General features: G+C 40.0%; 2 protein-coding genes across 3 annotated transcripts; both read left to right on the forward strand.

Annotated features, from left to right (window-relative positions):
• The first annotated feature begins 14,144 nt into the window (after window positions 1-14,144).
• LOC119252545 (submandibular gland secretory Glx-rich protein CA-like) lies at window positions 14,145-16,973 on the forward strand. Its single transcript, XM_037519852.2, has 7 exons — window positions 14,145-14,336; window positions 14,610-14,796; window positions 15,053-15,148; window positions 15,322-15,417; window positions 15,590-15,685; window positions 15,859-15,954; window positions 16,128-16,973. Exons 1-7 carry the CDS (start codon window positions 14,196-14,198, stop codon window positions 16,631-16,633), a joined length of 1,218 nt encoding a protein of 405 aa, XP_037375749.1. The 5' UTR covers window positions 14,145-14,195; the 3' UTR covers window positions 16,634-16,973.
• A 7,711-nt stretch (window positions 16,974-24,684) lies between these two features.
• Window positions 24,685-58,133, forward strand: CAPN7 (calpain 7). Of its 2 annotated transcripts, XM_037524549.1 has the most exons (21): window positions 24,685-25,020; window positions 27,700-27,808; window positions 29,842-29,999; window positions 31,482-31,549; window positions 33,308-33,508; window positions 35,441-35,527; window positions 38,543-38,669; window positions 39,816-39,901; window positions 40,788-40,881; window positions 42,385-42,531; window positions 44,231-44,337; window positions 45,071-45,191; window positions 47,477-47,621; window positions 47,730-47,829; window positions 48,116-48,251; window positions 49,808-49,883; window positions 53,392-53,537; window positions 54,498-54,560; window positions 55,099-55,229; window positions 56,788-56,880; window positions 56,971-58,133. In XM_037524549.1, the coding sequence occupies exons 1-21, from the start codon at window positions 24,919-24,921 to the stop codon at window positions 57,113-57,115; spliced, it is 2,442 nt and encodes an 813-aa protein (XP_037380446.1). In that variant the 5' UTR covers window positions 24,685-24,918; the 3' UTR covers window positions 57,116-58,133. The 2 variants fall into 2 exon arrangements, with proteins under 2 accessions (XP_037380446.1, XP_037380452.1); XM_037524555.2 differs by lacking the exons at window positions 48,116-48,251; window positions 53,392-53,537 and having other exon boundaries at window positions 24,905-25,020.
• Window positions 58,134-60,985: the final 2,852 nt, after the last annotated feature.

Below are 60,985 nucleotides of genomic sequence, written 5' to 3' on the forward strand. Positions count from 1 at the left end.
ATTTCTACTGTAAACACCCTGGCTCAAGTCACCATCGTCTCTCTTGCATGATTATTACAACCACCACCTAGGTCTCCCTGCTTCTTACCTTTCTTCCTAAAGTGTATTCTCAACATAGACCCATGGAAATCTTTTACAAAACTGTCATCTCTTGGGCCTCCCCTGGTGGCACAGGTGGTTGAGCGCTGGGCTGTGAAGCTTCCCACAGCCTCTGCAGCGCCAGTTTGATCCCTAGCCGCCGGCGAGGGTTCCACATGGCGCGACAGACCTCTCCTGCCGTGCCCACTGCTCCCCTCAGCAGTGTACTTTGTCAGTATGCCTGTGTGTTCCCCGCTCTGGCTCTGGTGAATTCTCTCACCCTCCCGTGCTTCTGACTGTACCCAGTGCTTGTATAAATACATAAATAAATCTTAAAAAAAAAACCCTGTCATCTCTGCTCAAACTCCTTCAATGGCTCCTTGTTTCATTGAGTGCAAAGGCAATATAAGCTACAAAGCCCTATGTGACCTGGCCTCCCCGTTTACTCTCTGACTCATCTGTTACCCTTGCTGAATGCCCTCTGATCACTTTGGTCAACTGGATATTCTTCAAATAAGCCAGATACACTCCTTCTTTGGGGTCTCTGTACATGCTTTTTCCTCCAACTGGAATACTCTTCCACATATGTCCAGAAATATCCACATGGCTAATTCCCCTACCTTCCTCCAGTCTACACTCAAATATCATCTTCTCGGTACAATCTAGTCTAATCATTCTGCTTAAAATTGCTGCCCACACTTGTTCTCCCAGCATACCCAAACCCTTACTCTGCTCTGCTTTTGCCCTTTTCCCATAGTTCTTATCACCTTCCAATATACAGGATAATACCCATCAAGGTTTTTATCAATTATCTATGGCTATACCTCCACTTTCAACTGAAATATAGGCATTACAAAGAATCTTTGTTTCCACGACATAGTGCCAGTGTCCAGCACACAGTAGGTGCTTTATAAATATTTGTTGCAAAGATCAATTGTTCAGGAAAAAAATGGCTTTCTGTCTTTAAGACAGAATGTCCAATGCAAAGATTAAGAACTACTCTCAAGAAGATTAGTACCCGTTAGGGCATGATCTTTTGGTAAGTGGAAGATTCAAAGCCAACTGAGTTCACGCTTACATTTTAATTATAATTATGTTTTCATTCATTTGAAAAATATAATCAGAACAAACAGCATAAAACTAAACATTTGGCAAATCTGTAGAATGCATAAACCAGATCGGGGCAAAGTATTTGAAGGGAACTTGGCTTAAGACCTGAGAATCGAAACTGGAGCCAGTCTGTGTGACTAACCTATACCCAAGTAGGCAGGGGAGAGATGTGGCCAGAATGTGAATCTTAAAACTCACTGTCTCAAAAATTCACTAAGACAGTGAGGAGTTCTTCCAACACAAAAGACAAGATCCAGCTGGAATGTTTGGACCAAACAATTTCCTTTATATTTTTGAAAATGAGTCATTGTGTTTTCAGGGTCAGAAAATTTTGGGTCAAAAAGTCAGGGATGGGGGGGCCTCCCTGGTGGCGCAAGGAGTTAAGCAATGCACTTGAAGCAATGCGCAGCCTCTGCAGCACGAGTTCGATCCTGGCTGGCCAGGGAGCAACCCACATGGTTCAGCAGACCTCTCCTGTCTCACCCACTGCTCCCCTCAGCAGTGTATTTCAGTCAGTCTGCCTGTTCTGTTCCCCACTCTGTCTCTGGTGAATCCTACTCCCCACATCTCTGGCCTGTACCCCAGCGCTGGTATGCATAAATAAATAAATCTTTAAAAAAAATCAGGGATACACTATTCATCATTTCACTTTCCGGGGATTCTATGTGCCATATTTGCTGTTTCTGCAAAGATATAGACAAAGCTCCATTGCCCTTGACTAGCGGCAGAATAAATGCATCCATAGACCTTTAACAGTCCAGAAACTACCACAATATTATGTGACAGCAGTCTACTTTTAAAAGTCTGTAGGTTACATACTCAGCGATGGAAATTTAAAAAAATAAAAAGGACCTTCTATAGTGTTAGTGTTCTCCGGGCCTATTTCTTAGTCTCGAAGATCAATACAAAAGAGAACAAAAAGGCGTTAGATTTTTCTCTTATAGATCCTGTGGCATCATTCTCAGCCAATATTTGATCCTTTCACCCTACAGAAGTCACCCACAGTCATCATCATCCCTATGCCCATTAGGTGCACTTAAGTGTAGAAATATCAGCCCCAGTTACCTGAAAATTCCACACAAAATCTAATCCTGGTCAATTTCAAATTAACCTTTCTTGAAGTGCTTTATACTCATTTTCTTGAATTCTAGTAAATGATATGTACACTGAAGTCTTTAGGGAGTAGTAAACTGATGTCTATAATTGAAAGTGCTAAAAAAAATAACATGGATTAATGAGTGGGTGATGGGATGGATATGTGTAAAAACACCTGTACTAAAGAGTTCTGGCAAATCTATCTGGTGAATTCTTTAAATTTTACTCTTTGATACTTTACATAAAAATTTTAAATAATCGTGTAATTATGTATTCATGTAAATAAACATGTGATTCATGTGTTTACTAAAATTCTGCATATCAGTCAAATGGAAAATGAAATGAAGCCTGGTAAGCTAGACAGAAGAAAATTTCTTTTTCTAATGCAGAATTACCCCTATTTCTCTGAGAGTCATTTTTACCTGAGTTTCATATATCTTCTAGTCTGTTTAAACATGAAATCTTCAGTGTTTTCTTCTTTTTTTTTGATTTACCATTCTAAATCTAATCTCTGTTTAAAAAAATCTCCCCGGGCCTCCCCTGGTGGCACAGCAATTGAGCGCCGGGCTGCCAGGCTGCAGCGCCGACCCATGAGGGTCCCACCAAAAAAAAAAAATAAAAAAAATTTAAATAAAAAAATTTAAAAATCTCCAAGATTTGTACCAACAATTCATGAAACACACTTGAGTCCCGTTAAAAGACTCCAGCACCGTGTTCCCCTTTTCACACAGATGGAACCCCAAGTACATTCTCAAAATATGTCACATCTTCCTGCTCAATAAAAGTTCAGAGAATTTTTTCTTTAATCAAATCTCTTTTAATCACAGTGTTCATTTTAAAGATTATTCTTTCTCTACATATCTAACAGGTATTCTTTTATATTTTCCTCCATGTCTTTATCCCTGTCTCAGTTTTTCCCTATATCTCTGCTATTTGCTGTCCCTAGTACTTTCTCCTCTATCTGTCTGTGTCTGTTTCTCTCTGCCTAGACATGAAAGGGAAACTATACATTTACAAAAAATAAATAGAAACAAAACAGATTTCCCACCTCTATCCCCAGGAAAAGGAATTTCTTCCTACCTGGTAAAATCTTCCAGTCTGGTCCTTTCAATTTCGCCTTCTTTTCTTCACCCCTTAAGAAGCTGTTTTGAGCATCAGAAATTCCCTAGAGGAATCCCAAGGCAGTAGTAATGGGGAGGAGCAAAGAGTGTTTATGATGACTGATACATTGCTTATTTAGTGCATGTTTTACTACATTAAATTAAAATGGTCCTAAGTAATATTCCATTGTGTATATATACCACTCAGCAATCAAAAAAGATAAACACATGCAATTTGCAGCAACATAGACGGAGCTGGAAGGGATCATGCTCAGCAAAATAAGTCAGAAAGAAAAAGAAAAATACCGGATGGTCTCACTCATAGCAGGAATCTAGAAAACCTAAATAAGGGGCCAGGAAAAAGAATAACTATAAGAAAGGAAAAATCAAAATCAGCAAACAACTATGAACCAGAGACACACTATGGGGGGCAGGGGGAAGGAGGGATTGGGGTCAAAATAAGGGGGTTGCAATTGTATGGGGAATATAAAAATAAAATTAATTAATTAAAATGATCCTTTAGGGCCTCCCTGATGGTGCATAATGCCTGCTCTGCTCTCCACTCTGTCTCTGGTGACCCCACATTTGCCCACAAGGGGATGGATAATTTGCGGGGGGTTATTGGGAATCTATTATTAGGAATATGCTTTCTTCTCTATGTACACCAATTCTATTAAAAGCCTTTCACATTAAGAGTCTGCTTTGTTTGCCTTTGTGGGACGGATGCTGGAGCCCTTTTATGCACCCCTGTTATGCACCCCTAACAGTTTGGGATCCTTGGATGTCCTTTATCACGTGCTAACACCAATATATTAGGGATCAGGAGTCAAAAGGAATATATAAATAGTTATGTGTGTGGTCATATGAGTTAGGGTAAGAGTACAGCTTGTCTAGCAAGAGACCTAATACTAACATGCCTTAAAGAACAAGACAGTCATTTCCTTCTCCCATAGCTAGTCCAAGGTGGGTGTTCCAGATCGGCAAGAGCCTTCTCTTCACAGTTAAACACCTTTCCCACCATTCAAAGATCCATGATATAGTCAACATATAGCACCTGAGGTTTCTGCAGCATCATCCCTGGAACCAGAGGGAAGGGTGTAAGAACCAAACCGAGAGATTTCCTCTAAACCAGTGAGCAGAAGTTGCTCACACCCCTCCCACTCATTTTCCATCGGTCAAACCCTTAGTCACATAGTCACTCTCAGCAGCAGGGAGGGCTTGAGGTTTGATTTCCAGTTAATCAACCTATATGCAGCTTAACTCTATTACCATCACATGTGTTATACACGTTGACCACCAGTAGCTCAAAGTTTGAAGACCCATTGTTGTAATGCAGTGTTTATTTTCTGGTAGATGCATTCAAGAAAATAGGGTCAAATGAAGTGTTCTGAAAGAATCTGTCAATAGAAGGACAGCATATCATTAACAGAGAGGAATTCAAGCTTCTCTGTTTTTTAGGGATTGTTGAATTTGGCTCAAAACCTAAAGGGCCTCCTACACAGAGGACAACTTCCAGAATGATAGGCTAATTCATTTTTCATCAGTTGTCCCCATTCATGATGTGGAGATAAAAGTGATGATGTTAGTTGGAAAGCATCACCCTGCATATAAGCAAGAAGTTGGCTGATTCTGACTTTCTCGCAGAAATAAGTTCTCGTATGTAATAGTCTTCAGCAAAACAGAGAAGCTCAGTTATTTCATGCCAACCAGGGCTTTCAGTTTTCTCTACCTTCCCTCTCAGGTAGCCAATTTCTCTGCTCTGACTTGTCTACCCAAGATCATTTTAGACTCACCAAAGCTGCTTAAGCAGGAAGATTCTTACTTCTTCTGTTAATTCAGGGCATTCACCACTTTCCTCTGTATCTTCTCCTTGACCTCCGAGTCCTTTTCCTACTTCTTGTATACTATTCTTTCACGGGGCAGAGGCTTGCTACCGAGTTTGGGTTCCCCCCAAAAGCAGATCCTAAAACAAGGACTTGGGTGTAGGCAATTTATTTGAAAAGTTGTCCAAGGAAGCAAGAGAGGGAATATGGGAAATAAGCACGAATGGAATAAATGCTAAAAAGTGTGCATTAATGAGAGTGCTACCTCTGTAGGAAGCTGGGGTTCAGTCGCACCCAAGAATCTCAATATGGCCACGACAACCAAGCCAGGGAGAGGCGATTGGGACTGAGTCCCCCAAAGCCAACTCTCAGTGGTTGAGGATTGCCCTTAGGGAAGAAGGGGTGGGGGGTAGTGCTAAGTCCTCAGGTTTTCTAATGCAGCCTGTGAGCAAGCTGGGTCAACTCCCTCAGCAAGAGAGAAAAGTCTAAAGAGAGAAACTGAAAGACTCCGGGGGAGCCCTGTGCGCAAGCTCAGAGACTGCCTCTCCTCAGACACCAGCCTCTCTCCCCTGCCCTCCGCATTGCCTGTGACAGGTAGTGGGCGCATCAGCTGTGGAGCTACAATTACCAAATTCTTTTTTTTTTTCCCGATATGTCAATTTTATAAATTCAAGCATCTAAGCAAACTTATGAAAGGATTGGAATAGGATGTGGTTTCTTTTTTTAATAAATAGCTTTATTTTATATAATTCTTACATCATTTTTCATTTTTGCATAATGTATGCATTTTCATTTTGGTTATATTTCCCATACAATCCCCACCCCCTTTTTCTGACCCTAGTCCTTCTTCTCCTGCCCCCACCCCCCACTGTAGTGTGTCTCTGGTCTATAGTTGCTTGTTGATTTTGATTTTTACTGTATTGCAATTAGTCTTTTTCCTGGTCCCTTATTTAGGTCTTCTAAATTCCTGCTATGGGACCTCCCTGGTGGCGCAGCGGTTGAGCGCTGGGTTGTGAAGCTGCTGGCAGCCTTTGCAGCGTCGGTTTCGATCCCTGGCTGCCTGGGAAGGTCCCACATGGTGTGCAGACCTCTCCTGCCACCCGCTGCTCCCCTCAGCAGTGTACTTTGTCAGTCTGCCTGTTCTACTCCCCGCTCTGGCTCTGGTGAATTCTCTCACCCTCCTGTGCTTCTGACTGTACCTAGTGCTTGTATAAATAAATAAATAAATCTTAGGGAAAAAAATAAAAATAAATAAATCCCTGCTATGAGTCAGAGCATCCGGTATTTTTCTTTTTCTTTCTGGCTTATTTTGCTGAGCATGATCCCCTCCAGCTCCATCCATGTTGCTGCAAATTGCATGAGTTTATCTTTATTCATTGCTGAGTAATATTTCGTTGTATATATGTACCACATCTTCTTGATCCACTCATCTATCTTCGAGAAGACTCCTCACCTTAAAACTTCAGTCTCCCGCCTCCCCAGTGGCACAGCGGTTGAGCGCTGGGCTGAGAAGCTACCTGCAGCCTCTGGAGCACCGGTTCGATCCCAGGCCCCTGGCAAGGGTCCCACAAGGTGCACAGACCTCTCCTGCTGCGCTTGCTGCTCCCCTCAGCAGTGTACTTCCTCAGTCTGCCTGTTCTGCTCCCAACTCTGGCTCTGGTGAATTCTCTCACCCTCCTGTGTTTCTGACTGTACCCAGTGCTTGTATAAATAAATAAATAATAAATCTTTAAAAAAAAAAAAAACTTCAGTCTCCCTCCCATTGATATCTCACCACGAGTGGGACTACAACCCTTAGATCAGGAGTTACAAGTCCTTCCTTTTTGCTCTCCCCAGTTTATGCCAAAATCCATCATTGTTGTCATCATGGCTTGCTGGGTTCATTTCCCTCCATGATGTTTCCCTCCTTAAACTGAGAGCAGTTCAAGTATGGAAATTCTATCTTTTTTGCAATAATAAGCATGTAATAGGATCTAAACAAATATTTGCTGAATGGTTGTAAATGTCAAATAGTCACTCCAATAGTAGGCCTACTTCTGTGGAGGGTACTGCATTTTCATTTGAACTCTCTCCTTCTTATTTGACTACATAAGCCAGGATATTATTTCAAGAAAGACCTAAGTAGATAGCTGAGGAGTAGAAAAGGAAGAATCTTTTCTTTGCAAGTGAAAACAAAAAACACCTTTTTAATTAACCAAGGGCAGGAGAAAACAAGTTCTCTAAAATCAGGTCGTCAGAAACTTTGCTATTTAAAATCACATTTAGTGAGAATGAAACCCCTCTTTCTTGCCTGCAAGATCTAAGTCATTTTAATGGAGAAAAACAACCTCCACTTCCAGCTCAGGCACAGAGTTTCACAGAAGGGGCTCGCACACAGCTTTCCACATTTATCTTAACTTTGCAGTTTCTAAGGAAACAGGATCCTGAGTTCTCCTCTCAGTCCAGTCCTGATGTCCATCCCACTATAAATGGGCCTGCTTTGCTTTGAGCAAAGTTGAGATTAGACCTAAACACCATCCCTCCCCCAAAACACTATAACAAGTCTGTGTCTTCCTTTGGTGAAGAACCCCATTCTATCTGTGGTGTGTGGTCCCTCACTCCGCAGGTTAACCTCACTTTGCAGGACAGCAAGTATCTCCCTGGTAATTTCTATCAGATGGACATTATCATCTCTGGCCAATTAGTAGCCAGATTAATTTATCAGGGTTGCCAGTCATTGTCAGGGAAAGCACTTAGAGACAAGAAGACTGGCCGGTAAACTGCAGGCAGGAGCTAAGTCACAATTTTATAAATGACCTAGAGGTTTGGGGGGCATCCTGGAATTTTGAGAATGGCAAATTTACATGGTAGATCAGAACCTGGAGTAGGAGGGGTAAAGGGTGCAAGCATGATAAGGTGAAACAGCCATTTATTCTTTGCCTGCCTGGAATTCCACCTTATGGAAAACTATCACTCCACTCTTAGCTCCAGTGGACCCTGGACCATGGGTCCAAAAGTCACATTTTGATCCAAAAGTCAGCATTTGACCCAAGCACATCCAATCAAAATCCTTCCTGCAGTTTTCTTTTCTAACATCTCTGGTAATGAAGCTTTAAAGATATAATGCAGAAGTTTCTGGTTGCCATGGTTTCTGCTTTGTGGGGATTTTTGGGCCAACCTGACCCCCCAAAACACAGAGAAAAGCAAAGATGAAATCTGGGGGAGAGCATTTTGGTGGCTGGTGTGGTGGTTATATACATATGTCGAGGTATCAGTTGGACACCTGCAACTTAGTGCTGAATCCCTTAATAATACCTGCAATAATAAATGTCCCAGAAGACATTCAAGTGTGTGCTCTTAACCACTTTTTTTTAACCTCACTTAAGCTAGCTCAGTTTGAATTCTGATCACTTATAACTCAGAATCATCACTGAGACCTTTGCACAAATACAATTTAAAACTTGTCCCTGGGTTCTCTATGGTACTTTTGTACTCAAACTTTATTCCATCTGTCCAGATGCAAGCCTTACTTTCTTTCTGTCAGATAATGAACACATATAATTCAACATCTTCTCCTACTTTCTTTTGCTACCAGGAGTTTCTAGAGCCAAACAGCACACACAGCTGCAGCAAATGTACATTCACATAATTTAGCCTTGGAAAGACTCTTAAGCATCATTTAGTCAAACCTCATTATTTTGCAAAGAAAATGTGGTCCAAATAGCGATGTGATTTGCCCAAGGGACACATAAGCAATTAACAGTCTTTTTTTTTTTTTTTTTAACAGCCATTTTCTTGAGTAACTGATGACATCGACTACTTTTTATGTTCTCTTGGTTCTTTTAGTCAAAAACCTACTCAAATAAGAGTGTCTCCACTTTCACCTTCACTGATGGGAGAACAGATGGCAGAGGATCAGAAGAAGATTCCCAGGAAAATAGGCGAAGAAAGAAACAGAAATGATGGTTTTTAACCACTGATGTAATACTATTGTGACCCAATAAAAGCCTGGAACTTTACACATAAGATGGCATTCACAGTGATTTCAAAAAGGGAAGGTATTGTTGATGAGCTAGGGAAGAGGTGTATTAGAGCTGGTAAGAAAACACTTGGTGCCAAACTCAGGAATTCCTGAAACACGGTTAGAGATCTAGTGCTCGAAATTTTGAAGACATTTCTTCACACCTAACAGAACGAATCAGGCTATGCTAGTCACAAATTTGTAACTGAGTGTATTCAATTAGAGCAGTATGAAAACCAGGTTTTCTGGTCACCAGAGTATCAGCTGTAAGCCATCAGTTGCACAAACCCTTTGCGGGCGACAAACGACAAACAAGGAAATGATGTACTAAATTCAATCTGTAATTTAAAATATTTTGTGGGGTCTTTGGGAGAGAAGATGCCAGCAGCAATGATAAATTAAAAAAAAACCTAATTGTCAACTCCATGAATCCGTATTAGACCTCTCTAGAAGAAGGTGCTTATTAGTGGGCAGATTAGCTTCCATTGGTAACATTAAATTCATCTCCCTCTCAAATTCCTCGAGATCTGAAGATATACGTAGGACCACAGTGTTGTTCCCTACCCACCCCCTATAAACCCAGAGACAAAGGTCTTCCTCATTTGGGGCCAGCGAGGAAGGCATCAAGGATCTTTAAACTACCCCTCCATCTCACGCACTAACACTGCATTCCCTGAGGTGGAGAACAACCCAAAGATCAACAGAGTCTAGCTGGGAGGGGCACTGCATTGACCTTTTAGAATTCAAGAGTCATCTCAAAAGCTGTGTTCTCTGGAGAAATAAGAATTTTGCACCCACAATAAAGGATAGAAAAGAGAAAGGTAGGGGAGGGAGGCAGATGGGGTGTGGGCACAGGTATTTTGGTGGAGGGCAAGTGGAACATGAGCACATATGGAAGAGCAAAAATGTAACCCAAAAAATTAAAATAAAATTTTGGGCAATAAAAAAATACTGTACTTCACAAAGTTTGGATTGATTAAATGGTTGGCACTAGGTGGTGGGGCAGGATCCTCTCTGTATTATTCTTTCAGTTTATTAAAAAATGTGAGATTTTTCATAATAAAAAGTTAAACAGAACTCAAAAATTAAAAAAAAAGACAAGAAGGGAGAAAGCAAACAAAAAGAAAAACATAGTTAGGTTTTGCACTGTCAAAGTCTGGACTGCATTGGGTCATCCATAGTGTTATAGGGCAGCCCTGATATTGAACGGGTTGCCTGGCTGTGGGACCTCACCTGCGCACTTACAAGGGACTTATTAATACTCCACTACAGGCACACACAAAAGGTTAATAAAAGGTTTATTTACAAGTAAAAAGGAAATAAGGAAAATGTACAACTCAGGGAGAAAATAGGGAAATAAAGTCTTTAATGCGTCCTACCCGATCCACCGACTTGGAAAACCCAAAGGCACTCTCAGAGCTGGCCAGACGCTGCGAGCCGGTGGAGAGTCAAAATGGGGGACCCCTCCAAAGCCCACGTGTCTGGCTTTATACCAACCTGGCTGCTTAACCCCACCCTCAGGTCCCAGCCACCTTCCCTTTGGTGGTGATGGGATTTGGAGTTCCCAGTGTCTTTGGCTTTGGCCTGGAGTGGGGGTGGAGTCCACAAAGCCTGTATGGAATTAGCTTTAGGACATCCTTTTCCCCCTAACAATAGGATGTGATCTATTCAAACTTTACCCAGAATGTCATAATTCTGTTACCCAACTTCATCACAGTGTAGGGAAACAGAGACAAACCTATTGTGGGACAGAGGATTTGCTTTGTGTCTTTATCTGCTAAAGGCAAGTTTTTAACATTTACTTGGATAGAATTGTGTAAAGAGGAATAATCCTCTTCTCTTCCAAGAATGCTCAATTTTCATATACTGATTAATCACAGTAAGATCAAGAGGTCCCAGCCAGGAGTCAAGGATCCCGAGGATGGCCCTATTGGTTGGGCCATTCCATTATTGGTGACAAGCATAGTTTACAACTTTAAATGACAAACTCTACTCTCTAAAATACATATTCTAACAACTGTACTTCCTTTCAACACAAACTAATGGTCTCAGGGTTACTAGTCAATATTTCCCCACACTTTATATCAAGTAAACTTTTAAATATTATAGGAAACTGCCTTTTTTGAAAACTGACTAAGCCCAAAATCAACTTTATGGTGCTAAGACACAGGTCAACAATGAGTTTAACCCCATTTTTTTGCAACTAGCATTTAATTAATTTCTGATCTTCCTAATCTATGCAAAACAGGCTCTACATTCTTAAAAGCACTTGGATTGACAATTCACAATTCTTTCAGATTGACAAGAAAGGAAATTATTAAACTTAATGTAAATGAAGGCTGACACAAAGATAATGAGATTTACACTTTAATTCCTCAATGTGGTGGACAGAGGACAGTGAGTTTTCCCATACACCAGATGTGATGTGGTTGGTAAATTCTTTAAAATGCTTTCCTACCGTCTGGCATGTGGAATATAGTTATCTGTTTCCTGGGAGAAGAAGATTTGCCCTAATTTGGATGGTCAAGTAGCATTTAATCTGAAGATCACATGATGCATGGCAGCAAGGGGCACTAAAACTGGCCATGGCCAAGGATACTGCCCAACAGCTGACAGTATATTTACCAGTCACTGTCTGAGTTCTCCACCCACATGCGCAATTGCAAGACCACTCAGGTTTAGAGAACAACAATAATGGGGTTTATTTAACAAACCAGAGAAAAACAAAGAGTGACCGAAGCCAAAAATGGCCTTTTACCTCACCAGAGCAGTGTCTGGTGTTTCAAAGTCTTAAACACAAATGCTCCCTACCTCTGCAGACCTGGAGCACCCGGCAGCCAGCCTATAGGCCAGGCTCCAACTCACGAAGACAACAGGAGACACAACAGGAGATGCTCCCCGGAGCTGCCCGGAAGCCCCAGTGCAGCACCAGACAAGTGACACTCAAGTTGTAACAGGGCGGTCCCCAGGAAAGGGGGAGGTTCCAACCAGACAAGTCTGGAAGGAAAAGAGCAAAATCAACATCAAGATAAAAGCTGCCATTGTCACCTCCCCAGGGGTCTCACCCACATCTGTGTCACCCAGTCCACGACCAAAAGACAAGCGCAGTTTCTTCACGTGTCTCTAGGCTCCATGCGCCTCCTCCAGGTCTCCTGGCTCCATCCTGCTTCCTTCCTCAGTCTCTTCTGCAGCTTCTTCTCTTCCTGCTCAGCTCCACCCTCCCTTGGGTGGGCCGGGGAACCTGGAACCTCCCCCTTTCCTGGGGACCACCCTGTTACAAAGACAGCAGCTGCAGCTGCCGAACTACCCGACAAATAGCGACACTCACGCAGCTCAGCGAGGCACCCGCCTCTGGGTCTTCACTTTTTCCTTCCAGGCTATATCAACAGCAAAGCTGGGAACAGTTTCAGTTGCTCAGCTACCTGCAAAGTCTCCAAACTTTTCTTCTCTGAGGTTGGCTGCCAGAAGCCTCTCAATGAACTTCAGAGGCCCAAAACAGCCTTCTAGAAGATTGGCATGGTGGGAGGAAAATGGATGACCTCAGAATGCTTGAAGATACAGAAACCGCTGACATGCTACAGTCTGAATCCTCACAGAAGATTGAATCCCTGGGCCTGCTTCTGCAGTCCCTTATATTTCCAATGAGAGTCTGCACCCAGCAAAGCTTTGTCCTGATTCCGCCTAGGGCTATTCATATTCACCTGCGCCACATTCCAGGGGGCACCTCCTGTAATAGCCTTCCACTTAAGCCCAAGGTTATTGAACAGAGTGGTCCCCAGGAAAAGGGGAGGCTCCAAGTTCCCTGCCTCACCCAAGGGAGGGTGGAGCTGATCAAGGAAGAGAAGAAGCTGGAGAGGAGCCTGGGGAAGGAAGGAAGCAGGATGGAGAGCGAAAAGGAGACTTGGAGGAGGCACGTGGAGCCGAGAGACTTGTGAAGAAACTGCACTTGCTTCTTGGCCCTGAACTGGGTGAAAGAGATGTGGGTGAATGACCCATGGGGAGGTTAACAATGGCAGCGTTTATCTTGGTTTTGATTTTGGTTTTTTCCTCCCAGAGTTGTCTGGCTGTTTCCGACCTTTTTCTGTGGGTCCCTTCTACAAGGAGCTTTGGATTTGTGGCAGTTTTTTGGGCCTCAGTGGCCCTGCTTTGGGCCACCCTGTTTGGCAGGACATTTACCCATAAGGGGATGCGTAACTTCAGGAGCTTGATTTAGAGACTATATTCATTGTCTAGTCTGTATTGCATTAAAGTTTTTAATATTAAAGGTCTTACATGTTTTGTCTTGATGCGGCAGATGGCAGATCCTATTTAGAGCAGGCAGAATTGGGGATTCTGGGGTGCCCCTCTCCCTGCCCTGTAACAGTTATAGTAAAGTTACAAGGACAGAATGAGAGATTTAGAGAATGAGACTCAGGAAAGGATGATTGACATAGGCCACCTTCCAATCATCACTCACTCTAGGAAAAGCCATCCCTTTGGACCTATCATCCCTCCATGTCAGTGTGAGCCTGAGTCCCAGCAGACACCAGCCTCCCCTCCAAGGGCAGCAGGGTGATTGGGCCAACCCCAGGTCCTCCCTAGCTTGCGGCTCTACACTGCCCCACTGCAGCCACTGTTTCCCACTGGGAAAAAGGAGCCTAGAGCAAAGGATGCCCCGTGGTCTCCTCCCTGCCTAGGAGTAGCTAAGTCAGCAGCTAGTGACCTATGTTCCAGCTGGGCCCTGGCTGCACCTGACCATCCAAGGGCTTCAGGAGGCTGTGCTGGTGTCAGTGGTGTGAACTGGGCTTGCCATGGAGGGGGAAAAGGAAGCAACCAATGACGGCAGGTTGGGGGGGGACTCTTATCTGAGCAGGAAGTCCAGGCAAGGGAGGCCTTGATAGTGACATCACTGCCCTGCCATGACACCCCACAGAACTTGGAACCTGGTTACCAGGTTCTGAATACAAACCCAACCCAGCTCATTTGTCTTGAGGTCTAGGACGAGACAAGATGTCTTGCTGTTGTTGTTGTTGGCCCAGATCCACGGGCAGTGGATCAAAAAAAGGCCGAAGAAACTTGTGGCATGCTTTCCTAAAATGCTTTAGGAAGCTGTGTGGATGTCGCAAGTCATTAGTCAGAGTTGCCCCCGAGGTAACCAGGGGGTTCCCTGGACAGGCCAGGCCGGGCCACCACTCTGATTCCCCCGACCCAGCCTAGACCCTGTATGTGCTTGTGGGGTGGGGTGGGGCGATCTGTGTGAGTGAGTGTGTGTGTGCTCATGTGGGGAGGGGCTGGCCCACCCAGGAAGTGGATCAAGGTCACACCCAGGACCAGCCTGGCTGGTGGGATGCCCCAAGAGCCACAGCTACTCCATCTTGCCCCAGCTGGCTCCCACCCTACAGGTGTGCATGTGTTTATTTCTAGGAGGAGGTCTCTGAAGTGCAAATTCAAGATATCCTGAGAAAACATACCTACTCACCTCCCAAATACCGGGAAAGGCTCTTTTTGAGACCCAAAGAAGGCACGAAAGGGAGCCACAGCTTTCAGACTCTGGCCCAGGTGCACAGGTCCTGGCAGCACGACCTGGAGGCTGTGGAGGAGCTGCCAGAGAGTGAGTAGCCCAGAGGGGGGTTCCCAAGCCCAACTGGGTCGGGTAGATACGTATCCCCCTGGGAGGAGACCGCACAGGCTGGTTAAGCCCCAGCAGCTGTCAGTTCTAGGACCTCTAGCTGCCGGATTTAGGGGGCAAATGCCTGGGGGCCACTGGGCTGGGCTGGACTGGCCTCAGGGCTGTGGGATGTGGTCTGTTTGCAAAGGAATGTAGCAGACTGGCATGTGGCTGATGGCTTCTTCTGTTGCATCTCCAGCTCCGTCTCAAATAGAGCAGTCGGACTCTTCTGAATGTATTTCGACAGACCAGGAATCCAGCCAAACTGGTGATTCAACAGAAGCCGACAGCAAAGGTGAAGACACTGGGGAATCAGCTTCTTTATGTGCTATTCCTTGTTTAGGGGGCAAATGCATGGGGGCCACTGGGCTGGGCTGGACTGGCCTCAGGGCTGTGGGATGTGGTCTGTTTACAAAGGAATGTAGCAGACTGGCATGTGGCTGATGGCTTCTTCTGTTGCATCTCCAGCTTCGTCTCAAATAGAGCTGTCGGACTCTTCTGAATGTATTCCGACAGACCAGGAACCCAGCCAAACTGGTGATTCAACAGAAGCTGACAGCAAAGGTGAAGACACTGGGAATCAGCTTCTTTATGTGCTATTCCTCATTTAGGGGGCAAATGCCTGGGGGCCATTGGGCTGGGCTGGCCTGGCCTCAGGGCTGTGGGATGTGGTCTGTTTGCAAAGGTATGTAGCAGACTGGCATGTGGCTGATGGCTTCTTCTGTTGCATCTCCAGCTTCGTCTCAAATAGAGCTGTCGGACTCTTCTGAATGTATTCCGACAGACCAGGAACCCAGCCAAACTGGTGATTCAACAGAAGCTGACAGCAAAGGTGAAGACACTGGGGAATCAGCTTCTTTATGTGCTATTCCTCATTTAGGGGGCAAATGCCTGGGGGCCACTGGGCTGGGCTGGCCTGGCCTCAGGGCTGTGGGATGTGGTCTGTTTGCAAAGGTATGTAGCAGACTGGCATGTGGCTGATGGCTTCTTCTGTTGCATCTCCAGGTCCGTCTCAAATAGAGCTGTCGGACTCTTCTGAATGTATTTCGACAGACCAGGAATCCAGCCAAACTGGTGATTCAACAGAAGCCGACAGCAAAGGTGAAGACACTGGGGAATCAGCTTCTTTATGTGCTATTCCTTGTTTAGGGGGCAAATGCATGGGGGCCACTGGGCTGGGCTGGACTGGCCTCAGGGCTGTGGGATGTGGTCTGTTTACAAAGGAATGTAGCAGACTGGCATGTGGCTGATGGCTTCTTCTGTTGCATCTCCAGCTCCGTCTCAAATAGAGCTGTCGGACTCTTCTGAATGTATTCCGACAGACCAGGAACCCAGCCAAACTGGTGATTCAACAGAAGCTGACAGCAAAGGTGAAGACACTGGGGAATCAGCTTCTTTATGTGCTATTCCTCAGGAACATGCACCCCCAGCAGGCAAGCTGGGGCCATCAAAAACCATTCAGGATGCTGCAGGTACTCCTGAGGACCTGGAGCTCACTGCATCGCTGAAGGGTCAGCTTGACATTGACCAGGGTCCCTCAGGAGGTCCTCAGGCACCTGAACTCACAGCATCTCTGGTGGGGGAGCCAGGCCAGGGCCTGGAAGACTCAGGACAGCCTGTTTGGGGTGAGCTCCCCCCACCTCTGCTGGGGGAGGCAGACCCAGACCCACCTCCCACTGGATGTCCTGAGGCTGCCACAATGACACCACCACAGCAGGTGGAGCCAGGCCCTGACCATCAGGATGTAGAATATACAGAGGTTGTTGAGTTCCAGCTGTAAGGGGGAAAGGATGCCCTGAATTAATTCTGTACCAGCTTTGTGGACTCCACCCCCACTCCAGACCAAAGCCATCAAGTCTTGGGAAAGCAAATCCCATCACCATCCAAGGGAAGATTGCTGGGACCTGAGTTTGGAGTTCAGCAGCCAGTTTTGGTGTAAGACCAGACACGTGGGTCTTGGGGGGTCTCTCTCTCCTCCTTGGCTTCACGGCTCGTGGCTCGCGGCCACTGGGATTCCAGGTCGGCAGAACGGGGGAGGACGCATGAAAGACTTTATCTCCCTATTTTCTCCCCGAGCTGTACATATCCTCATTTCCCCTTCCCTTGTAAATAAACTTTTATGAACCTTTTGTGTGTGCCTGCAGTAGAGTATTAATAAGTCCTTTTTAAGCGCACGGGTGAGGACCCACAGTCAGGCAACCCGTTTTATATTGGGGCTGCCCTGTAACAAAACCAGTCCTGCTGGGGGTGGCAGGCCCTGGCTCACCTCCCGTGGGATGTCCTGAGGCTGCTGAGAAGATAGCACCCCAGAAGGGGGGACCAGGCCCTGGCCCCAGAACGCAGGACATGCTAAGCTCAGACCAGCCCTGAGAGAGCAACCTGGTCCTGGCCAACATCCCGCAGCTTAGACAAGAAGGTGCAGCCTCACAACAGCCCTGCCTGGGGAAGCAGCCCCTGCAGGGATCTTGCAGGAAAACCAGAGGGGGCTCCCATGACACTACCCCTCAAAGGACCCAACCCTTTGCCCCACATCCTGCCTGTTCCCCCTCCAGGAGCAGCTGACAACTCAATGCTATTGCTTCCCAAACCCTTCCTCACCCACCTCCCAGCCACATGTCTTCGTTGATCTTCAAACTCGCCTCTACCCACAAAGGCCCAGCCCTTCTCTTATAGTTCTTAATTTTTTTATTATTATTTTTAATAGAGGCATGTTTTATTTGTTTGTTTGTTTTGTTTTGTTTGTTTATACATGCACTGGGTACAGTCAGAAGCACGGGAGGGTGAGAGAATTCACCAGAGCCAGAGCGGGGAGCAGAGGAGGCAGAAGTACACTGCTGAGGGGAGCAGCGGGCGGCAGGAGAGGTCTGCACGCCATGTGGGACCCTCCTTCGGTGGCTGGGGAGCAGCTGGGGATCGAACCAGCGCCGCAGAGGCGGTGGGCAGCTTCGCAACCCAGCGCTCAACCGCTGCGCCACCGGGGAGTCCCGTTCTTAATTTTTGATTCTAATTTATTTCAAGTTCAGTTTTGATTTTATTTCCTATGTTTTGTTTATTGTGTTAATGTTAATAAAGTTTGTGTTCATTTTAGCTGAGTTGTCCACTCCTTGGCATCCAGTCCCTTCACACTACCTTCTCACTACCTACTTGCAGAAGATGATGTCCCCAGTGGGACCCTGTGGCCAAACCACTTTCTGCCAGCCCCCCACAGCCCCTGCTGCCCTCAACTGCCTGCTGCCTCTATTCCTACTCCTGCCTGGGGTTTCCTAGGATGGAACTGTGTAAGGGGTGACTTTATGATCTGCCCAGCTATTTTCAGACAAAGAGATTCACTGTAGAGAGGGAAATCTGATTGGTTCCACCAGGAGATGTTGAAGGGAAGCCCTTGGAGTGAGACGTTCACAATGTTGTGTGGATGCACAGCTCAAGGGGCTTCAGGGCAGGTGATAGGAGACACAGCTACCTGTCCTGTGGCCACAGCAAAAACAGGAACTATGTGGACAGCTGGAGGACAGACCTCTTGATACCGGAATTGTCAGGCCTAGTCTCCCAGCCGGGATCGGATTTCAGGCTGCAGGGCAGCGCTGAGCCCCAGCCACTAGACCCCCACGGGTTGGTGTCTCACGAAGCCGCAGCAGGAACTTCGCAGACGCTCAGGCAAGCAAGAGGCAGGTTTGTTTAGAAGAAAAAGTTTATTGAGGAGAAAAAGAGCAGAAATAAAGTGGGACTCCCAGGCTAGGGAACCAGGCCTGGGAGGGGCAAGGAAGCCAAAGTGGAGTCGTGTCTCAGGGAATATATACCTTTTTTCCCTCATTATTCTAAAACTCCACCAGTCTCTTTGTGATTGGTTAGTTCTCGGCTGTCTCACTTAATTTGCTACTGAGTGCGGGTTCTTCACATTCCTTATCTAACAGCTTTCTCTTTCCCCATTTGTTGCATCTTTATCTTTATGGCCCAGTCCTCTGGATGGGCATCCCTGCATTGAAGTTAAACAGCTGCCCTTCTAATGTGACCATAAATTAAACCACTCTCCATTTCTCCAATCTCCGCCTCCCTTTACCACCTGAAGGAAACCAGGACCAGCATTAACAATGTTGTCCTTGGTCCTGGCATGTTTGTTTTTCCTAATGGAATTGGTTATATTTCTTTGGTTGTCCTTATCTCTGAAGCCTCCCTAAATTCTTCAGAGGTCCCCTCCTGCACTGTCCCTAAAACTGCCTAATAACCCTAGCTTGCCCTGTCTCACTCTCATGGGAAAGCGCTCCTCCCCACACATGGGCATAGCAAGTGTTCATGTTTCTGTGCCCATAAACTCCCGAAAGTCCATGTTTCCAAAGGATCAGAGTGCCCAGGTGTCCCCCAGGGGAAGCCGACCTCAGTGTGCAGGCCCATCTCGTCGGAGTGGCTCTCTCCCGCTAGGACGTGCCGTGAACCCGCAATTGGGACGATAGTGGGCAGCTCAGAGGGGCAGGCTGTGAGTCTGGGGACACCAGGCCTGGTGGCCCAGTGAGGAGGCAGAGGCCCCAGCAGGGCCCTGGGCTTTGCGGGAGTCTGTACTTGTGGGGCCGTTGCAGGGAGGATCTGGAGCCTGGGCTCTTCTGGAGACCCTCGTCATTGACCTTGGCCAGTCCATGCCCTTCCTTCTTCCTGTGCTCTGCACCCCTCATCAGAATTTTTGAGAAGCCCTTGCTGGGCCTGTGGGCCATCCCCTTGGCTCTCCCCCAGCAGGGCCAATGAGAACAGAGGATCCTTGAATCTTTCCTGAGGGCTTCTGTCTTGGGGGAATTTCCCAGAAATATCAACATGAATAAGAGGAATTGACTTGTGGGAGGAGTCCCGAGTCATTGTCCCCTTCAGGCATTGGCAGGTGTTTTACTGAATAAATTGATGTTGTGGAAACAATAAATTAGTGCCCACAATCGCTCTCTGGAGAGTGGTTCTATGCTCAGGCCCAAACCAGCTCCAGGGCACAGGCGACACCAGGGGGCAGTGCAGCCTCCTGCTGAGCTGTGAGGCCTGGCTGAGCATCATCTATTGTTTGGGCTTGGGTTTGTGTTTGTTTTCTTGTTCTTGATTTGATATCAACTGTAAAGGACCAAGGGAACACAGTTCCTGTGTCCAATAGACCCTTGTAAGGTCGAGTCCGGGGCAGAGATGGGGCTCAGAGTGGGGGAACTTGAAACTGCTGCCACCTGCATCCCCCGAGCCGGCTCTGCCTGGTTTGCACCGACCCTGATAAGCAGCATTGAAAGAACAACCAGTTCTGAGAGCAAAAACTTCTCTGGAAAGCAACTTCCACTCCGCATTCTCCACCTCCCGCCAAGGCCAGACCCTGCCCTATAAAAGCTTGCCCTTATCCCCCAACAGGCTTGATTTCTTGGACCCCCATGGGGGTGGGTGAACCTCACCCCGTGAGCGCAATAAATTTCTTGCCTATGAGAAACTTAGCCTGGCTCTTCTTTTCTTTACTGCCCCAATCCTTTCAGCCCTTTTTCAGCTTTTATTACTTGACAGATTTTCATTTCGGGGCCACCTAACTGCATATATAATAAGGATGTGTATAAATTGAGTGACATATGAAACTAAGATATATATATGAAATTAAAACGGTAAACTTTTCATATTATATACATAAGTTGATTTGCAGTATGTACAATTATTATGTAGGTCATTAGTATATAATATATTTAAAAATTACCTTACTATTAAGATACCTATGTATATATTATATTTAAATATCCTAAATTTGCATTCCTATATTTCCTAAATATATATAATATGTATAATATGTGCTGTGTATAAAATTTATAGATAGATTCCAACATTAAGTATATATTGATTAGGATAAATAACTAAGCAAAATAGAATTTAATGTATTTTTTGTGCTGTTTAAAATAAAATTACACTTAGTATAATCAGCTAATAGCATAGTATAATGATAAAAGTATAATGATATAATAATGATAATAGTATAATGATACATATGATTGGGTTATTAAAATAGAATGTGTATGGAAATAGAATATATATTTATTGTTTGCTATATTTTATTTAAAATATAGAGATAATGGAATATTTATACATATATTTTGTGTATACATAATTAGAATATGTATGTATGATTTTGTTATCTGTAGGAAATTATAGGATGGAGGAAATATTTGACTATATTTGTCCGACAAAAATGATAAGTTCAGAGAGTTAATATTTCAAAGGAGCCAAAATTATATCTCTTATAAAAACAGTCATTTTGTACTTTATTCCAGAATCTTCTGTTTTGTTGCAAGTTTCAGTGTCTCTAGTCTTCCAGTGATTTAAAAAATTTGTCATGATCTTAATATAGAGCAGATGTAACAAACGATTAAGAACCCACATTGACTTTTCTATGTGGGAAGTTACAGGATGGTGTTTGTGATGGGGAAACGATTCCATTTTTCCATGAATTGCAAAGGAGAAGATGTCACTGAACAAAAAATATTTCTCAAAGAAGCCTGGGACTGAGGCAACAGGAATAGGTTCTGCAGGGAATTGGGAGCATATCGGATTTTTCCTCCTGCTTTCAGTTAACTCGGAAAAGTTTTTCTCCTTATAAGACATGAAAGATGGTAGAGCCTGGAAGAGCTGTGTTCAGACACATTGCAGAAGCAAAGGCAAAATTGCCTTCTCATCACAGAAGTTGGCAAAGAAAGAAACTTCAAGAACAAGAACCCAGCACAGAGATGGGACAACAGGGTGGGAACTCAACTCACCCCAGCCTCTACAGTCATCAGCATCATGCCCTGTCTCCCTGAGCACAGGAATTTCCAACCTTATGGAGTCATTATTAGAGTCTTGGCTGGGAAGAGACCTTGAGCTTCTCATGCCTCTTTTAAAAATCTGGAGTAGGATCAGCACCACCTGGGAACTGTCAGAAATTCAAACTTTTGCATGTATCCTGATCTCTGAATCAGAAACTCTGGGGGTGGGAGAGAGGTAAGGAGCCCAGCCCAGGACTCCCAGGACATCCAGATTCAGCCAATATCTGAGAAACTCTGCTCAAAGATGTCAATATTTTCACTTCCCCACTATCAGTCCAGGTGAATCTGTTAGGGGGAAAGGATGTCTGAGCAAACTCCGTACAGGCTTTGTGGACTCCACCCCCACCGCACTGGGAACTACAAATCCCATGATCACCAAAGGGAAGGTTGCGAGGACCTCAGGGCAGAGTTAAGCAAGTAGGCTCACGGTTTGGGTTTTTAACTAGCCATGTGGCCAGGGTGGGGGTCGCTGGCTTGACCACGAAGCGTGCTAGGTTTTTTGGCCAGCTCAGTGGGTCATTGGGATTCCAGGTCAGCGGAACCAGTAGGATGCATTTACAAACTTATCTCCCTCTTTTTCTCCCTGAGTTATTCATTTCCCAATTTCCCCTTCCCCTGTAAATAAACCTTTTATCAACCTTTGTGTCTGTCTGCAGTTTAGCATTAATAAGTCCCCTTTAAGCACGCGGGTGAGGACCCACAGTCAGGCAACCCCATTTTTTATCGGGGTTTGCCCTGTAACAAATCCAGTGCTCCTGCTTCGAGTTGAGCCTGAAACATTCCTCTCTTTCTCTTCTACTTTGCTCTTGTGACTTTGGGGAACATCTCAGGCCTCCTTTCCCCTGGGCCAACTAGATACTGCTCCTCTGGCCTCACAGCCCCTGACTCACCTCCCTCAGGGATCATAAAATGGTGTTCGAGTTGTTGGCTTGTGCTCCTGTTACAGGTGTGCAGTTTTAATCATTTTATTTTAACCCCCAGTGTATTGTCAACAGAAGACTTAATATTTGTTGACTGGGCTGACATTACCGGGCTGGCAACTTTAGAAAGAGTAATAATAATACCGTCTTCCACTTACTTGGCCCCGACCACTCTATTTCCATAAACCCTCGCCAGCCTGAATTTCAAAAGCATGTTTTGCTGCGTCTGTGAAGCCATTTGTAGGGAGGGAATCAAGGCATCCAAGCAAGCATTGCCAGCCCGGGGCTTCCAGAGCCAGAGTGTCTGCTCTTCAAGTGGGCGGGCTCCCACGCTGCAGGCTTTTTGACCAAGCAGTTTTGAGTCCCCCACATTAAACAAAATCTAATGGATAGACCGTCACAGACCGGAAGATTGGTGGTGCTAATTCCTTGCAGGCACTGCAGGAAGGCCTGTGTGAAGCTCCACCACGAAACTCAGGGTTATCTGATTCATTCATGATTGGAGAATACAAGGTCAATATATATAAACACCAACTTTAATCCTGTGAACTAGCAAAAACAATTGGAAATAGAAATGAAGCAATGCTATCTACAATAGCATCTGTAGGGGCAGGAGGACATGGAGCAGGATCTCTATGATCCGAGCAGATGGGGTAAAGAAGTGAGAGTCCTGGAGTGGCTTTTGCAGGCTTTTATTGGGATTTACCAGGCACACAGCAGGCAGGGGTGGTGGGGGGCCAGGAGGCCCTGTCAGCAGGCAGGGGTGTTGGGGGGCCAGGAGTCCCTGTCAGCCTCCCGGCCCCCCCAGCAAGTCTTCACTCTTTCTGGGCTCTCCTGCTTCTCGTGTTCTGCTCTCATGGTTCTGCTGGCATCCCCGTGACGCGGCCCTTCTAAGCGCAGTATGAGCCCAGGCGAATCCCATCTACATATGCCCACACCTATTCCAGGTGCCCGCCATCAGTCATGCATTCAGGACCACAGGGATCCATCATCAATCCTAATGACAGGAGGGCAGAAAAGCCTGATATCATTTACTTACCCTACAGCATCCAAATACGAAAATACTTAAGAGATACATTTGTCAAAAAATGTACAAGATCTACTACAAGGCATTGAGAAGACCATTATCGATTAGTTTTTACTTCCTAGTGCTTGTTTTAAACAGAATCATGTGAAATGTATCCTTGTGTCTTTTTCCTTTACTCCATTTGTGGTTCCTATTGCTAGTTTATTATTGCTGCTGTACTCAGACTTTTAAGCGAGAGGAAACCATTAGTCTAACACTCCGGTACAACAGCATTAAAATATCCTAAGGATATGCACAAATGTAAACATATTACTGTTTGCTGAATTTTTTTAAAGATTTATTTATGCATACAAGAACCGGGGTACAGGCCAGAGATGCGTGGGGTGAGAGGATTCACCAGAGACAGAGTGGGGGACAGAACAAGCAGACTGACGAAATACACTGCTGAGGGGAGCAGCGGGCGAGACAAGAGAGGTCTGCCGCGCCATGTGGGTAGCTCCCTGGCCGGGGATCGAGCTCGTGCTGCAGAGGCTGCGAATTGCTTCACAGTGTGGTGCTTAACCCCTTGCACCACCAGGGAGGCCCTCGTTTACAGAAAATTTGATCAATGGCTCTGCTCAGAGTCTATGGAGTTTCGAGACTGTGTTTGTGGAAAATACATCTTCTCAACGGGCATCTCAAAAGAATCCAATGTCCTCATTTGATGCCTCTAACGACAACAAAAAATCAGCCCACACCATAACGGGAAGCGCTCCCCGTTGGGCCTTCACACCTAGCAGAGGGCAAAGACTCCCTAATGCGCAGGCGCGTCTTTTGCCTCGCGTCGCCAGCAAAGGTCTCCACACGCGCTGACACCTCCGCGCAGACAGCGGAGCCATCTGCTGCCCGGACGCGGCACCGCTGCCTTCCGGCCAATCCCGAGCGCCGTAGCGGTCACGTACGCGCCGGCGCTAGCCCGCCGCGTCCCGCCTCCCGCCCGCGTACTCCCGCGAGCGCGGCCTCGGCCGCCCCAGCATTAGAGAAACCCGGAAAGCCCACGTGCGCCTGCGCAGTGCGGCCCGTGGGCGGGACGCGGGAATGCGCCGGCCGCGGAGTGGGGCGGCCCCGCAGGCTGGGAGCCGGAGCGGCGCCGAGGGGGCGCGGCGAGGCGGCGGGCCCAGCGCGGAGCCGGCTCGCTCTCCCTCCTCAGCCGCCGAAAGTAAACTTTGCGGCTCCCCCCGCGGCGCCCCAGCGTCCTCGGCCCGGCCCCCGGGCGCGCCGCGGCCGGCCCGCAGCCCTCCTGAGCCCGGGCCTCGCGCCCGCCCCGGCGCAGGGCCTCGGCGCCATGGACGCGACGGCGCTGGAGCGCGACGCGGTGCAGTTCGCCCGGCTGGCCGTGCAGCGCGACCACGAAGGCCGCTACTCCGAGGCGGTGTTTTACTACAAGGTGGGCCGGGGGCGGGGTCCTGGGCCGCGGCCACGCGCCCTCTCGGCCTCGCCTGGCCCTGTGCTTGCCTCCTGCGCGCTCGGGTTCAGGGGTGCGGCCCCCCACGCCCTCCCGGGGTGCTGCCGCCGCGGGGAGGCTTGTCGCGGCTGCGGGGCCGCTGCCCGGGGTGCAGGCTTGGCTGGCGGGCACATGCCCACCGTTGAGCTGCTCCTGCGATTAGGGGTGGCGAGGTGGCCCTGAGCTCAGGGGTGCTGTCCCTTGGCTGATTTACAGCCGGGGGAGGGGCCTTCCGAGAGACGTGTGCCTTGAAGACAGTCAATTAAATATCAATTTTAAAAGCCTTTATCGTAGCATTTCATGTTTATCTTTGTGCTCGGCTGACTGCGCCAAGGTGTGCCCCCCGCCCCCTTTTAGAAAATGGACTTGGAGCGCCCTGTTCATACTGTCTTGCACCTGTTCTTTCCACTTGGACTTTTAAAAATGATTAAATGAATCCGTCTAATCTAATCCTGTTAGAGACGCGTTGTATGTCTTTATGTGGATGTGCTGTAATTTATTTACAGGGTATTGGCCATTTAGGTTTATTCTGCGTTTTCAGCATCCTATGCCATGGTGCCATCACTGTCCTTGTAAAGTAATGCTTTAGACATGACAAGTATCAAATTGCTTTGATCAATCTTTTGGGTAAATCACCGAGAGCAGAGTTAGTAAATCGTGAGAGTATGAGCTTCCACAATCCACACTGTGCTGACTAGTGTTGAGGATTTGCAAACACGCCCCTCTGCCTCTAGCCGGCCCCTCTGCTTCCTTGTGGATCTAGCTGTATCCTCATATTATCACCTTGTCTTTTTGAAAGGATATTAGACTTCGATAATATTTACAGCAGTAGTAATTTTTTTCCATAAATGCTATATTCTTGGTGATGTGGTTTGCTGTTCTTAGATTATGTTTTATTTTATTCCTTTAATTTTATAATCTATTGAGAGACTTCTGGTGTTTCAGAATCATTCCTTTGGGGCTTTTTTTTTTTTTTTTTGACATTTCTATGAAGGTGGCATGTCTTAAAAATTCTGTTTCAGTTGTGTGAAATGACTGCCAAATATCCCTAAGTGAAAATAGCGCTATATAAAAGTTTTTTCTAAAGCAAAAGAAATTACTAAGCATCGCCTCTTGTTTCGCTGTAGAATTACATGTTTTGAAGAATATTTTATCCTTGAGAAAGAAAAGTAGTTGCTCTTCTAGGAACTATTTATATAAACGTCATCAGATAGTGTCATGTGTCACTGTTGTGATTTCTTCATTGTGTGTCACTGCAAATGTAAGTGACATAAATTGATATCAGTAAAATAAAATTGATATCAGTAATTTTAAAACCTGGTTGTAGTTCTCTTAAACCAGGTAATTATTTGGAAATCCATACTTACATGCAAGATAATTGGACTGTGTGTACATATTTATACACACCTGTGTCACATCAGCTTGTTGAAATTAAGTATAATTTTTTTTTTTAATAGAGGCATGTTATTTATTTATTTATTTGTTTGTTTGTTTGCTTTGTTTATACATGCACTGGGTACAGTCAGAAGCGCGGGAGGGTGAGAGAATTCACCAGAGCCAGAGCGGGGAGCAGAGCAGGCAGAGGGACCGAAGTACACTGCTGAGGGGAGCAGCGGGTGGCAGGAGAGGTCTGCGCACCATGTGGGACCCTCCTCCGGTGGCTGGGGAGCAGCCGGGGATTGAACCGGTGCCGCTGAGGCTGCGGGCAGCTGTGCAACCCAGCGCTCAACCGCTGCGCCACCGGGGAGGCCCCTAAGTATAATGTTTTGTATTTAGAGAATGATGGTACATATCTGAGTTACAGAATCTGAGGAAGTCATCTCTTTTCTGTTCCCTCACTCTTCAGACTGAATTTCCATCTGGCTCAAAGCTGTACTTTTCTTTCTGGTTTTGTGAGCTTCATTGAAACGACCCCTGCCTCAGTAACTGGATTCAAAAAGTGATGCTCAATCCAGGATCTCTTTGCATCCAGACAATTGAGCTCCAGGCTCCATGAAGAGCACATGCTTAGGTCACTGCAAATGAGGTGTTTTTACTTAGAGAAATGGCTGGTAGCAGTGTCATCTTCCTGGAGTGATGACGGGGAAAGCAGAGGCTAGTTCTCACTAACTATAGCACAACTGACTGTGAAAGATGAATCCAGGTTTTGGTATTTTACACAACTGAAATGAGCTTTGAAATGTGTTACCTTTTCACAGAGTTTTCTGGGAGTGAAAGGTTTTCTTCCCACTGAGAATTAACCTTTTTAATTTCTTGTAATTTTTTTCTCGATATTTAACTTTTATAGGCTATTATCTGTTCAAGTGTTAGTAAGGCTCAATTTATTTTTTCAGGGATTATAATTTAAATCTGACCTATTGAAAAAGGAAAACAGCAAACCACAGCTATTCTAAGAAAATCCTTATAATCAATCTTTCCTATTTTAGTTGGTAAATTTTCAGCAGTATGTGAAAATTGAGAGGATTGAGAACTAAAAGAAAGGCATTGGGGGAATTATACAACTCATTTTATGAAAAAAATACTGATGCCATAGAAAACTCTGGTGAGTTAAGTGGTCAAGAAAATTCAGACTAATCCACCTACTAAGTTCTCTTGGATTTTTAATTTTTTTTTTATTTTTAGGAAGCTGCACAAGCCTTAATTTATGCTGAGATGGCAGGATCAAGTCTAGAACATGTTCAAGAAAAAATAAATGAGTATTTGGAAAGAGTTCAAGCTTTACATTCAGCAGGTTAGTAGAGGACTATTAAATGTGTCACTGGTTTTGTTTTCCTTCTCCCGTCAGTTCTTAGTTTCCTTTTCGTCTTTGGATCTTGTTCCTCATTCTTCTGCTCATTCCTCTTTGGGTAATCACATCTTTCAGTATCATAATAAGAAATTAGAATATAGATCTGTGAGGAAGAACCTTGGAGATGATAATGTCCAATCTCCTTTTAACTCTTTTTTTCCTTCTGATTGCAAGTAGCTTAGAGGAATCTTATGCAGCACTGCCTGATGAACTTTGTACTATTTTCCACTACTCATTCTGAACAGCTATGTGAAGTTATAGGCACATAGTTAGGAGAAAGTACACAGATGGTGGGTTATCAGCATTCAGATAGAGCATCATTGGCATTTTTTAAATATCTGTCAAATGCCTGCTGAGGATAATGAGGTTGAATGACTCCTGGTCAGTGTTTAAAGATTTTAGTAATAGGTTTCACAACCCTCCTTATCACGGTCTTCAATTTCAAGACCTTAAAGTCTTTTTTTAGACCATGTCTTAGAACAGCAACATGTAAGCAGAGACCTAGAACTGCTTGTCTTTATTTTTGTAAACAGCATGACAAATGTAGTGATACACGTACACAATAGGCTTGATGATCAGCTTTGTTAGAGGTTTATGGTTACTGTCAAAATTTTTGTTCACATGCATGGAAAAGAACATGTTCATAAGTAAAATAAAATATGTACAGCAGGGATATCACTAAGGGCTCTTTTTAACTCTTTTTTCCTTCTGATTGCAAGCAGCTTAGAGGAATCTTACTCAGCATTGCCTGATGAACTTTGTACTATTTTCCACTATTCATTTTGAACAGTTATGCGAAGTTATAGGCGCATAGTTAGGAGAAAGTAGATTTGCTCATTGGACTTCTTGTTACTGGAATCCCCTTAAAAACAAGGTAGATTAATTTAAGACTACCCAGAAATTGTGTGTATTGAAAAGTGAAGTGTCTGTCAGGGCCTATACCTGATACAAAGTTACATAGACTTATAGATTCAAAATACTATGTAATCAAAGAAGTTTGTGTTGCCAGCTAAGTAAATGAGATTTAAAAATTTTTTTGCCCAATAATCAGGAACTTTATTTCAGAAAGTGTTTTCAAATAAAATTTTCTCAGTATGGTAAGTTTGAATATAAGAAAAGTGGACTGCCTGTGTATCAGGACCTCACTTGATACTAAGTTACCCTGACACATGTATCCAAAGTGCTGTGTAATTCAGTGAAACTTCATTTTCTCAACTAAAACGAAGTGCCTAAATTTATAAGTGTGATATTTATAAAATTGATATTAAGGCACAGAATGAGATAATCCTAAGCTCTTTAAGAATAAAGACTTGCCAGTGAAAGAGAAGTAATGTTCCAAAAGGTTTTTTAAAGCACAAAATGCCTTAATTATTTTGCCAGCTTTTTCACCTATTTTGTTCAATAAGTGGAGCTTGATTTGTAGATAATTCATTGGTTTCTTTAATTATTATTTTAAGCATTAGAGTCCCTTTTCAAATAAAAATTTTGTAGTACATTTAGAAAAGCCTTAAAATTAAGATTGAAAAGAGAAGGGGAATTAGTCAGTTTTTAGAGGTTTTGTTTTTTTTTTTTTAGCTTCCTAAACTGTTTATTTGTTCTTGAACTTAATTGAGGTAACATTGGTTTACAATGCTTGTGTATATTTTAAGGCCATAGGTTCACACATCTTTCAATGTTTGTACCACACCATAACCCTCTACCACAGTCCACTGTCCCCTGCCTTTCCCTCCTGGAAGCCTCAGTTGTGCATTCAGATTTCTAGGGTTTGTTTTGGTACAGTTTTGTCCTTCTTAGTAGTCCACATACGGGTAAAATCATCCAGTATTTGGCTTTCTCCTAACTTACTTTGTTTTTGCTAACTTTTTAAAATGAAGGCTCATCCAGTTTTGTTAAAGAATGTTTTAAATGTATTAAAATGATATGTTGTTCCCTATATGTACAATATTTTGTCTGTGTGACTTTTTTTCTCATTCTAGTTCAATCTAAGAGTACTGATCCTTTGAAATCAAAACATCAGTTGGACTTAGAGCGTGCCCATTTCCTCGTTACACAAGCTTTTGATGAAGATGAAAAAGGAAATGTTGAAGATGCTATAGAATTGTATACAGAAGCCGTAGATCTCTGTCTGAAAACTGTATGTATAACTACAAGTTAAATTTGGTGGATTATGCTAAGTAGTTTCTTCCCTTACTAATGAATTTTACTTAATTCCTTAAAGATAAAAAATATTGTATCATTATAAGTGCAACTTCAATTAGTTGTCATTAAAAGATAATGAAGAGAAAAAGAGTGAAAATGGGTTTTGACATCTTGTTTAAAATTTGACAGTATTAAGATACAGTGAATAGACAATTGTTTTTTAAATTACAAATCCTATTTTTAACCTTACATAAAAGTAGTTAGGAATTCACCATCACAAATTTATGAATTTAGAATAAGCTTCCTTTTTTTTTTTAAAGGTTTATTTATGCATGCATGCAAGAACTGGGGTACAGGCCAGAGGTGTGGGGGGGGTGAGAGGATTCACCAGAGACAGAGTGGGGAACAGAACAAGCAGCTCGACTGAAATACACTACTGATGGGAGCTGCGGATGAGGCAGGAGAGGTCTGCTGCGCCATGTGGGTAGCTCCTTGGCCGGGGATCGAACTCATGCTGCAGTGGCTACCAATAGCTTCATAGGTTGCATCTTAACCCCTTGCGCCACCAGGGAGGCCCTCAGCTTCCATTTTTTTCCCCTTCTGATTTCAGACACTAAAAAGTAAGCTAGTGGTTTGGGAGAACTTTATTAACATGCATTGTGAAATCTATGTTGGGTGACATTTACTGCTCCCTGCGATCCCTGGTTGGGACTGTTAGCTTTAAGGAGCATCTAGTGCACAAGTGCTTCTGACAGGAGGGTGAGGAGAGGTAGTAGAGAACAGTGTTCTCAGTTTACAGGTCTGGATTTTTTTTGTCCAGAGTCTTTTGTTTAGGAGAGCCATCTAGCCTTATTTCTGTGGGACTTGAGACTGCAGGTTCTGTGCTAGTCTGAGGTTCCTGCTGCTCAGTCTTCCATGCACCATGATTGTACAATTGTGGCTCAATACCTGTTCGTATCATGTGGCTTTAAAGTTTCTCAGTGACAAGTTTTCAACAGTATTTTATTTATTTATTTTTTTTTAAAGATTTATTTATTTATTTATTTATTTATTTATTTATTTATTTATACAAGCACTGGGTATAGTCAGAAGCATGGGAGGGTGAGAGAATTCACCAGAGCAGGTTGCAGAGCAGGCAGAAGGACCCAAGTACACTGCTGAGGGGTGCAGCGGGCGGCAGGAGAGGTCTGCGCGCCATGTGGGACCCTCCTCCGGAGGCCGGGGAGCAGCCGGGGATTGAACCGGCGCCGCAGAGCCCGCGGGCAGCTTCGCAACCCAGCGCTCAACCGCTGTGCCACCGGGGAGGCCCTCAACAGTATTTTAAATAATACCTTTAAGGATGAAAATAAAATGTCTGTTTATTCTCGTAATTTCAGGAAGTGTAATGTGCACTGTAAATTTTTTGCTTGGAAATATCATGGATCAGGCAAATTAAAAATAATTATGCTTCAGAATGTCTGTCTTTCTTTCTCTTAAGTCTTATGACACTGCTGATAAAACTCTGCAAAATAAACTGAAACAGTTGGCTCGACAGGCACTAGATAGGTGAGTTTTGGTCACTCAAGTTCTTTTCCATGGATGGCAGTGTACTGTGTTACTTTAGTGTAACAGATTTATGTATATATGTGGTAGAGCTCATGGTAATGTCTGTCTTTAAACTGAGATCTAGAGCAAGTTTACCTTCTTATTCTAAGAGAATTGACTCCTCTTTGTAGTTCCTGGCTTTAACCTTAAGAAGTAGTAACCAATCAAGACATGTTTTATTTAGTTTTTGCTTTGTATAAAAAAAAAATGGTCATAATATTTTAAATGGAAGACTTCCCTCCAGTGTACAACATCAGACTTCTTAAGAGGAGCACTTCAGGGGGTTTTCCAGAGCTATTACTGAAAATAGAGAAGTTGGGAATGAGCCTGCTTGCTCTTATACACATACCTCAAATTAGACAATGTGTGTGATTCCTTCAGCTCTTGTTCCAGTGTCAGCTTTTCAGGAAGACCTGCCCTATCTATTACTTAAAATTAGATCTCCAATACTTCCACCCTACTTATTTCCCATAACTTTCCACTTTCTTAGTATGTGAAATTTACCAGTTTATCATGTTTGTTATTAACATCACTGTATTCTTTTCAAACCCATCACCTGCAAGTAAGCTCTCTGAGGGCAAAGATTTTGTCTGTTTTGTTCAATTCTATAACCAAATACCTAAGAGAGAGCTAGATATGTATTCAATTGGCATTTGTTGAAAGAATAAATGGCTTTATACCTCTTGAAGAGAGTTATGCCTCCTGAAGAGTGTTATAGACATAGGAAAAAGGGTGGAAATTACATTTATCACATGAATTAATAGAATTACCTTCTTTTGAGGTTCTGAATAAGTAGCACTGCCACCCCCAGCCTTTATTTTTTTTTTTAAATTAAGGTATAATGGCCATCCCTTCTTTTCATTATTATCATCTAACCTTTAGTTTATTTCTCCAAATTCATGAGGAATTGGGCATTTGACACCTAATTATTTTCCCCATTTTGACTTCTTTCGCCAGTCAGAATCACAAATGACTCTTACTACTTAGGTGGCTAACCAGTCAGTATTCTCTTAGTCTATCCCAAGCTCAGTCATGGGTTGGGTCAGTCATGGGTTCCTTTGAGGAGCTGTTCAAAATTATGGATGCACTCTAGGTAAAATGTACGTAAAGTTTTACTTTTCATATAATTTCAGAATGTTCACGAGACTCTTGAAGCTCATATGTGGACCTCAGGTTAAGAGTTTGTATAGCTTGTTCTTTGACAGTCAGTATCACTTGAGGCCTCCCATGATCCAGCACTTGCCACTGGTCTCAACTCCCACTGCCTCTCATGTGCATTTTACACAGGGGCACCATTCTTTTGAAACTATCTTAACTCACTTCGCTGTTTCACACATCTGCACATTTGTACATGCTATTCTCCAAGTCCGCAAGTGGGCTTCTCAGAGCTCAAACATCAATTTAGAGTAGTTCTCTCTTCCCACTCGTTAAGTCACTATCTTCATTTGTGAATGCAGTCACAGGTAGTACTCGCACCTGTTAATTTGTGATGCTGTTTGTTCCCTACTGCATTAAGTGTTCAATATTGCTTTTAGAATATTTTTGCAAGAATAACTTATCTTTGGAAATAGCTTCAGTAATGAAATGTTGACTAGTGTTTCAGATTTTTATATACTAATTTTTCACTGGGAATACTTGACTAGTTCTTAAAGTAAATTTTGTTTTCTGGAAACCTACATGTGAGACTTAAAAGGTTTTTTGTACCTCTTTCTATTATAGAGCTGAAGCATTGAGTGAGCCTTTAACAAAGCCATTATGCAAAATCAAGACAACAAATATCAAGCCAAAGCCACCTCCAGCGAGAACACATTTTCCACTAGGAACTAATCCCTTCCTTGAAAAACCCCAGCCATTTATAAGTCCACAGTCATGCGATGCACAAGGACAGAGATACACTGCAGAAGAAATAGAAGTTCTAAGGTAAATTAGTTTATGATTCATTGCAGTGAACAATTTTGTCCATAATCATGGACAAATTATGTTGAACATAATCAATGCAGGTGATTTTATTCTCGTTAGGTTTGTTGAGTTGTATTCAGGTATTTGTTATGTTTTTTGCTGTTATGGGGTGACAAATTATATTGTCTTACAGTCACAATATATTTTTCATGTGTTTTAGTATGAGCATTTCTGTTAGACATAAGGTTTTCTGAAAATCCTAGCATTCTTCAAAATTGAGCACTAAAGATTGAGGGCCAAAACAGACCTATGGCAGACCCTCATAAATTATGTAATTTTGGAACCAAAGCCCTAATGGGGAAAAATGTTGCCTTAAGTTAGCAGTATAGGCCAGCTTTTTTACATTACTTTAAAGAGCTGTTTTAAAAAAAAGTATATCACAGAGACCTGGTTCCAAAGCCTAAACTTTACAGAAGTAGTTTGCCAACCCTTGATCTAGGAAACTATCTAAGTAGCCTCAGGGGCTATTAAAAATGCAAAGCAACAGTAATATGAAAATCCTTTATTGCATTCTGAGCCAGTGTGGCTGTTCTCTAGTTGGGCTCTGGAGGAGATCTGGCCTGCTTGATAGAGCTGTGCAAGTCATGTAATCACTCATTTTTAATTTCCTAAAATGGGCTGAAAGAACTTCCCTTTAGTAGCAGCCACCTGAGAACATTTTTCTGGTGAAGATTTTAATTCTAATCAGGCTCTCTTTGCCCAGAAAAATTGCATGTGAAACAATATAATACAAAGCAGGACAAAGAAGGCAGGTTTTAGAGACAGTATATTAATAACGGTCCAATAATTGCTGCTCAGTATCCATATGCTCCCACACACATTTGAAATGTTGTTCTACAACAAAATAACTTTCTGTTCAACAAAACGCTGCTGTTCTTGATGTAAGTTAAAAGTTGTCATCTTTTCAAAGTGAGGATACCAGCCCTCCCTGGAGGGTACTGGGCATCCCTGGTGGTACAAGGGGTTAAGTCGTAGCACTATGAAGCAACCCATAACCACTGCAGCATGGGGTCAATCCCCGGCCAGGGAAGTGACCCACATGGCACAGCAGACCTTCCCTAACTTGCCTGCTGCCCCCCTCAGCAGTGTATTTCAGTTGATCTGCCAGTTCTGTTCCCCACTCTGTCTCTAGTGAATCCTCTCACACACACCGCCCCCCCGCCCACTCTTCTGGCCTATACCCCAGTTCTCGTATGCATAAATAAATAAATCTTTAAAAAACAAAACGAGGATACACAAAGTAGTTGTCTTTATTACTCATTGTTATCAATCAGTCCTCAGAATCTTACTGAATATTGTTACCTAAAGGCAAAATTGTGAATTTATATTGTAACTACTGCTAAATAAAGGGAGAAGCAGAAATAGTTAATGTCTATAAATAAACATATACACAAAACAAGGAAACATGCAAAGCTTTTCTAAGACACATTTCTTTGTCAAGAGACCATTCCTGGGTACTTGTGACACTTCTTTACTGCTTGTTCCATATCCTTGGAGCCAGAACACATTTTCAGAATTGTAAATGTTGTTTTTCAAATTCCAAAAGTAAGTGTTTGCTTTCTTGGTGCATTTTTCCCACTAAGCCTTTGTGATATAGAATGTACTTTGTGTACCTGATGTCAAGCACACTTTGAATACCTCTAGTGTTGGCCCATTTAGAGACCTATGTTTTTTTGTGAAGGATAATACTCTATTGAATTGAATTAGTTATTTTCAGGTATTCAACTATTTCTGTAAAAATTTTGTCCAAATAAAGATTTAACAATGTGAGATTATGAGTTTAATTTTATTCTAGCTCCATACTTTGTTTAAATTTTAAGGAGTTTAAATAAGATGATTGATAATTAATGTAGACTTCAATATTTAATTTAGATTGTCTCTTGTGTTTTGTAGGACAACATCAAAAATAAATGGTATAGAATATGTTCCTTTCATGAATATTGACCTGAGGGAACGTTTTGCTTATCCAATGCCTTTCTGGTAAGTAAGTGCTATTGCAAATTTTATTTCCAAGATCATTTTGATTTTCAGTACTTTTTCCATACTCTGAAGCTAATTTTAATTCATAGCCTTAAAATTCAAATTTGTAATTAAAAAGTTTGATTGGAATAGAGGTATGGCTATGGGAAGGAGATTAGGCAACAATAGAGATCCTCCATTATCATTTGTCTGGAAATGGGCATCCGTGGCTCTCTTTCTGCCTGACTTATCCATAGTCTTTGGCACAAATGTCAGGACTTAGTAAATATTGGTTGAATTGCTATTGAATCACAATGGAAATGTAAGTCAGTAAGGGTATTGAATTGAACACTGGAATAGAATAACATTATCAATGTTCATTAAGCAGGTTCAACTCAAGAAAGATTGATGAAAGTGTTAGCACAGTCTTCCTTGACTGAAGTAGTTTATGTCAAGATCCTTAAAAATACTGTTTGATTTAGGACTTACAGCTTCTAGTCGTCCTAAGAAAGTAAAAATTCAGTGAAAATTTTTATAATATAAGAGGATTCATCAATGTATCTGTTACAGCAAAAATTATTGAAGCAAACTAATTACCCAATAATATGGGAGTGAATAAATAATCCACATTATTATGTTAAGTGTAAGCTACCTGTAAAAAATGATTTGGGAAAATGCTTGCAATACAGTAAATAACAAAAAAAGAAAAAAGAAAACTTTATAACAACCAAAGTTTATTTTTCTTTTTGTATATTTATAGAGAAAAATATATATCAAAGTGTTTATATAGTGGTTATATCTAGGTAGCAAAATTGAGTGATTTAACATTTTAAAATATTTTTACTTTTCAAAATTTCTGCAATGAGTATATTATCAGAAAAAAATTAAAAGTTGGCTGCTTATTATATACAGAATACATAAAAGGCTCTATTTAGAAGGAAAGCACTGCTTTTTCATTTTCTAATGTTTTCTGGAATGGACAAAAGTTAGACATCTCAAGCTAGTCAGTTTATCAGCCTAATATTTTCACTTAGGTGATCATGTAATACTAGTTACTAATTGGAATCAAAGAAATTTTTATATTTGAGAAACTATCATGTTAAAAGTACAGATTCTACAGCCAAGCTGTCATGCTTAATATCCTGTGTGCCAATTGGGAAAGATTTAAAAATTTTTTAAAAATCTGAAACAGATTTTAAAACATAATAAAATTCACCTCATAATCTTTCTGTGATGATCAAATGAGTTAATAAAATATAAAGCACTTAGAATGGCACTTATTGAAAGCACTATTTAAGAAGGGTTAACTCTTAGTAAAAGAATTCTTTTGTTATATACTAAATTATGTTACATTATTTGACTGTATATTTCAAATACTTCAAATATGTCTCTATCCCTTTGGTGTGTAGTTTCATTTAAGGAAACCTAAAGTGTTTACATATGTGGTCAGATATATGTGAACGATAGTCATCAATATTGTGATTGTGAAAATGTGCATTGGTTATTCTAGTATATTATTAAGTGGTTATATCCAAGTAGAGAGGTAAACTTGTAGTTCCAATCTTTGTAACAACTTAAGATAAATATTTTTAGTGCTCAGACTACAGACTATTTAAGAATATTATGTATAGTGTATATAAGAATAAACTTAACATGACCGTCAGGTTTTCAAGAAATTGAATAACATGGGAAGATGCTTACACTGTAATTGAATCAGTAAAGAACAATGTGCAGACTCCCTTAATTTAGGCATAGCCCTTGTCACAGTTGGGACTTTACATTTTTTGTCTGATTATTTGTTCAGTGCCTGTCCTCTATACTAGACTATTAGCTTCATAAGGACAGAGAATGTCTGTTTTAATTAAGTTGCATCCTATCATCAAAGCAAGAATCTCCAAGTCTGCCATGTTGTGGATACTCATCAAATACTTACTGAATTAATTAAGTTTGGAGAAAATTTTAGAATAAATACTAAATTAACTAGACTTAACTGGCACAACTTTTCCTTTTTTGTTTTCTATATTATTTTAGAGAAGAAAAGTGACAGTAAACATTGTAAAGGTCAAGGATAGTATGATGGACAAGAAAAACTTACATAATTTATGAATCTTTGGCTAGAAAGTTGATTTAAATAATTTTTGGTTATGTACTTTTAAATAATAACGTTTACTTCACTGAACAAAAATTGTTTTTAACACTTCAGGTTATAAAGAAAAACACTAAATTTAGAAATTTAGTAGTGACTTTTGATAGGATATTAAAATATCTTGAATTTTCTGTATTAAATTTCATCTGACAGGTTAATAATACCAAGTAACTAGATTATAGATTGAATTGGCCTTTTTTAAATCTCAAAATTTTGTCATAGCTATCTTTAAGTTACTCTAAATTCACTCTGCTCACGTTCTGTTTACAATCAGCTCATGAGGCTATATACACGTTTGAAAACATTACGTGGAACACTAGTGGTTCTATGAGATTTTTGATGATCATCAAAAATGACCTTGGCAAGTTACTTAATCACTGTAACCCTTTTCCAAAAATACTTGCTTTTAAATAGAATTATTTTGAGATTTAAAATGAATAAAGTATGTAATGTATGTAAAGTATTTTAGCATGATGCCTGCACATGGTTATTACTCAGCAATTAGCTACTCTCATTGTCAAGGGCCTGCATAAGGATCCGTACACTGCGAGGCCCTTCAGTCAGCTTCGGAAAAAACAATGAGTCAGCTTGCATGGTTGTTAATGACTTCATTTTATTGAAACTGAATTTATTAAAACCATGTAAATTAAACTTTTAAGTTATAGTAAGGTAAACGTAATTGAATTTTAAGCTACTCTTTTCAGTTATCTAGGTTGTTTTTTAATTGGTGATGAGGATCAGAAATTACTAGATTCATGGTTAAGTGTAAAGAGTCAAATTTGCCAGAATTATTTTAGAATGACGTAAGTAGGTGATAACGACCAAAAAAAATTCTCTAGGAAATTTAATTTTGGTTTTGAGTCATTTTAAGATTTATTTTATTACCTCAGTGATAGATGGGGCAAGCTGCCATTATCACCTAAACAAAAAGCTACATTTTCCAAATGGGTACGGCCAGAAGATCTCACCAACAATCCTACAATGATTTATACTGTGTCCAGTTTTAGCATAAAGCAGGTAAACATTTATTTTGTATAATTTTATATGAAAGGTTGAATTTTGAAATAATTTGAATATAAATTTTTTCTTGGATTTTTATTGTAATTCCAGGTACATGAGTATAATTGGAAAAATTACTCATTCTGCATACTTTGTCATAGACATACTGAGAGAATATACTTAATGAATAAATGTTTTGAGCAGTTACAGATTTTTATGTAGACACTGTTTATCATATCAATATGTGCAGATGAGAAGGATGAAAATCTGAATTTCATCTTTGATAAGGGATAGATATAAAAAACAAAGATAAGGCCATATGTTAAAACACTTGAGCAGTGGAAAAGCAATGTGATTTTATTGTGAACTTTAGTTATGTATTGCATTTCTTTTTTTTTTTTTTTTTTTTTTTTTTATAGAGGCATGCTTTTTATTTATTTGTTTGCTGGTTTGTTTGTTTTGTTTATACATGCACTGGGTACAGTCAGAAGCGCGGGAGGGTGAGAGAATTCACCAGAGCAGGTTGCAGAGCAGGCAGAAGGACCGAAGTACACTGCTGAGGGGAGCAGCGGGCGGCAGGAGAGGTCTGCGCGCCATGTGGGACCCTCCTCCGGAGGCCGGGGAGCAGCCGGGGATCGAACCGGCGGCGCAGAGGCCGCGGGCAGCTTCGCAACCCAGCGCTCAACCGCTGCGCCACCGGGGAGGCCCTAGTTATGTATTGCATTTCTTATAAATGCAGTCTCTTCCATATTGGTATAAAAGCAAGTATTCAGGAATACCAAAGGATTCAGGAATCTTTTGCTGTGTGTATTCATTTTAAATAATCATATTTTAATAAACCAACTTGTAAAAACCTTAATTTTTTGGTATTAAAATGTGTGATTCAATGAATATGCACTTATCATTAGTAGGAATAAATCATCCATATTTAATTATTGTAAATTAACTTCATTGAAATGCTTTAATTAGTTTTCTAGGATTTGCTTCAACAAAATGTGAGTTGGTAGTATGACTTTTCTGTTATTTTTCTATTTAAGCAACAGCCAAGATATTTAGTATAGTCAGATGGTAGGTGCAGTGCTTAAAAATTGTAATGTTGAAGTTAGCTGAATGAGTAGATGACTATATTAATAATATGATAATAAATACATTTTTCATTAATAGACAATAGTATCAGATTGTTCCTTTGTGGCGTCACTGGCTATCAGTGCAGCTTATGAACGACGATTTAATAAGAAGTTGATAACGAGGTAACAGTTTATATTGTCCCTTTAACCCTCTTAACTAAAAATTTAAAACTTAGCCCTTACCTGTGTGGTAAGTAAAGAAAGCATATCATTCAGAATATATGGTAGGCGGATGATTTTGTGACTAGGCGGATGATTGTGACTTTTGTGGTTGGCGGATGATTTGTGACTGTGGAAACATTTGTTAAAACAATCTAGTAACATGCACATGTAGTTAAAGTAACATATATGGATTTAATATGTTTTGAAATAAATGAAATTGGTCCAGGTAAAGTCATATCATATTTGTAATTGTTCTGTACTTCATGGTAGCCTCTAGCCACATGTGACTATTGAACACTTGAAATTAACTATTCTAAATGGGCTTAAGTCTAAAATACATCATATTTTAAAAACTAAGCACAAACTGTGTAAATTGGAAAATATATCAAATTTTGAAATCATACTAGTTTGGCTATGTTAGCTTAAATAAAATGTTATCAAAATTAATCTCACCTTTTAAACTAACAGCTATTGAAAAATATAAAAAAACTGCTCTTGGGTAGTACTGCTTTGGAATAAATTAATGTTACTGAAATACTTTGAACGGACTTAAAATATTTTCACTTAATAGAAAATTTATTAGCAAGTATTACTAAAAACTCAGAACTTTTCAGAAGTTTGTGAAATTTATCCCCTAGTGTATGATTTCCTGAGGTACTTTAATTCTATCAGATAAGCACTTTGATTAAAGTGAAATTCTTTTTCTAGGCATATTATAAAAAAATTCTTATGTTTATTTTTATAGAATTGCCAAGATAATACCATGTGTCTAGATAAAATATATCTTGTATATTAGTTGTGTTGAATATTAATGTTAGTAATTACATATTTATTTTTCTTAAAAAAGCATAATTTACCCTCAGAATAAGGATGGTGAGCCAGAGTACAATCCATGTGGAAAGTATATGGTAAAACTGCACCTCAATGGTGTTCCAAGAAAGGTGAGTAATGTTTCTCCTCCTCCCAGCTCCTCTCTCCTTTCCCCATTTTTGAATCTTGAGAGGAATCATTAAGAAATGTTGTTTATGTGAATATTTTAATAATTTAAAACAACTATGAACCAGAGACACACTATGGGGGGTGGGGAAAGGAGGGTTTGGGGTCAAAATAAGGAGGTTGCAATTGTATGGGGAATATAAAAATAAAATTAAAAAAAAAAGAATTTGAGTCTGTGCTACCAGTATAATCATAACAAGAATAAAGGTGGGTTTTTTTAGATAGTTTTGGAAAATTTATACAAAGTGCCAAAAAGTAACTGAGCAACTGTTTTAAGCTAGCAAATTTTGATCTCATAGCTCTTAATTATTTTTTAGATGAATAGGAAATCAAACTAAGTCTATTAGTTCATAGCAGTTTTATGTGTAGTCATAACTTGCGATACATAAATTCTGTTTTCCATTGTGAAATAGTTGTCAGAAAAGTCAAGATGCATTACAGCTTGAAAAACAGAAAAAATACATCATGATTTTTCCATCAACCCAATAAATACATAGTTCCAAATTACACTAATTTCTTTAAGGACTCCGCACAATATTATAATGACTTTGCATGCTCTAGCTCCTGTCTACACAAGGAGATTCGTGGGTCAACATCAGCCTCACCTGGAATTGCAGAAGTTTAGCCTCACTCTGGACCTGCTGAATCAGAGTCTGCATTTAAACAAGATCCTCTGGTCTTTCCAGTCTGATAAACTGAGTTTTTCTGCTTATCAGAGTACTCAAACTTTAGTGTTCACCTGGAGGGCTTATTAAAACACATTTCTGGCTTCCCCCCCCAGAGTTTCTGATTCACTAGATACTGGGGAAGGGCATGCCCCAGGCGATACTATTGTCTAAGGACACCCTTTGAGAATGACTGCTGTAACTAGCTACTTACAAATTATTGAGAATGGTTTTCTGAACTATAATTTTTAAATAACTTTGTTTAAAAGAATCTTTCAAAATACAGTTGTATAGTTCTGTTAGTATTAGGTCAAAATTATTCTTATGCTTGTTAAAAATATTTTCTTTGTTGTGATTACTCTATTATTTCAGTTTTTTTAGCCATAATGTAATTATGCCATAATTAAACATATAATGTGAGTATCTTTGCAGGTTGTGAAGTTACACTGTAGTTATACTGTTGATTACCTTAAAAGTAAGGCCTTTTTCTAATCATTTTATATCTAATATGCATCTGTAGAGTCCCTAATACATTTAGATGGTATAGCCATAACATTTAACTGGTTGGCTCAGGATTATCATCTCATGGGGAGATTAGTTTGTGAAATTGAACAAAGACATCATAGAACATTTTATAATTGGTCAGACTCTAGAAATATGGAATTGTCATTTATTTAATAGACATATGCTGTTTACTTTTCAAATATGAAAGATGGGTTTTTTAAATAGAAAAACTTTTAAGTTTTTTTACCTCCTATGGAAATTAATTTTCTTTTTCTCCAGGTGATAATTGACGACCATTTACCTGTTGATCATAAAGGAGAATTGCTCTGTTCCTATTCTAACAACAAAAGTGAATTATGGGTTTCCCTCATAGAAAAAGCATATATGAAAGTCATGGGAGGATATGATTTCCCAGGATCCAATTCAGTAAGTCACAGGATGATCCAGACACAGACTATGCTATATTATATGACTTTGTTAAATTTAAATAGTTATGAGTAAGACTTTAGTTGAAAAGCAGAGAAAACATGTTCCCAATCCCTGAAAAATTTTGATCTTTCACCTTGCTATGGGAATATTTTCTCTTGTAAGAATTTTGCGATATATAGTTTTGGTCTTCAGGAGAGCTTACAATGTAGGTATCTGCTGTTAATTTTGGACTATAGCATCAGTTAAAGTGTACCTTTTTAAGAACGTCTTCCGATCAAAAGGATGTGTCATATTGTCATTCTTTTATATATATAGATTTCTAAATTCACATTTTGTTTGTTTTCCCAATCTTAACACAACTTTTAAAATCAAGGTGTATACCAGTGTCCTTTAGTTGTACGAAGTAAACTACTGGGCTTCACCAGAAATTAGTTGATCAGAATGACTTTGGATTATGACACTCAACAGTGACCTTAAGAAAAGTATTTAGGGCCTCCCCGGTGGCGCAGCGGTTGAGCGCTGGGTTGCGAAACCGCCCACGACCTCTGTGGCACCAGTTCGATCCCCGGCTGCTCCCCGGCCACCGAAGGAGGGTCCCACATGGTGCGCAGACCTCTCCTGCCGCCCGCTGCCCCCCTCAGCAGTGTACTTCGGTCCTTCTGCCTGTTCTGCTCCCTGCTCTGACTCTGGTGAATTCTCTCACCCTTTTGCACTTCTGACTGTACCCAGTGATTGTATAAATAAATAAATAAAAATAAATCTTTAAAAAAAAAAAGAAAGAAAAGTATTTAATCTTTCTTAGCTTCTTTGCTTCCAATAATATGAGTATAATACCCACCTATTAGAGTTGTAAAGATTAAATGAAGTGATTGTGTAAATCAGACATCATACAGACATGGTTAGTTTCCCGGTCTAGTATTAGACCTCTTTCATGCTTCACAAAGGGAAAAGGTTTATGAAAAGAAACACTTACATAGTCACAGGTGGGCAGGAGAGCTGCCTCTCTTGTTCTTAAAAATGCTAGGCAAAGAATGGGTCGGTCATAGTTAAATGCAATGGGATGTCAAAATTTCCTTTTCTTAGGGTCAGTTGGTGAGTGTCATAACCCAGAGTCATTCTGATCAACTAATTTCTGGTGAAGCCCAGTGGTTTACTTCATACTACTAAAAGACAGTGGTATACACTTTGATTCTAAAGGTTAAGTTAAGATTGGGAAAACAAACAAACACTTAAATGTGAATTTAGAAATCAAAACTTTACTTATTTGCTCTGTCCTTCAAATATTTCTATATTTCTAATCCATTACCTTAATTCATCCAGTGCAATTTATAGAAAGAATGAGAATTTACATAAAACATTAGAAAAGTGACTATCATTTTGTAAGAGTTCAATATATGGTAGAAGACTATCATTAAAGTATTTTTTTCTGTTACATAGTTTGTTTTCATCATACTTAATTAGTAAAATAATTGTTGAATTCAGGAAAAGAAGCAAAGATTGTAAAGAAAAGACAAGTTTGTGTTTACATTCAAGTAGAAATTTGTAAGAAGTTTATTACTGATAGAAAACGACTTACTACCTTCTGATTCATTCCTATCAAAATCTGTATATCAGATCAGTGAGATTTACTAGCTACCCTTGGGATCTAAGAGCTTGAAAACAACACTGGTAGAATTGAAACATGTTTGTGTTACAGAATATTGATCTTCATGCACTGACGGGATGGATACCAGAAAGGATTGCCATGCATTCAGACAGCCAAACTTTCAGTAAAGATAATTCTTTCAGAATGCTTTACCAAAGGTAAATATTTTTTCTCTACTGTTTTTGTAGTTAAAGGAGCTATTGAAAAGCTTCATAAACTTATTTCAAATAGGTATTGCAAAGACTGTCATTTTCAGTTATTAGAAAAAGTGTGTTTTAAAAATATACTTCACTTTATTTACTTGCCAGCCCTCAATTACCCTTTATGATGGTTACAGTTAATCCATATTGTAGATAACCAAAATATTTGAATCTGGAATACATATCATACAGAAAATTTATTTTGTACTTCCTAAGTACTTACCTATTTGAAGGAAAGTGGGAAAAGAGAAATCTGAGGAAGGATGAAGAGGAAGGTAGCATAAACCTTAAATGAATAATCCACATGTAGGGACTGGAAAATTATATATACAGTAATACACATTCAGTAGCAGGACTAGAAAATGCAATGATTTGATAAATACAATTCTGTCACTTTTTGGGACACATTTTGGGAAGTGCACTTGGTATTGAACATCTACTTTATAAGTCACTGGATAATTTAGCATTTTCTTTCCTTCATGGATCACTTTCTACCTGAGAAGTAAATCGGGGTGGGAGAGGGATGTGATAATGTATCTGATATCCTTAGAAATGGAAATGTAACCTGTTTTAGAAAAGATTTCAAATTGTGCAAATTTTCGTACAGCTTCATTAGACTAAAGGAAATAGGGTATAATCTGAGATTGCAAATGGTTTTCAATCTCTCGATTTGTCTGTTTGGTCATTGCAGGTTTCACAAAGGGGACGTCCTTATCACTGCATCAACCGGAATGATGACTGAAGCTGAAGGAGAGAGATGGGGTCTGGTCCCCACACATGCATATGCTGTTTTGGATATTAGAGAGTTCAAGGTTTTGCCTTAAATTAGTTTTTCTTGTTTGATAATAAGACATTGCAATGATGCTAAATGATATGTTAGACTCTTGATCTGAAGTTAGACACCTTATCCATTAGGCTACATGGCCACCTCACAATATGTTACACTTGAATACTGACAAATTAAGATTTAGGTTAAGTTTTTAAATCAATCCACTTGTTGAACCACTTGACCATTGGAAATTATGAAATAGATGGGAAATATAATAATGGGAAGCACAGATATTATGACAAAGAAATGCAGTATACCTCTGTTTTTCATAAAAGTAACATTATTGAGGTGAATACACCGCTCTCAGCATTCTGGGCTATGTTGGTTTTTTGGGATCAGTCACAGTGTTAGGCTCCAGAGCATAATGAACACTCAGTAAATATTTATGAAAGGACAAGGCATAAGGGGGACCTACAACTAGAAGCATGCCCGTGGGGTTGCAGCGCTTGCCTGCCCTCAGGCCTCTCAGGCCCTTTCTTTGTGGTTGGCATTGGAATGGCTGGCTTCACTACTTCTCAGATTATTGATCAGTTATTTTTAACTGGGTCTGTTCTGTGGATAGAAAATACAAAGATTATTGAAGATTTTTTCCCTTGATGATATGGTACCTATCCTGTCTGGAGTCATTGGAAAGTATCTAGCAGTGTGTTCCAGCTTCTCCTGCTTTAACTCATACAAGTCGTGATCAATCACCAGTAAAGGGATGCCACTACCCATTAATTAGACTGATTTTCTTGCATGACACATGGAATTGTATGAATTTTAAAGGCAGTGGGGACCTACCGCAACATTTAAAAATGTAGTCTCTGGGCTGACTCTGCCAGTCACACTTTAAGTAGCAAAGGAAGGTGGTCTCATTAAATTAATGTCAAAGTAAAAAAAATAAAAACAACCTAAAACTGTTTAAGACATCATTAGAAAAAGAATACAATTTCCTCGGTGGGCTGCTTGAAATAAGATGCATACTCTTTTGAATTTACAAGCTTGTTAGGTTTTCTAAATCAATGTAATCAGTTCAGTAGACAGACCCAGTATGTTGTTTCATAAATACAGTGGAGACTTCTGAAAAAGGATCATAGTGTTGCCATTTCAAGGAGTTTACAGTCTCATGGGGAACACTATAAGTCAGAATGTTATTTGTTTTAATCTAATGTAATGTGGATTTACATTTTAGGTAGTGATTAAAAGAAGGAAATTATTGAGTTGCTAGGTACTTTTCATATGTTTCTTCAGTTCTAGAGAGACATTATCATACCCATTTTACATGAGTAAGCATGCTCAGAAAGGGAAAATGACCCACACAGACCCATCAGACTGAATACATAGTAGAACTGGAATTTGGATCCATTTCACTGGGACTCCGAAGTCCATATTCTTGAAATCAGTAGAGGAAGGAAATAAGAAGGACCCTAAACAGAGAACAGTTAAAAGGGATTAGAGGACCTTAGGCAAAGAGCAGCGAATGCCTTTGGAGGTGCAAATGAATAGGGTTCTTCATGGAATTTTGAGAGCAAAGACTAGATTAGAACCAAAGATACATAGGATGTGAGTGTTGGGAAATAATGGGGGACCAGAGTAGACTAGGCTTTGAAGGAAAGGAAATACATGATGTTCTAAGGCAGCGGTCCAATAAAACTTCCGCAGTAATGGAAATGCTTTGTGTCAGTGTTGTGCAGTGCATTAGCTGCTACCTACACATGGTCCCTGAGCTCATGTGTGGCTAGTGTGACTGAGGAACTGATTTTTACATTTATTTTTAATAATCGCATGGTTAGTGACTACCCATTTGTATAGCATAGCCATTTATAGTTTTTGATCAGATGTATGATTGGGCAAAAGTATTAATTAAGGAATATTAATTTCAGGTTGATTTGAAAGGAGAAGTATTGCTAAGTATTCAGAGTGCACCCTCTTTTAGAAGATATTATAATAGGGCCTCCCCTGGTGGTGCAGGTGGTTGAGCTCTGCCCTGTGAAGCTGTCCGCAGCCTTTGTAGCGCCAGTTCGATCCCAGCCGGCTAGCGAGAGTCTCCATATGGTGCGGCAGACCTCTCCTGTCTCTCCTGCTGCTCCCCTTAGCAGTGTATTTCGTCAGTCTGCCTGTTCTGTTCCCCGCTCTGTCTCTGGTGAATCCTCTTACCCTCCCGCACATCTGGCCTGTACCCCAGTTCTTGAATAAATGAATCAATGAATCTCTAAAAAAAAAAAAAAAGATATAATAAAAATGACGACACTATTTGCTACTTACCTCTTGTTTTGTTTCTAATAGGGGCTGCGATTTATCCAGTTGAAAAATCCTTGGAGTCATTTACGGTGGAAAGGAAGATACAGTGAGAATGATGTAAAAAACTGGACCCCAGAGTTGCAAAAATATTTAAACTTTGATCCTCGAACAGCTCAGAAAATAGACAATGGTAAATATATCTTTAATGCTATTGATCTTTGAGGAATAATATGCTAACAATGTGAAATGTACTTAACTGACAAGTCACTTTTTAGATTAACAAAGATTCAATTTTCAGGAATATTCTGGATTTCATGGGATGATCTTTGCCAGTATTATGATGTGATATATTTGAGTTGGAATCCAGGACTTTTTAAAGAATCAACATGTATTCACAGGTAACTTTTTGCAAATTTCAGAACATGCTTTATAGTAGTTTTCCCACTCATTTCATTTAAAAATGTACTGATTGAGGAAGACTAATAGTTACTTCTTGTCATACCTACAGATGGCTATCATGTAGTAGTTACTTTCTTTATGCACTTCTTGGTTGTGCCAAAAATTCATAAACAATAAAAAACCCTGATTTATTGTATTTGAAGTACAACCCTTTCTAAAATACCATTATATTTTGGCTCTGTGGAAAATTTAATTACTACCTTCTTTGTTGACTTTATCTTTTAGTACTTGGGATGCAAAGCAAGGACCTGTGAAAGATGTCTATAGCCTGGCCAACAACCCTCAGTACAAACTGGAGGTGCAGTGTCCACAGGGGGGTGCTGCAGTTTGGATTTTACTTAGTAGACACATAACTGATAAGGTACTGATAACCTCCTGTGCTTTCCCATAGAGAAATTCCTTTGACTATAATTAGGCCATTGTGAATGAAATATGCACATGGGTATGAGCCTGTTTTATTTACATAGAAGTTGAAACTAGTGTTTTTTTATTTTTATATACATAATATTTTCCTCTAAGAAAATTTATAATTTGTGATCATATATTTAAAATCTTGTTCAAAAATCATCTCTCAAGAATGTAAAGGAGTTGATGCTTTTTTGTGAGGGTTTTGGCGATCATTGTAAATGCTTTTTTTTTAATAGTTTATATATATTTTGCATCATTGTTCATTTTTGTACAATGTTTGCTTTCTCTCAGGTGTAGACCCAACAGAATTCCCACCACCAGTTCAACTGTGCATCATCACCATAGTCCCTTGTACTCTTCCTGCCCTTGTTTTGATCCCTCTCCCTCTACCTCCCCTGCAGAACATTTCTGATTTATAGTTGCCTGTTTATTTTCATTTTTTAGTTATTATTTTTCTCCCTGATCCCATTTTTGGTTCCCCTATATTCCTCCTATAAGTGAAACTATCCGACATTTTTCTTTTTCCTTCTGACTAATTTCACTGAGCATCATCCCTTCTAGCTCCATCTATGTTGCTGTGAATAGCGTTAGTTTAGCTTTTTTGATTGCTGAATGGTATTCCATTGTGTATATGTACCACATTTTCTTGATCCAGTCATCTATTTTGGGGCATTTGGGTTGTTCCAAATCTTACCTATTATAAATAATGCTGCAGTAAACACAGGGGTGTGTATATCCTTTTGAATTAATGTTTTTGTGTCTTTTGGGTAGATCCCTAGGATCTACTATTTCCATTTTTAGTAGTCTGCGGAACCTCCACACAGCTTTCCATAGTTGGACCAGTTTGCATTCCCACTAGCAGTGTAGGAGAGTTCCTTTTTCACCACATCCTCGCCAACATTTGTTGTTGCTAATTTTTTTAATGTGTGCCGTTCCCACTGGTGTAAGGTGGCATCCCATTGTGGTTTTGATTTGCATTTCTGATTATGAGGGATGTTGAACATTTTTTCACATACCTGTAGGCCGTTTGCATTTCCTCTTGGAAAAGTGTCCTTTAAGTTCTGCCCAATTTTTTGACTGGATTGTTTACTTTGTTTTTGAGTCATGTGAGTTTTTTGTAGATCTATGTGATCAGTCCCTTATCAGTTGTATGGAGTGCAAAAATTTTCTCCCTATCAGTAGGATGTCTCTCTGTTTTGGTTAATGTCTCTTTTGCTGTACAGAAGCTGTAAATGCTTTTGATTTTAAGATTAGAATATCCTGAAGGGGACTAAGAAATGTTGAGTCAAATTAGGCTTGATTCTGTGAAGGGTAACCATAATGTTAATAAGCTTAGGGTTTTATTTATTAAATATTTTATATCATACAGTCATCTATTATAATAATTGAGAAGAATGTTTTCTGTAGCACCAAGTAGCCAAAATAACGCACTTAGTATTATTCTTTTTCCCCCCACTTATCATTTTGGCCCATTTTTCTAACTACATTGGATTCTTCGTGCTTTTTCAGGATGATTTTGCAAATAATCGAGAATTTATCACAATGGTTGTATACAAGACTGATGGGAAAAAAGTTTACTACCCAGGTATGTTTATTAGACACTCAAACATTAAGATTTTACTTACATGAGTAAGTTGAAAAGTGACAAATTATATGTAGATAATATGCAGAGGTTATTATACTGATAAGACTAATATAAACTACTCAAACAGATGTTTATGTTGCTTGTGTGTTTTGTTTTTAATTTAGAAACTTCAGGAATTTGGGATTTCTACATTCTTGTACATTGCTATCAGTTTTATTTCTAAAATTTAAATCATATCTTTTTGTCTGATATAAAAGTCTATGGTTTTCCATCAATTCTTGGATGAAATTCAAATTCTTCAGCAAGCGATGTAAAGCTCTGTGTATGCTGGTCTTAACCTACCTGTTCCACTTTATCTCATGCCCCAGCTTTTCACAGTACCCTCAGTGAGGTACTGACTGCCCCTGAGCACACCACACTCTGTTGCCCCTCTTTTCAAGAATTTCTCTCCTTACCCTCCACCCACACATTCCTTTTACCCTGTTCTATTTAATGAACCTGGTTAAGTCCAGCTTATGTGCTGTTTCCTCTGTGATAATGTACCAGGCAACCCCCGCTGTGGGGTTCCACTTAACACATTAAAATCACTTTGCTTTCAGAGTGAAAAAAAAAAATTATCACTGGGCCTCCCCTGGTGGCGCAGCGGTTGAGCACTGGGCTGGGAGGCTGCCCGCAGCCTCTGCAGCGCCAGTTCGATCCCCGGCCACCAGCGAGGGTCCCAAATAAATAAATTATCACTAAGTAATGGAAACCATTAGTTCATGTTCTAGTCAAGGAGACAGATAATAAGCCAGAAAAATAACAGATAGTAATAGAGGTATGTAAAGAAATAAATATGGGCATATGCTAGTGATGGGTTCCTTGCTTTGGTTGAGAGGTCTCTTGAAGAAGGGATATAGGAATTTTGAATGATAGAATGGAATCCATCATGCAGAGAAATAGAGGGAAAAGCATCGGAAGCAGAAGAACAGCAAACACAAGGACTCTCTTAAAATGAGAAAAATAATGTTTTTTAGGAACAGAAAAGACCGGTAGGCTTGGGGAGTTGTGGGGTCACCACAAGCAGGAAGAGCTGCAAGCATAGATCACACAGGCTTCTGTGTGATTATTTTTTAGGTGTGATGGGAAGTTGTTGGAGGGTCTTCAGGAAAATGACATCATCTGATTTTTTAAAAGATTTTTTAAAACATTCTTTGAAGACTGTATTGGAGGGACCCAAAAAATGGCAGAGAAACCAATTAGAGGGTTTTGTGTATCCGAGAAATGATGGTGGTTTGAACTTAAGACTTGAGATGAGGAAGAATGGATAGATTTTAAGTTTTGTTGGCTTGTCAGGACTTGTATTTAGTTACTGTAGGGGTCAGAGATATGAGGGATAACTTTTTATTTGAGCAGTAGTAAAATGTAACATTTACTAAGATAGCTAAGAGTCCGTGGGAGCAGAGGAGGAACGATTTTCTTATAGAGCGAAATCAAAGGTTATTTTGAGCGAAATCAAAGGTTATTTTTTGGTTTGGTTACCTTTGAGATAACTATTCCATCACCAGAGGAAGATGCCAAGTGGGCAGCTGGATTTCTGAGTTAGAGTTCAGGGATAAGGTTAGGACTGTAGGTACAGATTGAAGAGTCCATGGCACAGGAATGGCATTTGAAAATAAGACTCTATGTCTGTAGATACAGATATATCAATTACCTTATGGAGAGGGTTGTAGGTACAGAGATAAATACCCAGGACCTGACCCTTGTACTCTGATATCTTAAGATTGGGGAGAAGAAAAGTTACCACAAAAGATTTGAACAGCATACCTGATGAAATAATGTTTCATATAACCCAAGGGAAGAAAATATTCCATGAGTGAGTGGATTGCACCTATTGTATTGGAGAGGCCAAGTAAGATTAGATTAGGGACTTGCATTTGGAGTCCTTGCTGTCATTGTTGACTTTGACAAGAGCAGAGAACAGAATTGGCAAGGTGAGAAAGATGCCCAGTTGGAGTGCTTTGATGGGACTAAGGTAAGGAAGCAATTGTTGACAATTTTTTCAAGAAAGTTGTACAAAGAAATGGGCAGTGATGGGGAAGATGGGATCATACATAGTTGTCTTGTTTTGTTTAATCACAGGAAAACTTGGCCTCCTTCCCCATTACAATGTGTTGAGGGCAGGCCCTTATCAGTTTCTATTTTGGCATGGGCAGAGCACATAGGTTCAGTAACAAATGACAAGTTACACTGGCCAACTTTGTTTTTCTCTTGTTGGTCATTATACAACCAAAAATGCACAAATGAGAGCTTATTCCTAGCATTAAAATGTATCATAGCTTTTGAACTTCGAATATTTTTGCTACCCTTTTTTACTTGGATTATATTTTTGAACAGCACTCCCTCTTGACATGTGGTTTTCTTTTTGTTTTGTTTTTTTTTTGCTGTGTGTGAGCCTTTTCAGACTTCTTGCCTTTTTTTTTTTCTTTCATCACAACACTGAGGCAAACAGGACAGCCCTTATTATTCCCTTTTTGAGAGACTAAACAAAGGTTAAAAGCCTTGTCCAAGATCCCAGATGTACCTGTTCTTTTTCGCTTCACACTGGATCACACCATCTCTAACCATTTACGTGTTTGAGATACTAACATGTTTAGTTTTTCTGACAGAGTACATTTTGTAAAATGTTCCAAAATGAACAATATAGCTTGATCTTAAGCGATATATTTGCACCTGACATGAATAACTTATCAGCTTCAATTGATGAGAATGTCAAAGAATTGGGCAGCCTTGTAATAATAAATGCTTGAAAGTAATCTTAATATCCAGATTATTGAATAACTAGGTGGAGGTATAAAGTATGTTATTCATACCGTGGGATCTTACACAGGCAATTTTTAAAAGAATATATAAAGAACAATATAGATCTTAACAGTTTCAATGAAAAAGATGTAAAACAACAGTCATATAATATCTCTTAAAGATATATACTCAGAAATTTCATTCATTTTAGGTTGTGTGAAAATTTGAAAAGATGCTATTCAAATTCATCAAAATGAAAGCGGTTAAGACTTAAAGACAGATGTTTAACATTAAAAGGGGACTTTTGTTTTATAAAGAACCTAGTGTAACCAAGTGTTTAGTGCTGAGTGGTGGGGAATATATTTTTATATAATTCTTTATATCTTTTAAAAATTTTCCTCAAAAGAAAAAAGCTAACCCTAACTTAAAAATCTTCCACTGGAGAGAAAAAAATGCAATGTAGGATAAATGGCAGGAATTATCTTATACCTCATTGAATGCTTTCCAAGATAATTGCTTTTATTTATTTAGAAACTGATTTTAAAGGCTTAAATTACTTAATTGTAAAGTTTTAAATTGAAATCGTAATTTAATACTGTAAACTTTAAGGCTAGAATTAAGAGGATGCCCACCTAGTTAACTAATTTTTCATGCCATGAACCACAAATCTTAAATTTAAAAAACAAAAGAAACTAAAGTCCTTTTCTATAAACCTACTTATTTGCAGCTGATCCACCACCCTATATTGATGGAATTCGAATTAACAGCCCTCATTATTTGACTAAGATAAAGCTGACCACACCTGGGACCCACACCTTTACATTAGTGGTTTCTCAGTATGAGAAACAGAACACAATCCATTACACAGTCCGGGTGAGTAAAACTATGAAGTGCCAAAACTATATAAAAGTAAAAAAAAAAAGTACATGATGTGCTCTGCTTTTAAATGGGAATATGTACAGAAAAAGCTTACTTCTGATAATTTTTTTTTTTTTAAAAAAAGATTGATTTATGCATACGAGAGCTGGGGTATAGGCCAGAGATGTGGGGTGGTGAGAGGATTCACCAGAGACAGAGTAGGGAACAGAACAGGCAGATCTACTGAGATACACTGCTGAGGGGAGCAGCGGGCGAGATGGGAGAGGTCTGCTTCGCCATGTGGGTTGCTTCCTGGCCGGTGGGGATCAAATTTGTGCTGCAGATTGCTTCATAGCACGGTGCTTAAAACCCCTTGTGCCACCAGGGAGGCCCTGAAAATTGTTCTTTATATATTTTCATGTGTTTGTGTATTAATACAGAAAATCCTTTTGAAATGTAAAGTTTTTGTATTGGAAAGCATTTTGAATGGACAGTTTCATTTTCTAAGTAAGGATATAGTTCTGGCATAATGTGGTATGTTGAATTAATAAATTCTGCTTCAGAGCAAGCAATACAAATGTTTAGTCAGCTTAATACTTTTATCACCTCAAAAAAAGACTTTGAGCTTAATGAAAGGCAATCGATTGTTTATAAACATGCTGCTCTCAGGTAGCTGGGAAGGTCGTTGTAATTTTGTTCTGCACAGGTTTGTCATCAATCAGTAAAGAAAGTCAGTTTGAATAGATTTTCAGTGATGAAAGATAGTGAGGAGCTGCTTCCATCATCATTCTTCAATGAAGAATCTTCATAGAGAGGTTATGATTTGTCTTGAGTCACACAGTGGCAGAGAAAGCCAAGACAAAATCTCTAGCCTCCCAGTTCATTAAATCTGATTTGAACACTAGGCTGTCTACAGAATGTCTTTTATATATGCCAACTAATTTTTTAATCTTCCAATAAATATTTTTAATCTAGGTATATTCGGCATGCAGCTTTACTTTCTCAAAGATTCCTTCACCATACACCTTATCAAAACAGGTAAGAGCATTTTTTTTCTGGGTCATAATTTCAGAGAATCTTAGAATTCCCTTTCTCCTTTTTTCACATTTAAAATTTCTTACAAAATAAAAATATTCTGGGACTTGACAGTAATACAAATAAATAGAAAAGTAGTCTCCAGTTAGTGTGAAATATAAGATCTTTAATGAACATTAAGTGGTTTTGTGGGAAGAAATAATTGAGAGGAAGATGTTTAGTGTAAACCTTGGCTATTAGGGAAGGTCATATGGATGAACAATGAGATTGATTTTGTAGGGGGTCTTGATGTGTAAGATTTGAGGGAATGTGATACAGGGAGGAAAACTTGACTGGAGGCTGGGAAATGGAGATAGGGCTTCATGTAGCAGAGCAGCCTGGCTGAAATGGAGGGTTGCATTGACAGACAGTGGCGAGTAAAAGACTAAGGTGGAGCCACATTGGTGGGTGGTTTGTTTTTTTTTTTAAGTTGCAAAGGAATTTGTCTTTCAGGTTGATTTGAAGGATGTGAATTTATTATTACGAAAACATTTTTTACTAGATTAATGGAAAATGGAGTGGTCAGAGTGCTGGAGGATGTGGAAATTTTCAAGAGACCCACAAAAATAATCCCATCTACCAATTCCATGTAGAAAAGACTGGGCCATTACTGATTGAGCTGAGAGGACCAAGGTTTGTGCTAAGTAACATTTTAAAATTAATACTGTTGTATTAAAAATGAGCTTTTGGGGACAGAGTAGAGTTATAAAACAAATCTATGTGTATGTGGTCACTTGATTTATAATAAGATGGCATTGGAAAGAAGGGAAAAGACAGTCTGTGCAGTTAAACAGTCTCCTGGCTTACATCAAAAAATCAATTCCAGATCATTCCAGGTGGATTACTAGTACAGGAGGATAGAGTAATAACTTCAGGGTAAGAAAAGAGTTCTTAGGGGACAAAGAGCACACGAAAAAAGCAAAGCATCTGTAGTTTTTGACAAGAGAATCCACATGACCACAATAAGAGGCAAAAACTAGAAACAACCTAAATTTTCATCAGTGTCACTTCAAGATTATAAAATTAGGAGTCTTAGATAATAAAATACAGCTTCCTTGATAATTCTTAAAAACAATGCTGAGCAACAAAAGCCACACACAACAGAGTATGTATTATGTGATTCACTTTGTATGAAGTCAAAACAGGAAAGGCTAAACTTTTTAAGAATGTGCATTTAAGTAGTCACACTATATACAAAGCGAGAACGTGATTACCATGAAAGTTAGTATTAAGGGATGTCAGCGGTACTGAGGTGGTTTCGTTGATCTGATTAGTGGTAACCCAGGTAGTTGGTCATTTTACAGATGATTTAAGCTATATATTTTATGTACACAATTTCTAAATAAAATTAGAATTTTTCCTGATTTTCCCTGCCTTATAAAAAATAATCCTGTAGATATGAATAAGCTATTTTTCTAGAACGTCTTTCTAAAAACCGTTACCAGTTTGAGAAATAAGGTAATTGCTCCTTCGTATTTAATTTCTAGATAGAACATATTAAAATGTTGACCTCTGCTTTATTGCCTATTCAAATAGTCTTTTGCCCATTTTTTTAATGGAATTGTCATCTTTTTCTTAATTATGAACAGGAACAAGGGTATGTATGGATAGATAACTCCACATATGTATATTTTCCCCAGGTTGTCAATATTTTTCACATAGGAAAACATTTTTCACTTTAAAGTAATCAAAATCTGTCTTTTCTATTTTATTGTATTTTGCTGTGGGCAAGAAATCTCACCAATTATCAAATAAGTCTTCATATATTCTTCTGAGTTCCTTTTTTTTTTTTAATATTCTGATTCTGTATTTGGTGTGAAATACAATTTAACATTTCTATGTTTTTGTCATATCATCCAAAAAAATACTTCCCCTACTGATTTGGAATGCATGTCTGTTACGTGCTAATTATTTTGTAAATTTAGATTTTATTTCAGGGCTTTCTCTTCTGTATCACTTTTCTACCTAATACAATGAAATTATCATTTGAATTTAATATTAACTTCTAACAATTATCTTCAATTTTAAGATGTAAATATATTTACAAATTGTATAATGAATATTATGCTTATGCTTTAGAGAACTATTTCCTCCTTTATAAAGCATATACTTAGTTTAATAGTACATCTGCACTGTCATATTTATTTGAGACTACTAAACAACAGTAATTCTATTCCCTTTTTATTGCTAGGCAATACAGTGTTGGATTTGAGATTGTAACAGTTTCCATGGTAGGCGATCCTGGTCCCCATGGTTTTCAGAGGAAATCTAGTGGTGACTATAGGTAATGCTGGCATTTTGATTGTATCTAATTTATACTTTACTTTTTATGGCAACCTTCTGTAAACTCTGTTCTAATTTTCCCTGAATACAGGTGTGGGTTTTGCTACCTGGAATTAGAAAATATACCTGCTGGGATCTACAATATCATTCCCAGTACATTTTTGCCTAAACAAGAAGGACCTTTTTTCTTGGACTTTAATAGTGTTATCCCCATCAAGACAACACAGCTTCAGTGATGGAGAAATCTCAGTAATTACTGGATTTTACCCTTACCAAACATCCATGCTTCAGATGAAGTCACAGATTATCAAGACCCTACATACAACAATCAAGAGAAATCTCTGAAAACATTACAGTGGAATCTGGTAATCAAATCAGGGTGTTTAGTGAGAATTTTATAGTCAACTAGAATTACCTAAGTCACCCAGAAGTACAATTTACATGGTTTTGTGTATATATGGAGTTGCCTTGCATTGTCTGAAATATTTGACTCAGATTAAATATTTGACTCGGTTAGCATTGTGAGATGTTTTGCTAAGAGGGAACTGAGACCAGATAAAGAAAAGGAGGGACATACAGACTCATTGAGTGAACGGTAGGCTCATGTAATACTGAAATATCTTCATTATGTTTGTCTTTCTGGCAGAGCATGTTGTAAGTTAAACCTGCTTGTGTTGTGACTGTACATCTTGGGCAGCTAATTACCAAATGAATCATGTCTCCATTACATTTTCATTCTGCGTTACTTATGACTTTAAATGTTTATTGTTACCCAGATGTTATGAAAGAATAAGCTTTAAGAAATGATTAACTTAGCATGAAGATGCTCCTGGTCAAGAATGAGAGTTTTGCAAGGAAGATACCTTCTTCCATTGACCATAATATAAAGAGAACAGATATATTCACTATTGCATTTTTTATCAGGTTGATGAAAATAGTAATCAGATATTGAAGACTCTACAAACTAAATTGTAATGTCTTTTGAGTTGCTCTACAGTTCAGTGCTTTTATAGAAACAGCACTCTAAATTCAGAAATGGAATTGAGAACTTATTATATGGTAATTGGGATTGTATTCAGAAAATATACCAAATTTACTGTCATGTGAATTCCCAGTTTACATCAAAACCCCTCAGAATAGAATTATGCTCAAGATTTTAAAGATTTAAAAATAAGGGGAATTTTTCATTGTCTCTACTTTATAATTATTTTGTATTTCTACTACCTTTAATTGAAATAAAATGTTTATACTTACAGAAGCTTTATAATTCAACCTGGAGAAACTGGAAATTGACTTATTAAAGGACTTCATTTAGTGCGTTCCATGTAAAAAAAAAAAAAAGAACTCATTTGTATTAAAATATGCTTCAACAAAAAATTGCGTTCTTTTCCGGTCAGCATAGTGAGATTTCATAATGAAATTTCACTTTAGTGCATTATTTTAGGCAAAATAACTTTCTTTGGCTTTTTAGGAAAAAAATCCAAAGAATAAGTGGTACATACATGATTTGAAGCTTGTAACGAAAGACCTTGTACAAGATGCAAACTGAAATGTAAGCCCAATCCTTGCCATCAAAAATCTAATGGAAGGGTAGTTTGGCATACACAAATCCGTTTATGTAATTCATACCAACAAAAAGTTAAATCATATCAGTAGATGAAGAGAAAACATTTGACAAGATTCAATATCCATATATGATAAAAGCTCAAAGGCTACCTGTGGCCCACAGCTAACATACTTACTGGCAGAAAACTATTTCCTCTAAGATCAGGTATAAGACAAGGATATCCACTTATATCTACTACTATTCATCATTGGAAATCTATAGAGCAATTAGGCAAGAGAAGGAAATCCAAATTGGAAAAGTGAAACTATCACTGCAGACGATGTAATATACATGCAAAACCCTGGTGACTCTACAAAATGGAAATCAGTGAAGCAGCAGGCTGTCCTATCAGTGTACAAACGTCTATTCCATTTCTACATGCAAACAATAACTAGAAAAAAATCAATCCCATTTAGTCACATCTAAAATAATTAAGTACCAAGGAATAACCTTAAAGGAGGTGAAAAGACCTGTCAACAAAAATTATACATGTTAAGACATAGAAGACACAAGTAGATAGATTTAGTCCATCCTCCTGGCCATCTTGCCCAAAGAAACAAATTCATTCACTCCCTATCAAAATTTCTATGCATTCTTCAGAGGAAATAGAGCAAACATTACTGAAATTTGTATGGATCCATGAAAGAAAAATAGCCAAAGCAATCCTGACCAAAAAATTGAAATCTTAACACTCTCAGACTTCAAACTATACTACAAAGGTGTAATCACAACAGTGTTATTGTAATAAAAAGTCACACAAATTAATGGAATAGAATTAAGAGTCCAGAAATAAACCTCACTATGTGTACAGTTAACTTACAGCAAAAAGCCAAGAGTATACAATGGAGAAAGGAAAGTATAAAAGGTACTAGGAAAACTGGATACTATCTCACGCTGTACACAAATATTAATTCGAAATGAATTAAATACTTTAAGACCTGCAATCATAAAAGAAAAACGTAAAACACTGCTACAGTGATGTTCTGGGTAACTCGACTACAATGGCAAGAGAAATTAAAAAAATAAATGGGACTATCAAACTAAAAGGCTTTTCACCGTGAGAGAAACCGTCATTAAAATGAAGACACACCGAGTGGGAGAAGATATTTGCACATCATACATTAAGATGAACAAAAGTCTGTACAACTAAACACCAATCCCAACAAAAGAGCTAAATAGACACTTGTCTAAAGAGATAGCTGGCCAGCAGGCACGTGAAGAAAATGTCATTAAAAGGTCATTACCACCTTAACCTGTGAGCCGTGCCCACTGGCCAGAAATGAGTGTTGATGAGGGGTAGAGAAAAAGGAACTCACTCTCATTCTGTTGGGAATGTAGACTGGTCCAGCCCCATGGAAATCAGAATGGAGGTTTCTCAAAATATTAAAAATAGATACACCACATGATCCAGCAATTCCTCTCCTAGGTCTACAAAGAAAGCACAAAGATACACTTTTTTTGTGTTCATTGCAGTGCGGTTTGTAACAGTCAAGCTGTGGAAACAAGCTAAGTGCCCACAGATGAGCGAATAAAGAGGATGCATTTAATAAACAGTGGACTGCTACTCCACTATGAAACAAAAACGATAAAATCTTGCTATTTGTGACAACGTGAATGGAACTGGAGGGGATCATGCTAATAAGTCACATATACACAGTTTGATTCTCAATGACACATGCACATTAGAATCACCTGGTGAGTTTTTAAAGTCCAATGCCCAATGCCCCAAATCAATTAAATTAATCTCAGGATAAAACCAGAATGCAGACGCTCACGTTTCCTAAGAGATTGCAATGTGCAGGAGAGGTTGGGCCCCTCCCCTCCAGCATAAACACCTTTTTGAGCCCTGGCCCCGTTTGCTCAGCTTTGGTAGCAGCAACAGTGGAGTCCCGGTTCCAATCTCGGTACCTGGGCCTTCAGTGATCAGGATCCGGGACTAACTGACAAGAACAGACCACTGCATCCTTGCTTTTCCTCAGCAGAACACAGAGGATTGAAGTCACAGAAAGTGACACGTTTTCTTAAGCCATTTTTATTACACTCAAGGTATTAAGACAAGTACAAAAAGAACCTTGTCAGTAGGATAGTTACCAGTCATTAAAAAAGGAGACAACACTACAGTATGAAGAGATTTACAAATGACTAAAATAGACAAGCTGTGACAGACAAGACACGCACATGGGTTTTTTTATCTTTTCAAAATGTTTTCTTAACCAAAAGAGACAAATAAAATACAGTGCTCTAAATATGTGTAACCATGAAAACACTTAAAGAAAAGCAGTCTTAACACTATTATAAGCCTAGCAGATTCCATTGCTTCTATTTAACAGCCTTTGCCAACACATGCCTACTCTTTCCTAGCTTTAAGGAACAACTTCCTCTAAGAAATACTAATGCAGCATAACCCTTAAATAATGTCTTTTATTTTTAAAATTACAACCTACAGAGAAATTAACACCATGTCAATCTAGAGAGAACAGTGGCAACCATTCTTCACATG

The sequence above is a fragment of the Talpa occidentalis genome, unplaced genomic scaffold (genome assembly GCF_014898055.3).
Source record: "Talpa occidentalis isolate TD23 unplaced genomic scaffold, MPIMG_talOcc4v2.1 talOcc4.10, whole genome shotgun sequence".
NCBI lineage: Eukaryota > Metazoa > Chordata > Mammalia > Eulipotyphla > Talpidae > Talpa > Talpa occidentalis.

What these genes read in the sequence shown, in the direction of transcription:
- LOC119252545 (XM_037519852.2), top strand. Translation starts at nt 14,196, where the DNA reads ATGTCTTGCTGTTGTTGTTGTTGGCCCAGATCCACGGGCAGTGGATCA. An exon ending in AACAGAAGCCGACAGCAAAG is followed by an intron (nt 15,149 to 15,321) that starts GTGAAGACACTG and finishes TTGCATCTCCAG; the next exon opens with CTTCGTCTCAAATAGAGCTG. An exon ending in AACAGAAGCCGACAGCAAAG is followed by an intron (nt 15,955 to 16,127) that starts GTGAAGACACTG and finishes TTGCATCTCCAG; the next exon opens with CTCCGTCTCAAATAGAGCTG.
- CAPN7 (XM_037524549.1), top strand. Translation starts at nt 24,919, where the DNA reads ATGGACGCGACGGCGCTGGAGCGCGACGCGGTGCAGTTCGCCCGGCTG. An exon ending in AGGCGGTGTTTTACTACAAG is followed by an intron (nt 25,021 to 27,699) that starts GTGGGCCGGGGG and finishes TTTTATTTTTAG; the next exon opens with GAAGCTGCACAAGCCTTAAT. An exon ending in GCTTATCCAATGCCTTTCTG is followed by an intron (nt 35,528 to 38,542) that starts GTAAGTAAGTGC and finishes TTATTACCTCAG; the next exon opens with TGATAGATGGGGCAAGCTGC.